The 60,948-nt window shown below is 41.1% G+C and overlaps 1 protein-coding gene and 1 long non-coding RNA gene across 3 annotated transcripts; both read left to right on the top strand.

Moving 5' to 3' along the window:
- Positions 1 to 28,436: 28,436 nt before the first annotated feature.
- Positions 28,437 to 59,315, top strand: LOC120550891 (myosin-16). 2 transcript variants are annotated; one of them, XM_039787835.1, is made up of 18 exons: positions 28,437 to 28,592; positions 37,379 to 37,435; positions 48,771 to 48,857; positions 49,443 to 49,688; positions 49,798 to 49,915; positions 50,676 to 50,803; positions 50,939 to 51,135; positions 51,221 to 51,353; positions 51,431 to 51,647; positions 51,738 to 51,874; positions 51,984 to 52,087; positions 54,339 to 54,531; positions 54,610 to 54,813; positions 54,906 to 55,031; positions 55,142 to 55,312; positions 56,561 to 56,761; positions 57,049 to 57,195; positions 57,980 to 59,315. In XM_039787835.1, the coding sequence occupies exons 1-18, from the start codon at positions 28,575 to 28,577 to the stop codon at positions 58,127 to 58,129; spliced, it is 2,634 nt and encodes an 877-aa protein (XP_039643769.1). In that variant the 5' UTR covers positions 28,437 to 28,574; the 3' UTR covers positions 58,130 to 59,315. The 2 variants fall into 2 exon arrangements, with proteins under 2 accessions (XP_039643769.1, XP_039643767.1); XM_039787833.1 differs by lacking the exon at positions 28,437 to 28,592 and adding an exon at positions 35,816 to 35,895.
- On the top strand, positions 45,171 to 46,947 carry LOC120550900. Its single transcript, XR_005637800.1, has 3 exons — positions 45,171 to 45,333; positions 46,472 to 46,559; positions 46,715 to 46,947. It is a non-coding gene; the product is annotated as an uncharacterized LOC120550900 (long non-coding RNA).
- Positions 59,316 to 60,948: the final 1,633 nt, after the last annotated feature.

Genomic DNA, 60,948 nt, shown 5'->3' on the forward strand with positions numbered 1-60,948 from the left:
AGACCATGTAATGCGTGACACCGTCGCCAAGCTGTGTAATAATATCTTTTAATATTGTGCATATATCACCAAGTACGATTTCAGTTTGTTTTCAAAATCTGCAGTGAACTCGACTGCTATCATGCGTACAGAGGGCATGGAGACACTGCGGTGGCTGCAACACACACTTGTTTGTCCATTCGGTTTTCCAGCAGCTTGAGTGTAACCCATTAGCCGCAGCAGCAACATGTTGCCACTCGCAATATCTTTTGTTTGTGACCCCGCTGGTATGGCAACCCAACAATATGGTTTCTAACCTCCACCTCAACCACAAGCATCTCAATTTCAGTGTCAGAAACAACCCTTCCTTGGCTTCATCTTCCACTGGGTTATTGCCATGATACACTGTAAAGAACCATTGATCAGCAGGCTCATTTTTATGCATCAACATTCATGAGGTGCTTTGCACTGGCCATCAATGGTTGAATGTGGGAGTGTAGAGGGCAAGATATGAGGATGGTCCATGTGTGCATATTTCTAGGTTGAATGTGATTTATAAAAGGAAACATTGCCTGCAGGTGTGTGTATGCACAATTTGTATGGATCCTACTTTTAATAAATGAGACCCCAGGGAGGCAGAAATCTGTATGGGCTGCACCAAGCAAGGCTGGAGGGTAGGGTTGGATACCGAACTCTGTACTTTTTACCGTGGACCGATTCACTCTAAATCAAACTGTGCCAAATTTCGGTACGTGACAGCGTGTAAGCGCAAGCTTATTTGTCCTCTCTGCATGTTGACAGAGAGCAGAGCTCCGACACACACACACACACACACACACACACACACAAATAAATACATGAATTAAAAAAATAAATATGCCTTTGAAATATATCATGAAATAAATAAATGAGGCAATAAATACATAAATAATAAAAAAAAATTAAATATTCACATATAAATCAATCAATTGGTTAAATATATTAAAAGGTTTTACTTTTACTTATTTCATGGTACTTTTATTTCATAAGTCCACGTTGATTTATTTCAAGAGACTTTTATTTCATAAATCCACATTTATTTATTTCCGTGGACTTTCATTTCCTAATGCCACATTTATTGATTTCCCTCTCTATTTATTTCCAGTTTTTATATGCAAATCAGGGAGCGTGGCTGTCTCTCACATTCAGAACAGAGTCGTGGGCAAAAAAAGGCTGGCGAAGTGAGAGTGCAGATATAGCCTAATGGAAGACATCGGTGGGCTCCGAAATAGCATGCTATCATTAGCAGATCAAATTGATCAACATGGTTTATCAGCAGATACTATTTTGGCACATATTGAAGAATTTCTGGAAATACTAGGGCAGATAAGTGCTCTTCAAGAAATATACATAGACGACAACGTTTTAAATTGTTTGACTGATTGAGCACCGTGTTTGTGTGGAAGATGTCCAAGTCCAAGAAGTCAACGTTACCGCTGGTAGCTACTACAAGCAACAGGTGCTGGACGGCCGCCTCTGGATATTCCAGATGACATGCTAACTTTGTGTCTATCAACCCGAGAAATCACGGATCTGTTTGGTGTGTCATCCAGCTAGCTTAGAAATCTAGACGCACCCTAGCGGCAGCAAAATTATTTTGCAGCCAGGGGGGTCTAGGCGGTCCAGGTACCGTTCGTTCATTTGTTTTTGCTGTCACATATGAAATCGAAAAAACGAGAAAACAACTCCTTTTTCCGTTTTTCCGTTTTTTTAGAAAAACGAAAAAACGAAATTATTACTTGATTTTTGGTTTTCCCGTTCTTGCACGGAAATCAGAAAAACCACTTGATATTCCGATTTTCCCCTGTGGGTGGTGCTAAATCTGATTGGCAGGATATGCATTCATTGTTTTTCAAATTAAGAGTTTACCCACACTTTACTTGTTAGCCTGTAAAATTAATAGTCTATATGTAAAATTAATAGTCTATATGCATGCTTTTTGTCACCCAATTATTTGGCTTAACTGACTGAAAAAATCTAGTGAAATAGCCTAAATGTAAACATGTTCACGCATTGACAGACAAAAGGCACAATCTATTTTTGTAGGAGAGGAGAAGACCCATCTCATCGTTTAATCCTGTTGTGTTCAAAGTCATGTTAACCAATTTTTTGTTCCCAGTCAAAAATAGATAGATTTATAGATAGATAGATAGATAGTTAGATAGATAGATACTTTATTGATCCCCATGGGATCCCCATTCAAGGTTCCAGTAGCTTAAAGACATCACACACAACATACACATACATCACAAACAGGATCATAAAAAAGCAACTCCACATGAATAGCATGGACAATGAAATAAAAAATACTAAATAAATAAAAAAATAATAATACTAAATAAATAAAAAAATCCAATGAAAAATCCACATGACTGTACTAAGTGATGTATAAGCATGAGACGCCTCTGAGACTGACCTTGTGATTCAGTATGAGAGTGTGTGTCATGGTGGTAGTGCAAATAGGTCCAATAGTGCGAGGATAAAGTCTAGAGACCAGCATTAAATATGGACAATATAAGAGATCAAAAGTCAATATTAGAGGTTTGAAGTATTAGGGTTACAGCCATTGTTCATGTATTAAGTTATGTTAGACCTCAGTCCAGGCTGGTGGGAGGAGGGAGGGAGGGATTGTGCATATATGGGCTAATATAGCCAGTAAACAGTAAACAGTGGACCTGTGGACAGTCAGTACATAACTGTTATTATAGGAGGTAGTGGAAGTGGTGCAGAGGGAGGAGAGGCAGACAGACTATGCAGAGAAGTCTCTCTCTCCTCTTCTCTTTAGTGAAGCATTGTAGAGTTGTATGGCCCTGGGGACAAATTACTTTCTCATTCTGTCATGACTGACAAAATGACCGTTCCATTAATACTCATCATACAAATTTAAATAATACATTTATTCTTTGTTTTAGATGTTTTTATTAACTTAAATTCTTGTTTTGTCTATTTGTTATTTATGGCCCACATGCCTCATTGATCTGAGCTTATACATCTTAACCCTCATGCCCTCTTCGGTCATTTTTGTACATTTTTCTCAAGTTTTTTTTTTCATTTTGTGATCATTTTTGCTGTGTTACTTCTTATGGCATGAAATTTTGTAGGAATCCTTCTTTTCAGCCAAATTTTCTAAATCCAGTGTTTTTTACTCTTACATGTCTTTTATACTTAAATGATTCATTTTGTACCCTCTGGACACCTTCGAGGCAAAAATGTCCACGCACACAAAAACTGTTATTAAATCATCATATATCAATATTGTTTTCTGCTTTTTTTTCATGAATCACTTAAACAACTTCTTACCTAATCAAAACCACCAAACATTCAATCATTTTCAGGATTTTAACCCTTTAAATGCCAGTTTATGTATTTGAAGTATGTAATTATTTATAAAAAAAAAAACACAAAGAATGATTTTTTTTCCCATATAATGAATAATATGTAGATGGGGCTTTGGTGGTGATTAGAGGCTTGGATATGTCAAAGATAAGCAACAAAACTGATTTGATTGCATTAGTATTTTTTATGTAATTCCAGATACTCCCTCTGGACACCTTCAAGGCAAAAATGGTCCCATTGACTTCCATTATAACCACATGTTTTGATCTCACTGCCTTTACAGTATAAAACCATGCATTCTGTAATGTCAGCATTTCATTTGGAAGAAAACTAGTCATATTTGACATTTTTACAGTATTTCACCAGATTCAACCATTTTGGCCTTGTAGGCCGATGCATGAAATTATAGTTATATTATGGAGTTCTGTGTGTGTGTGTGTGTGTGTTTGTGTGTGTGTTTGTGTGTGTGTGTGTGTGTGTGTGTGTATGTGTGTGTGTGTGTGTGAGTTTGCGTGAACCTGTAATGTCAAATATGACATTATATGATTTTATCTGTCACTTTGGAAAAAGAGAGAGACTCTGAGAAAAGGTTAGTGTAGTAGGCGTAAAAAAAAGCAGGGGAATATTTAAAAAATATTAACAATAATGAAATGATCTATGGAAAGGAGTGCCATGTCTTTTTGGTACATGATAAAGTATCTGCATTCAGGAAAAAGTTGGACTGTGTTGGGCTTGCGTGGAACTGGGCTCAGTCCCTGTGCGATTTGTACCACGCATGCGTTGAAACACTTGACGACCAACAGCGACCAAACATCACAACTTTATTTTTTTATTAAATCTTTCTTATACAATACTCATACAAACAATCAAGACTAATAACCATAGACTGTATATTATTAATGCGATGAAGTGTAAACGTACATAAGTGTCCTTTCGAAGACGGAATGACTTTTTGACCTTAGAAAGTGCTGCTTCGTTCCACTACAATCTAACGTTAGCATACTCTATTATAACTATTATGTAGCTAACGCATTAAAGTAATTTGTCCCCAGGGCCATACAACTCTACAATGCTTCACTAAAGAGAAGAGGAGAGAGAGACTTCTCTGCATAGTCTGTCTGCCTCTCCTCCCTCTGCACCACTTCCACTACCTCCTATAATAACAGTTATGTACTGACTGTCCACTGGCCCACTGTTTACTGTTTACACTGTTTACTGGCTATATTAGCCCATATATGCACAATCCCTCCCTCCTCCCACCAGCCTGGACTGAGGTCTAACATAACTTAATACATGAACAATGGCTGTAACCCTAATACTTCAAACCTCTAATATTGACTTTTGATCTCTTATATTGTCCATATTTAATGCTGGTCTCTAGACTTTATCCTCGCACTATTGGACCTATTTGCACTACCACCATGACAAACACTCTCATACTGAATCACAAGGTCAGTCTCAGAGGCGTCTCATGCTTATACATCACTTAGTACAGTCATGTGGATTTCTTTTATTTATTTAGTATTTTTTATTTCATTGTCCATGCTATTCATGTGGAGTTGCTTTTTTATGATCCTGTTAGTGATGTATGTGTATGTTGTGTGTGATGTCTTTAAGCTACTGGAACCTTGAATTTCCCCTTGGGGATCAATAAAGTATCTATCTATCTATCTATCTATCTATCTATCTATCCATCCTACAAAAATAGATTGTGCCTTTTGTCTGTCAATGCGTGAACATGTTTACATTTAGGCTATTTCAATAGATGTTTTCAGTCAGTTAAGCCAAATAACTGGGTGACAAAAAGCATGCATATAGACTATTAATTTTACATATAGACTATTAATTTTACAGGCTAACAAATAAAGTGTGGGTAAACTCTTAATTTGAAAAACAATGAATGCATATCCTGCCAATCAGATTTAGCACCACCCACAGGGGAAAATCGGAATATCAAGTGGTTTTTCTGATTTCCGTGCAAGAACGGGAAAACCAAAAATCAAGTCATAATTTCGTTTTTTCGTTTTTCTGAAAAAACGGAAAAACGGAAAAAGGAGTTTTCTCGTTTTTTCGATTTCATATGTGACAGCAAAAACAAATGAACGAACGGTACCTGGACCCTAGGCACTCTCCGTTGACTTGCGAGCTGGAAAAACCAAACTCTGGTCATGCCAATCACATCGTGTATAGAGTTGGTGGGCGGGCTTATGGCTGCTGCTGCTGGGAACAGCGGTCTGAAAGACTTTGAGTTAAGCTTTTCTTTGAGAAAAGAACAAACACACAGAAATCATTATTTTTTTTTTAATGATACATTTATTTGTTTTATATTTTTTGAACAAACAACATACAGAATAAACAAATACAATGGAACAGGAAGTAAAAACCCTCGCCTACCCCCCACCCTCTGCGGTCTTGAGGAAAACAAAACAAACCAAAATACAAGATAACAAAACAAAAATCACACCTTGCCTAGTCACTCTCCTCTAATTCTTGTGGTGTTGAGGTCACCAGAACTGATACCTGTGCTGCTGCGTTTTTCCATAGGTCTACAGTAGATGATTTGGCTTTGTTAATCCTTGCTGTAGAGAGCTCGAGCAAACAATTTTTGGTGCCCCGAAACTTCTGGGAACGTTTGTTTTTGGTTGCGCGAACGTTCCCTGAAGGTTAGATTTGGTTAGGTTTTTGGTTACATCGAACGTTCTCCTAACGTTCCCAGAACGTTGCAACCTTTAGAGAACGTTCCCCCACCGTTGCAACCTTTATGGAACGTTCCTCTAACGTTATTTTTTACAATCCCATAACCTTTAAAAAACTAACAACCATGGTACCAAAAAATAAAATAAAAAACATTTTTATATAAGAATCCGTTTTATTTGCCATATAGACACATACTGCACAAGAGAGACAACAGACATATAGGCACATTAACACAATATATTGTATAAATGTAGAATGCAAATCTGCCCTAAAAAAGGAAAAACATGTTTGGGCAAAAATGAGTTAATGTCACTTTTGGGGTATTTGAGACCTCCTTTATCATGTGAATAAATATCGTGAGTCAATTTCATTGTTTTAACAAGAAAATAAAGACAACCGTAACATCCAAAACCATACGAGAAACCACAGCAGAACGCCGTAACAGCTGTTACGGATCTCTGCACGCTGAAGTTGAATGTTGAGTGTTCGGACTTTGTTTAGCCAGGCATCAAGAGAGAGGTTACTGTACCGCCGTGATCTTACTGTACTCTAGCCTCACCATAGCCTACTTTGCCGCTTTTAATAGTCACCAAACCACGTAACATACACATGACATATCAAATAAAGTGATGATTCCTATTCTGTCAGTGACAGCCCAGAGCTAGCTACATTGCTAGCTCAAGCGCTAACGTTGATGCTGACACACCTCCTCACTTGGCGGAGCCTCACATCAAACCAATTATGAAATACACAGCTGGCATCCTACCTTTCCATGCAATCCGATATAATCCATGAAAGATATAATCCATAGCAATGCACGTCATCTGCTGTATCCACAACAATCCATACGTGTTTGAGCTATATTTCCTTCTTGCAGGTGTTCATGTCAAATCTCACACATCCATAAATCCATAAAAGCACTAAGCTAGTTATTGCTAACGTCCGTACAAAGTATGCTAACCTAAATGTTATCTCAGAATTAAAAAGTAGTAATCCAAGTCGAGCTTGTTGACTGTGCATCTTAAGCAGTTTGGTGGCCCTTAGTGTTAAACATTATATATTTGTTAAACAATAAATATACCTTTGTATTCAATTATAATTAAATTATCTTTATTGAGAAAATACTTCTTGTATTTTTTCATACTGAACTGCAAAGTTACTTATCTGTCATACTGTTAAACTGTGTTAGTGTTGCCACACTATCCTGATCATTGTAGCAGTAAAAATAAAACACGCAACAGGTTTTCTATATAATTTAAAACAAATACCATGATGACTAGACCTTGGTTAGGTGTTCTTATAATGGATGCAAGTATGGTGAACAGCAAGCAAATATTGATTATATGTCAGTTACTGCCTTTTGCCTTTGCATGACTCCTTGTTTTTGGCACATGGTACAAAGGAAGAGTACAGGAACTGCCAAACAAGGATCAAAGGTCAATTTTGAGCTCAAGATTTTTTGCATACAAACATTTCTTAATTATAGCAACTAGTTGTCAAATTTTGGGAGTTTTACCTATAATACTTTTGTCTGGACAAAACAGAAACTTTAAAGTCATTTTTCTCAGTTTCACACTAGCAAGTTAAGGTCTTTTGCCTTTGCAGGGCAGAAATGTAGTGTGCAAGATGCATATTGGAATGATAAAGTATGTAATGTGTAGGTGAATGGCCAAAGTGGGGATGACCCCACTTATCAGCAGTTCAGGAGAGTGATGGCAGAGGGAAAGAAGCTGCTCTTGTGTCTGGTTGTTTGTGTGCAGGGATCTGTAGCGCCCGCCAGAGGGGAGGAGGCAGGAGGATGGCAGCAGTGTAGAAGATGGCCAATAGCTCTTGTGGTAGGCCATGCTTCCGCAGTTGCCGTAGGAAGCACATCCTCTGCAGAGCCTTTTTAAGGATGTTGGACTCCCTCTTCAGGTCCTGGGAAATGATGGAGCCCAGAAACTTGAATGAGTCGACCTTTGACACTAGGCTGTTGGATACTGTGAGGGGGAGCACTGGGGGGTCCTCCACGTCTGCTGCAGTCAGCACGGGAAAGTTTTTCTGAGAGGCCGCTGAGTAGCAAGAAGAAGCAAAGTTACAAGTCAAATTAAAACCCCTTATCAGCCAAGCTACGCATAATACTGATGTGAACAATAAAATAACACCTGCCTGTTATAACCCTGCAGATTGTCAGGTCCTGGAAGGCCTTTGTCTTTCTGCCCTGCAGGCTATACGGTTTTACAATGTCATTGGTTGAAAGGTTGTCAGAAAAAGTTGCCGTGAAACAAATCTAGAAATACAAATTACACATGTAGAACAAAGTGGAGAGCTTGTACAATCTCATTTTGTAAGAGAAGTCAGTTCAGTTATAATGATATTTTAATTTATGCAATTATATAGTGTTATCTTAGGGCAGGGTAGGGCCACTTAATTACCATTTTGTTCCTCCTCTCCTGTTGAACTCCTGCAGCTCGATGACTGTTGAGCAGGGCGACAGCAACACGCCATCGACTGGAGCAGAGGGAGGTGACTGGGAGCTCCTTAAAAGCATGAGCAGCTCATCCATCTTTTCCTCAAATGTGCCCATCCACTGTGCCATGCGGGTAATGGAGGTCCTCATGGCTATGGAATAATTAATGGTTTTAGTTGTTATACATTATAACAGTCACGTGATATGCACCAGGTTGAATTTCAGTAGTTCCATGGTAGGAAATATGACTGATTTCTTAAATGCATGCATAAATGTTAACTTACGCGCTGTCCTGAAATGCTTTCTTGCTTGTGGAATGGATTCATCTGAAATAAAAGACCATACAATTTGTACTGATTGCAAAAAGAATATATGAAGTGTAAATAACGTAGTCTGTACTTAAGGTCTTACCATGATTATCTAAATAAACGATGGATGTATTTAGACAACCAAGGAGGTGTAATCATTATGTTATGCTAGGTTAGCCTGCAATTTTGTGAACAGAGCTTCTGTTAATACATCCATGGCTTTATCTCTCGTCCACGTTACAGGCTTTACAGCATACAGCCCTCAGATGTATCGTAAGATAAGTGTTTAAACCTAAACCCACATCGGCTATTAGGGACATGTAAGATATTACGTTAACGTTAGCTAGCTACCTAGCTAGTTAACTAACTCCGTTGTTTAGCTTGATAGCCCCGGCAGTTTCGGGAAACGCTAATGATGTTAAATCCATGTAACGGGCTTTACAGCAGCCATCCCTCAGATGTATCCTAAGATAATACCATGGATGTATTAATAGAACACATGGTGAATTACAGCCTCCAATTTGGACGTGCATTCAGTGAGTCCGACTGAGTTCAGCTCGACTCGCTGACGCTGTATAATGCTGGCAACCATGTCGGAGCTTTCTTTAAGTTGTTTACCAAAATCTCTCACCTTGTTGTCCAGGTTCCTTATGGTGGTTAAAACATCACCGATGGAAGGTTCAGTCTCTGTGGCCAACTTTGATGTATCCTCCATACTAGGGCTAGCAGCTTAGCTAGCTGTGGAAAGCTAACTTGTTTCCCGCGTTAGCATACGGGCTAGCAGTCTTGAGCTGAGGAAAGTCTTTACTGTTGACAGCCGACAATGTCCTTCTTGGTATCTTCGTCCTACCTTGCGTTATAACACCGTCGGTGAAGTGTAGTCAGCATAGGTTTTAGTCAATGGCAGTATTTCAGTTCGAATTTGGGACCAAGCGAACGGATCTTTTGTCTGTCCTGTTAGCCAGGTGTGTGTACCGGTGTTGTAAACGGAAGTCAGGACAGGACTTGAATCGGTCACCTGAGAGCAGAGGCACCGTCCTCCCCTACTGGCGTGGGGGTGTAACGGTAGGATTTGTACACTGGACTGAGACACTTGTTAGAAATGAAAGAAGTGCATTTTCTTAGTTGTGAAAATCGTTCTATTGATAGATTCTTGTTTTAAGTATTTTCACCTAATACAGTTAAAAAAACGAAATCAAGCACAAAAGTATTGTTTTTAACAAAATTGTTATCAGCCTAAAAATAATTTTATTCTCTTGCTATGTTGTTTATCTTACTTCGATTTTATAAGACCAATAATTTTTGCGTGAATCTAAATCAAGTGACTGCTAGGCTACTTCAAAAACTTAAATGGAGCTGGTAAAAATAAACATTTTCAAAACCGCACTCAGCCAAACGGGACGTTGTGTGGAGGTAACAGTGCAACCACAGGAGAACGTTCCCGTTGGTTGGTTCCCCTAACGTTTAGGAATTCAACATCCTATCACATGAGATATTATTAGGGCTGTCAATCGATTAAAAAAAAACAAAACTAATTAATCGCACAATTTGCTGTAGTTAATTGCGATTAATCGCATTTTTTAATTGAGACTGAAGCTTGTAGTAATGGATATTTAAATAATGCTAAATCACTTAACTTTACAAATATGAAGAGAAAACAAACAAGGAAAGGTTCTGCTAAGTTCAGAATGTTTAATATCTTTCAGAACAACAGCAGCAACAATTTGGCTTATTTAGTCCTGCTGAAGGCTGCTGAAACGGCTAGAAACTGTCCGACTTGAGAGCAGATTTTTGTCACCACCCCCAATATTAGCCACATACCTAATATACCATATTCTGAATAATAATAATAATATATATATATATATATATATATATATATATATATATATATATATATAGAGAGAGAGAGAGAGAGAATATAAATTACAATCTAGGCAGTACTTAATATCATAAATATTATAATATACATAGTGTTTAATCTGAATGACTAAGCAAAGCACATATATCTAAACACAGAAATGCACATCAATATCAATGTTACACATTAAACCAGTAACCCAAAACCACAAAGGTGTATGTTGGCCTAAAGGGAAAACATTGAGTGTAGTTTTAGATAGCGACGCTGTGCACAGCAATCCATTACCAATGTAAAGCGATTGACTACATTTCCCTTCCAGCACCGCAACCAGGAAGTAGCTTGTGTGACAGTGAGACGCACCAATTTCAAACATTTACTGGAATATAGTCACGGATACTATCGAGTCGACAGCGTTAAACATCAGACTGCAAATAAGGTTTTATCAGCGTGACCAACGTAACAGTTATCAAGCAAACAAATCGCGCACGTACATATCGGCAGCACAGCACGGCGCATGTAGCGAAACAGCAGCTTACCGGTGGCGCATCTCTCCTGACGAGACAACATGTCGGAACTAGTACTCGGTCCCGTTTATAGCCCGTGCTCATTCATTTCTGGATTCTAACACATCATCTTTTTTCTCTTTTGGGATCTTACTGGTCCATGTTTCAACTCTTGACTGGCCCGTAGGCCTACTTCAATCAGGTAAATCCCTCCTAGAGTAGCGCCGCCTGCTCTTATGGAGACGTATTACGTTTCTCAGCCGCCACATGAAGTAAACAAACACAGCTGCATTAATTTCGTTAATTTTTTTTAACGAGTTAAATATAAAAAAATTAACGCAAAAATTAACGCGTTAATTTTGACAGCCCTAGATATTATTGATGTTGTTTTATTCCAAAACTCCGCACTCACACACAGAAATCATTCTTAAAAAAGAAAGATGTGTTCGGAGTTTTGCCGACTGGATACGGCAAAAGTTTAATCCATCAACTAGCTTCTCTTCCTTCTTCGTTGCTCTACCTGGTTGTAGCGCTATCCTATTGCGTGCAGAGGGAATTTGAAAGACTGGCTTGTCAGGCTATCATCCAGCACAATTCAGAGGAGATTGGCTGAAGAAGGCCTTAGGTGAGTTAACTTACTTATTGAGCTAAAGAGTAAGCTATGGTGGGCAAAAACATTTATAATACAGGCCGCATTATACCCCCCCTTACGGGCTGTGGTAGGCTCCGTATATTTTATGGGTCGGGCTGTTATGGGGTGCTGGTGCTATCGCTAGCTAGGTTAATGAATTTGTCCACCTATATATAGGTGGACAAATTCATTAACCCAGCTGCTGTTTTAATCACTGTTGAGGCATTGTTAAGTGAGCTAGCGGGCAATCGACTGGACATATTCCACATACTTGCACAATCTTAATTTAATCCAGAAACAATTAGTTAGAATGTCTACAAATTCAAAGCTCAGGGATCCATCCTTTTTATTATTCTTTAAGCTTAAAATACTAACTATCTATAACAATTCTAACTATCTATAACAATTCTAACTATCTATAACAATTCTGCAAACATGTTTTTATCTTTAAATATCAGGGCCACACTATACCAGACAATTTCCAACAATTTGCTTATAATAGTGCAAATATTCATTCAATGTCTACGAGACAATCAAGCCGGCTGTACCTTCCTTCTTCTCTTACCACCAGAGGGCAGCACTTTATAAAATACAGAGGGGTTTAATAATGATTCCATTGTTAAACCCCTCTGTATTTTCACCTGTATATAAAAGAAAACTAAAAGGAACATTGTACTCAGTGGATTTCTAACCTCCTGACTGGCAGCTATTTAAATGATTTACCAGCTTTTTTTTAACTCTTCTTTGGTTTTTATTATTCAAATTGCCTTGCCATTGTCTTGATATTTTGTTCCTTTTATTATCGTCATTTTATTTTTACCAAATTGAGTTTAAGCCTGTAGTTATTTCTGTACTTCTTTTTCTTATTCAAATTTCGCAATATTTAGTTTATTTCATGTCCTATGTTTTCGTTTTTATTATATTTCCTGTAAATTAGGTTCTAGTGACCTGGTGAGGTTTCGCTATAAGCCCCCCATGGGTTTCTGACCCAGCACACACTTTTTCTCATATGTGAAAGAGATATGTTGCAATTTATGTTGTATTGTTATATTTTTTATATGAATGTGTGCAAACAAACAAGAATCTGAGACAGGGCTGACCACATTTAAACTGTCAAACTCAAAATATTGACTATTTCAAAATAATGACATATTATCTCAGAATAATGCATTAGTATCTCAAAATAATAAACGTTCTCAATATTAATCTAAACTTTAAAACCTTGCAGCTCAGAGAGGCCATCTTTAAATAATTGTCACATTTAAACTCTTTCCTCTGTGTCTCATAGACAATTTCTGCTCATAAATGTGCCAGAAACCAACATGAACCAGACTCTTGAGAAACCTTGAGTTAATATATCAGAAAAATGACTCTAGGTCTGCAGCGTTCTGAAAGCTGCCAGTTTCCACCAATGGGTGTATCATCTCCATAGCAACTACTCTTTGTACTTCCGTTCTTACTGAAGACTTTCAGGCTTTTTTATAATTTGAAAATAATAATAAATAAATATGACTGTGCATAACATTAGTGATAGTGAGATTTGTACCATTACCACCATTCTACCAATAGTACCAATCAATTCTGATAGATACATACCACCTGACAGAATGAGCTACCCTACTTTAAAGCGCCCATATTATGCTCATTTTCAGGTTCATAATAGTATTTTAAGGTTGTACCAGAATAGGTTTACATGGTTTAATTTTCAAAAAACACCATATTTTTGTTGTACTGCACAGCTCTCTCTCACTGCTGCAGCTCCTCTTTTCACCTTGTGTTCAGGTCTCTGTTTTAGCTACAGAGTGAGACATCTTTTCTTCTGTACTATCTTTGATTGCACTCGCACATGCGCAGTAGCTCAGATTGTAGATCATGTCAGCTAACTCCATAGCAGTGTCGGTCATCTTACTTAAAAAAGTAATTAGTTACAAATTACTTCTCCCAAAAAGTAATTGAGTTAGTAACTCAGTTACCACATTGTAAAAGTAATTAGTTACTCAGCAAAGTAACTGACGTTATTTTTTATGTTCTATAACGCTATTACGTTCTATAACATCTTTAACATCAAAGATGTATATATTAATATTGATTGAAGAATAAAAACACTATATACAGTATTTTAGAACATTTGGTATTTATTTGAACTCAATAGATTGCAGCCTGCCATATGATATGCATATAAAATAAAAACATACAAAAAATAAATATTGAAAATAAAATTCAAGTGCAAAATTAAGACACAAAAATGTAAACTTGGGTAAAAAGAAACAAAGGACAATCTGTTCTTTAAGTAGTGCAAATCTCTGTAACTGTATATTAGGCCTACTGCACAATAAACAGAACACTATCCAACTCTTAAATATTCAGTACCCTCCTCCTCGTATTGGTATTTTAGCAAGGATAGCTCTTAATGACTCAGACTCCACAGTGGACAGGGGTAGCATGTTTTCAACAACATACCTTGCAATCAATGTGTTCAGCTCGGCCTTGGTCACCTGTTGCTGACCCGAAAAATTGAGCGTTGCTTGTTTTAACAGAGTGGCTCCGTCTCCTTCGCTGGAGCTCACGCTAGCTGCATTTCGGCTTGGGGTTGGGTTAGCAGCAGCAACAAGTGTCGTGTTAGCATGTGTTAATGTGAGGTTCTTCATAATATTCGAGTTGCTTGAAGCAGACGTGGATAAAGGATTTTTTCCTGGATAGCGTGCATGTTACATAAACATTCTTGCCTTTAATTTCAATGAGCGAGAAGTAGTGCTGGTACTTCCAGTTCGATAACGCTACCTTTGAATTTCCCTGGCTCGTCGCCATTGTTGCTGTCTTGTGTTTAGTGGTAGTCAGAGTGTGCAGTGAGACAGCATGAGCAGGGCATCCACCCACCCAGCCAATCATCATCGCATTTGCAACGGTGTCATCATCCCCACCCCTGCTCTCTCCAGGCAGCTGATGTGTAGCCAAAGCCTGACACCTCGCGCTTCATTCAACTAAATTGTAGTAACGTGCCACTTTACATTCTCAGTAACGATAACGGCGTTGTAACAATGGGAAAAGGAATTAATTAGATTACCCCGTTACTGAAAAAATAACGCAGTTAGTAACGCCGTTATACTTAAACGCTGTTTCTCCCAACACTGCTCCATAGACAGTAAAAGAAAGGCTTTCTCCAACTTCGGTCAGTTACAAGGCAGGATTAGCTGGGAGATTTCTAAACGAGGCTGCACATGTAAGTAGTTCTTTTGTAGATTATGGTGAACTTGTGTGTGTTGTAGCAGTGCTTTGCCATTGAGAACAAGGTAGCATGCTAACGCTAGCATGCTAACGGTTGCGGTTAGCCAGCTTGTTTCGGCTAGTGATGTAGAAAGCCGTGCAGATTTTGACCAGCTCAACCAGAGACTGAAGGCAGGACACATTCAGAAACCTGTATCTCACTCAAAACAGCATGGATGGATTTTTTTCAAAGTTTGTATGCGCGTGGAAGCACCAGAGATACAAAATAACACCAAATCCCAGAAAAAGTGATTTTTTTCATAATATGGGCCCTTTAACTAGATTTATAGAGGAAGTAGTAGTTCATTCGTTTCTGTGTCTGTAGCTTTAAATCCAATTGAGCTGCTGCTCACCACGCCCACTCCAGAACTGGTTGTGGCTTTCCAGCTCGTTGATACCATGGTGACGGGGAGAGTTTCTCTCGTAGCCGGTGAAAATAACCAATATGGCTGGTAGCAGAAACGCAGTATTTCAACCCCCCGTTTGAACCTGAACAAGGAGAGGCTTTAAACGTTGTGCATGCAGCAGGACACTTAGTCGATGTGTGTGTTGGTACGGTGGCTAACATGTAGCTTGGTAGCTAACGTTAATGCTAATTTATTTTTTCTCCGCTATAACAACTAGGTTAATGTTTAAACAGATAAAGTTAATAGTTTTTTGCAAATATTCACTCATTTGGAATTTGATGCCTGCAACACATTCCAAAAAAGCTGGGACAGGGGCGTGTTTGCCACTGTGCTATATCAACTTTCCTTTTAACAACACTCAATAAGCGTTTGGGAACTGAGGACACTAATTGTTGAAGGTTTGTAGGTGGAGCTCAACAGTCCGGAGTCTCCGTTGTCTCTTTTTTGCACTTTTCCCCTTTGTGTCAGTCCATCTCAGATGAGCTCGGGACAAGAGAAGCCGGCAGTTGTTCACAAAGTGGTAAACCTCGCCCCATCCTTGCTTGTGAACGACTGAGCCTTTTGGGGATGCTCCTTTTATATAAAATAATGACCAATTAACCTGTTCACCTGTGGAATGTTCCAAACAGGTGTTTTTTTTAACATTCCTCAACTTTCCCAGTCTTTTGTTAATAATAATAATAATAATACATTTTATTTAAAGTGCCTTTCTCAGAACTCAAGGACACCGTACAGGGATACATAAGACATTGAAAAGCAGCAAAAAATAAAAAATAAAACAACAATAGAAACAGAAAGTTGGCTCAGCTCTCTTTTCGTCACAACGGTGCGATAAATTGAATTTAATACCGCACCCGCTGCGCCGATTCTCCGACCAATCTCCCGCTCCATTGTCCCCTCACTCGCGAACAAGACACCAAGGTACTTGAACTCCTTCACTTGGGGTAAGGACTCATTCCCTACCTGGAGAAGGCACTCCATCGGTTTCTTGCTGAGAACCATGGCCTCCGATTTAGAGGTGCTGATCCTCATCCCAACCGCTTCACACTCGGCAGCTTTTTTTGATAACTCTGCAAACCCTTGTTCTTCTCTCACTGAGCTTCATGAGGTAGTCAACTGAAATGGTTTTCACTTCACAGGTGTGCTTTGTCAGGGTTAATTAGTGGAATCTTTTCCCTTATCAATAAAAAAGCAAAGGGTGGCTACTTTGAAGAATCTAAAATATAAGACATGTTTTCAGTTATTTCACACTTTTTTGTTAAGTACATAATTCCATATGTGTTCATTCATAGTTTTGATGCCTTCAGTGAGAATCTACAATGTAAATAGTCATGAAAATAAAAAGGAAACACACTGAATGAGAAGGTGTGTCCAAACTTTTGGCCTGTACTGTATGTTGAAAGATTGTTGGTTGTTTAAAATCAATAAAAAATAAGGATACAACCCTCCCCCCAGGGCAGCGGAGACGAGAGACAGCGGGACGGGAGAAAGACGTCGCTGAGCTGGGCTGGCCCTGGGCAAGCCAGCCTTCTTTGAGAATTCTTCATCGATCTATCTCCCTCCCATAGTTGTAATTTACAGGCGGGATGGGGGGGGTTACCACCTCCCCAATAATCAAAACTAGCCAATGCAACCCCCCCCCAAAAACAAACTATTAGAATTTCCTTTACGTAAATGAAGACATTTGCACTATAAATTGAGGCAGAAATGTTCACCAGAATGCAGGAAATGAAGTGAAAATTTCAATTTAGCTCAAAATTGGAGATGTGACCCGTCATGTCACTCTTATGTAGATACCTTCAAGTAAAATATTACCATCCCACCAATTGGTTCCAAAACGTCCCAGTTAGAGAGTAAATGCTGTAAACGTATTATTTGTAAATCTTAACAATCATTCCCAGAAACAACCAAGCAGACCTATCTTGTTGCATCATCCAAAGTTTCTTCAAAACTTGACATTTTCAGTGTTCAACGTTAGCTTGCTAGCTCGGAGGTGGTTGTTGTTGTTGTGAAGGGGTAAAGCTCGTCAGTATTATCCTGGCAATATATTTCTGTTGATCTGGTCTATGCAGCGCCATCATAATTTGCAAATATTAGCATTCTAACCTGCTAAATTGACCATGTAAACATTTAACCTGTTAACGTCAGCAGTTAGTGTGGTCAATGTACTGTTAGGAAGTAGATGTCAGCATTTACCTCAAAGCACTGCTGTTCCACTAAAGCCTCACCGAGCTGTTAGCATTGCTTTGGACTTTTTTTTCCTCTTTTCTCCCTTTTCTCGTTCATATTCTTTCCTATTTAATGATAAAAGATTGTTTTCGAAAGCATGCGCACACAGTATACAGTTTACTGAGCCACATAACAGGATGTCTTTTTTTCTTCTCGTTAGTTTGTTGAAATTATCTGTAACTTGTAATCATGTCATGAAGTGATAAAACCATACCCTTCAGTCAGTGATCAAAAGGGAAAAATACCAACATAGACATTCTCAGGCACTCCAAAACATCCCAGCATGTTGCTATCTGCCCTCAGTAATATGAGAGCAAATGGAATCATTTACTGTACTTTAGCTTGGAGCAACAATCATCTAAAGACAAGAACCAACACACACACACACACACACACACACACACACACACACACACACACACACACACACACACACACACACACACACACACACACAGAGCACACTGCTCCCTGAACAACACAATCTCCAATATGAAGTTAAAACTTGTTTTCTTTGGCATCAATATTTGCCTGAGCCTCTTTCTCTGTGAACATTAAAACAGTAAGTGAGTCACCTTGTTGCTAAGGTTCTGTGTTTTTTTTCCAAACACTCCATATTGGGAGAGAATATGAAGTCTGTCACTCAGTTTGACTCAGCTCCAAACTCAGACGCTTTATTCGTGCTATGTTACATGATTGATCAACAACAAAATAATGTTGCTAAAGCATATACAACACATTAAGGAAATTACCCATACAATTAATGATTTTGATATACAGTACATGGAATGAAACAACAAGGTTACTGATGACAATTGAATACAGAATATTTAGAAAGAAAATAATTCAGAGTCTTGCTTTATCATAAATGTGATTATATTTTGTATACAATCACTTTAAAAAAGGAAATAAGCACATAATGCAATTCAGATTAGGACAGCATTATTTCTTTGGATTATTTCAGGTTTCAGCCCACTATTTATGTGCACAGAGACCTGAAAAGAATTTAGTCCTGAGGCTTTTTCTGTGACTCTTATTGTATCTTCCAGATAGAATCTAGCCAGTATAAAAAGGCTCCTGGGAGTGAGAGTGAGCGAGAGACGTAGGGAGACGGTGATGTCACAATTCAAGGGCTGCTTCTTCGCCCTGCCGATGCCTCTGGGAGCCTGATGTAAAGTATACACCAGAGGTTTGTTAGAGGACAGATAAAGACACCCTTTGTCTATGATTGAAGGGCTGAAAGGCGATCCGGGTGTCTTTGAGGGTAGGTATTTTTTTCCCATTTACTATTGCTTTGGCATTCTCCCTACCTCACAACGAGGCCATTATATGTGCCTCTCTGTGTGCCTGGATGTTTTGCGCTTTTCTGCAGGTGGACAGGCAGCCCAGCTGACTGCACAGCCTTTCTCTTCTGTCACTCATGTCTGCTTGTGGTGTAAAAGGTTACATGAATATGTCCACAAACCTGAGTGGAATCAAAGAGATAGCTTTGTCTATCTTCAATGAAGAAGCCGCCCCCCTCTCTAGTGTGCTGTAAAGCAGTAGGCTTGAAGTAGGTGTAATGGGGCTCGCAGATTTGTTAAATTGTAAATTTTTGTTAAAACAGCCCTGTGCTGCTACTCACAGCAATATATTCAACAGCTCCATTTGTCTTGCATAATCCAAGGCGTCAATATGTTTTAATTGTTTGTAATTTGGATGACCTGATTTGTTAAATCTACATTCATTACTTTTTTAATATTTGGGATTAGCACAAACTGTAAACACAACACAAAACTAACATTAACATGTATTGCAGTAAACAAAATCCGTTCTGTTCTTCTTTTGTACACAAGATGACAATTTATTCAGTGAACAGCACATTTTTGGTTGTTTATCCTCACACTTAAGCACTGACCTGACCGGCCATCTGAGAGCACTTTCAAAAAATACCTGGCAGGTGATTAGATGAACCATCTGTCTATCATTTCCGCCATAGATGTTTTGAACGAACAGTCTTGGCCGCCACACACAGCTAAACCACGCTGTAGCTGCCGACCCTGATACAAGCCTGACAGGATGGATTTTTATGTGATATCTCACATGATCTTGTGATACACAGTATGTTATATATGTAATGTAAAAGACTTAATTTCCTGAATTCTGGTTATTTTTATTGCACGACTTATGTTAGAAATGTCTTTATTTATTTAAAGGAAAACACTAAATTCAGGCGGCAGGTGTATGGAGTTATATTACTATCATAAGTCAAGAGCGCATTATTTCAATTTGAGAGCATTTCTCACTGATATTACGTTCAGATTTCTTGCTCTCACACTCAAATAGTCACTGCTTGTGCTTGGATTTGCTCTGCTTGCACTCAAACTTTCTGCTTGGACTTGTTGTTGGGACAGATTTCCTGCTCTCAGCTTTGAACCTTCTCCTCGCACTCAGGCTGATTCTGCTCACTTGCAAAGTTTCTGCTCTCGGATTTCTCATGCGCGCTTGGATTTTTTTGTGTTATAACCAAAGCCGGTCTACGGAAAGCCGTTCCACTCCCTATTCGGCCCCATTGTACCGGATTTTGGTTGCAGTTCCACCAGAGTTCCACTGGGGGTGATCGCGGTCCAGTGCAAAATGAATGGGACTCTATGGAGCTAGATGGCTAAATTTGTCTCTTTCGCCTGATTGTCGTTGAGAAACCTCAGATTTGATTGTAGTTTTTGCAAGTTCAACATGGGTTATAGGTCAAAAGTTGAATGAACGAGTACTTATGTCCTTTTGATTTCTTACAGGGTGAGTCGTTGTAGCCCATAACACGCTAGCATTCTGCTAATGAATGCTGATTGGTCAGTGAAGGAGTGATTACGATCGGAGATCCAGCTTGACGGCATCCGAAGCAGAGCCTGAATATCAGAGTGAATATTTCGGTGTGGTCTTTAAAACATTAGCAAACCTTTCTAGCACATGTATTAACAGGGAGAGCCTTACCTGTTAGCTGTGTTGTCGATGCCTCGAGAGAACAAAAGAAGCGACTCAGAGCTTGCCGTAAAGCAGTATCTCTGACCGTATATGTGTATGACGTCATTGACATTTTAAAAGGCTTTTTAGAACAAAAAAGTGACTTTAAAAAAATCTAACACACAGCAGTGTGTATTTTTTTAGCCTCCCCTTTCGAATGCAACATTCAAATTACTAGACAAAAAATTATATCCTGAGAAAAGTGGGTTTTGAGGGGTATAGCTCCATAGAGACCCATTCATTCTGCACTGGCCTGTGAGCGCCCCCTATATGGAACTCTGGTGGAACTGCAACCAGTTCAGAACCCGGAAGTAACGAGGGAGTGGAACTTCTTGGTATATTAGAAGTTCTTTGGTTATAACCCTGTGTCAGTACCCGATCCGTTCCACCGGCACAATCTGTTCTGCGCATGCGCAAGATGTTCACGCATGCGCTGTGGTACGAGGATTTACGACACTACCCAATCTGTTCCCACGCTAGCTAACGTTAGTTTAGCTAATAGCTAATTCGGCGGACCGCTAGGTGATTATAGCGGTCTGCCGTTAGCCTCCACCGGGAAGCTAACGTTAGTTTAGCTAACGGTTAATTTGGCTAACCGCTAGCTGATTGTAGCGGTCTGCCGTTAGCCTCCACAGTTAGGCTAACGTTAGTTTAGCTAACAGCTAATTCGGCTAACCGCTAGCTGAGACAGCATGTAAACTTTAAAAGACCCTCAAAATAAAACTTGAAAATAAACGTTAACATATATAACAGATGTTACGTCAGTTCTACTTGTGCTCATTTAAAATACAATCACTCAATACTTGTCTTTATTGTTATAACTGTAAAGTCTTAATTTAGCTGTAGCCTGCTTTTCCCATTATGTTTGACTTAACGTTATTTTAGACTGAATCTAGCTGTCCGTTCTGCCTGTACGATCCGTTCTGCGCATGCGTTATTTTAGACTGAAGGCTGTCGGCTAGCAGTTAGCCGAATTAGCTGTTAGCTATCCCGGTGGAGGCTAGCGTGGAACAGATTGGGCAGGTCGTAAAACGGTATTATCATCTGCGCATACGTCATGGCATACGTGTCATCTTGCACATGCGCAGAACGGATCATGCCGGTGGAACGGATCGGGTACTGACCATTGACATATATATAATGGACCAATAGATCCCGTTGCTCTGCTACGGAGCCATAATGTGAGGTACAAGGTAATGGAGCCTTTTATACATTGTCATGTTTCTTTAGAACTAAACAATGGACAAATAGAGTCTTTAAACGCTTCAGATGTAAAGTTATTCGCAGTCAAGTGACGTAAAAAAAAAATGGCGGTCAGTGGAATGCTAACAGGAGGTGATACCTTTGTAGCAACAAAATGGCGCCATCGGAGGTTCGAGTTCTGAAGCGAAGCTTACCCCCTTGGTACTGACCATTGACATGTATATAATGGACCAATAGACCCCGTTGCTCTGGACGGAGACCAGTGAAGGCTGTTAGAAGCACTTTTCCGGTGATCTCTTGCTTTACTGCGCAGCCTCCAACTGACAGAGACAACGTAAATGTGACGTGAGCAACGTGTCTGAAAGTTGTAAGTCTTCTGGTAGCTGTGCCAAGAGAAATCTCAATCATTCCCAATCTTACAGAGACGGAGAGCGTAGGTATATGTAAGGAGATAACATAAGCACAGGCTAATTATTGCTAACTAACATGCTAGTTAACATTAGTAATTAAACCTAAACAGCTAATGTAAGTCGAAACAGCCTGCGAGCTTCTCCTGTACTATACGGTAATTCCTCTACTGTGCGACAGTAAGTCACTTGGTTATGACACAATCGTTAGCCTATTTTTACAAAAACGTCTGCTACGGAGCCATAACGTGAGGTACAAGGTAATTGAGCCTTTTATACATTGTCGTGTTTCTTTAGAACTAAACAACGGACAAATAGAGTCTTTAAATGCTTCAGATGTAAAGTTATTCGCTGTCAAAGTGGCGCCAAAATGTATGCTAGTCAGTGGAATGCTAACGGGAGGTGATCTCTTTGTAGCGTCAAAATGGCGCCATAGGAGGTTCGAGTTCTGAAGCGAAGCTTACCCCCTTGGTACTGACACCCTGTCGAAAGTCAACAACCAATAGAATGCCAGCTGTAGTGTTGACCAATGAAATGATCCCAACCCCGTTGAGGGTGCGTTCACTTTAATTTAGAACGTCTGTTGAGGGCGGCTGCACTGTAACCCATAGATATAGAACAATAGATATGACATGTAATTCTGACTTGCCATTCCAGGATGGAAGCACTTGGCGGCCATCTTACCAGGGTTAAGTTTTTAGAATTGCTTCCATTGGAATCAATGGGGAGAGAGGCTCATGTTGTCTTTATTATCCTTATATTTTTCTACCAATACATCAATAGTGGTTTTAATTCAAAGTAATGACTGTAAGACAACTGTGCCTTTCTAGAAAGAAACAAAAAATAGAGATTTGGGTGGAATTTTGATTGATATAGCTCCAAGAGAACAAGTAATGTGTTCAATTATGAAGATAATCTCATAATTTTGCATTTATATTGCAGGTAATCATTTTATTTTTTCAATTTTGCATGAACTTAATATGTAAAAACGTTCTTTGGTATTCTGAATGGCTAATATACATTAAACAATATTTTAAGAGCTAGCTATCAATCACCACTAACTGACATCTCAGCCAGTCTGTTAACAGTTGCTAGGCAACGTATCTAGCTAGCTAGCTAGTTCACCAACTTTTATGTATTTATAGTTAAAAAAAGAAGAGAAAAAATACTCTATCTACTCCTACTGACGTGTGGAAATTGATGGCAGCCTCCTGGGTCTCCTTGGTCCTCCTGGTAAAGCAGTTAGGTGCTGCACAGCTGATAACCATACTTGCTGCCTATAGGTGACCACTGTAAACAGTACCCTAGTAAGATGGCGGACAGTTATGCCATAAATTATGACGTCATGTCATATCTATTGTTCTATATCTATGCTGTAACCTGACTATGCCTGACTGTAACCAATTTTATATATCCCTGCGCCGTTTATAGCTTTATTATAAGTATATGTCAACAATGTGCACAGAATGGTCGACGCACTTTCACCTGCACCCATCAGGAAATGGGAGAAAGCTTTGAAGTGGGACGTATGAAGTTATGTCCACAACTACGAGGGTGAGTAACATAACTTAAGCACCTAGCTAGCTAGCATATGGCCTAGCTTGATGTCCAGAACAAATAGATGTTCTTTATTGTAGAAAATGTCGCTCAGGAAGTTATAGACTACAGTTTCCCTCAACTGCAGCCGGGACATTCTAACGCTTAACGTGAAAAAGCTTAACGTGGTTTAATGTACCTAAACAATGATCAATGATTACCAAATTTCTCTCTCATATTTTATCCTCATAACCACTGAAAACTGTCAAAAAAATCTAACCCAAAGTCCAATTATTATGGACGTTATGTGACTGATAACTGATTGATATCTGATTGATCATTGTTTAGGTACATTAAGTTACCACGTTAAGCTTTTTCACGTTAAGCGTTAGAATGTCCTGGCTGCTGTTGAGGGAAACTGTAGTCTATAACTTCCTGAGCGACTGATCGTCCGTTTTTGCCCCCTTTACATAATAAATATGGCTATGAAATAGAACATGAAATACATAAATGAGGCAATACATATATAGGCATTAGTCATTATAGTTTAACATCATACATCAACATTATATAAATATGATCGAATATTAATTGTAGGCGATTTAAATATTCATGTATGTTGTCCTTCAAAGCCGCTGGCAAAAGATTTTTTAAATCTTATTGATGCTTTTAACTTTACACAGTTTTTTTCTGGGCCAACACAGGTCCATGGTCATACATTAGACCTTGTTTTGTCATACGGTGTACCTATTTGCAATGTGGACGTATTGGAAGCAGTCTTCTCTGATCACGCGCCTGTGTTATTTGACGTTTCTCTTCCATATCGAACCACTAAGCATTATGTTCCACCTCGTATGTGCAGGATGATAAAACCTACCACTGCTGCTAAATTCTCTGATGCTTTTAATATAGCTAGAGAGAATATAGAGTCCTCTACTTTTAAAAATACTGCTGAGTTAACCTCTTCTTTTTTATCCACTTGTTGCAATATTCTTGACACCATTGCTCCATTTAAATCTATGTTGTCAAAACCAAAACCTGATCCTTGGATAAATGTTTCTACTCGGGCTGCTAGACAAGAGTGTAGAAAGGCTGAGCGCAAGTGGAAGAAAGATCGTTTGCAAGTTTCTTATGAGATGCTTAGGGAAAGTTTGCACAGCTATCAGAGAACTGTCAAAGCGGAGAAGACTAAGTACCTCTCAGATATTATTTCAAATAATTGCCACAAACCTCATGTTCTTTTTAAAACAATTAACTCTGTTCTTAATACTCCTCAAACTGGCTATAATGTAGAATCGTCTGAGGCCTGTGAAAAATTTCTCCATTATTTTGTTGATAAGGTGGCCTCAATTAGAGCAATCATCTTGCGTCCTGTATTTGACCCCTCCATATCTATACAGTGTGCAGCTGCCTTTACCCGATTTGAACCTGTATCTATTACTACTCTTACAAGGATTGTTGCACAGTTAAAACCCACACTCTGTCCTTCTGATATTGTCTCACCTCGTCTTTTTAAAGAGGTGTGGGACTCTATTGGACCTAGCATCCAAGAAATCATTAACAGCAGCTTTGTTTCAGGTTTTGTACCAGCTTATTTTAAACAGGCAGTGGTGCAGCCACTTATTAAAAAACCTAATCTGGAAACATCAGTACTATCAAACTATCGCCCTATTTCTAAACTTCCCTTTTGTCCCGATATTTGAGAAGACTGTTCTTATTCAGTTACAGTCCTTTTTAGATACACATAGTGTTCTTGAAGTGTTCCAATCGGGGTTTAAGGCATGCCATAGCACTGAATCCGCACTTTTGAGAGTTTTTAATGATCTTTTAATTTCGACTGACCATGGAGATTGTACAATTCTTATGCTCTTGGACCTCACAGCAGCATTTGACACAGTTGATCACAGCATCCTTATTTCTCGCCTCGAACATGGGATTAATTAATTATTAATAATAATAATAATTAATTCAATTCAATTCAATTCAATTTTATTTATAGTATCAAATCATAACATAAGTTATCTCGAGACACTTTACAGATAGAGTAGGTCTAGACCACACTCTATAATTTACAAAGCCCCAACAATTCCAACAATTCCAGTAATTCCCTCAAGAGCAAGCAGTGCGACAGTGGCGAGGAAAAACTCCCTCTTGGGAAGAAACCTCGGACAGACCCAGGCTCTTGGTAGGCGGTGTCAGTGACGAGCCGGTTGGGGGTGTGATGAACAGTGGCGATAGTAGTCACATTAATAATGGAACAGTGACTGGATGTAGCGGGAAGCTGCAGGGTTCAGCAGGACGCAGCATGACATTGCAGGGCATCGCTGAGCTCAGCAGGGAGTGCAGCAGGACCACGGCGACAGCTGCAACCAGGATCTTGGTGCCAACGTTCTCCAAGGAAATACGCTGGGGGAAAAAAAGCATAAGGACTCCGGGGAGTAAACTCCCCAGAAGCTAGGATTTGTAACAAGCATTTCTGGGACGGGCTGCACACAAATAGTAATAGTAATAGTAACAGTAATAGAAAGGGAGAGGAGAGAGCAGCTCAGTGTGTCAAAGGAAGGAAGTCCCCCGGCAGTCTAGAACTATAACAGCGTAACTATAACAGGTAACTAAGAGAGACAGGTCATAAGGAGAGGTATTAAGGGCACTGCGTTAGAATGGTTTCGGTCATACTTGTCAGACAGAGATTTTAGAGTCAGTTTTGGTGGTTTCACTTCACATTCTGTGCCTCTCACATGTGGAGTTCCCCAGGGTTCGATTCTTGGGCCTATTCTTTTTTCCCCTTGGATCTATATTAAAAAGACACAGCATCAGCTTCCATCTTTATGCAGATGATTTGCAAATCTACCTGCCCATCAAAAGGAATGATGCTACTTTTTCAACCAGGTTAGTTGACTGTTTTAATGAGATAAAAGCCTGGATGGCCTTAAATTTTTTAAACTTTAACGAGAATAAAACTGAAGTCATGATTCTTAGACCCAGTGGCACATCTGATATTTCAACAATAGATCTGTCCACTTTACAACCTTATGTTAAGTCGGTTGTAACTAACCTAGGAGTTAAAATGGATTATGATTTTAAAATGGAGAAGCAGATAAATTCTGTGGTGAAAGCCAGTTTCTTTCAACTTAGGCTTCTTACAAAAATTAAGCCACTCTTATCGCTCGCGAGCTCGAAGAAGGGTCATACATGCGTTTATCACAACACGCCTTGACTATTGCAATGCTCTGTATGTAGGTGCCAGCCAGGCCTCCCTTTCTCGTCTTCAGTTAGTTCAAAATGCTGCTGCTCGCCTCCTCACTGGAACTCGTAAGCGCGAACATATCACCCCTATTTTAGCCTCTCTTCACTGGCTGCCTGTTAGCTTTAGAATCGATTTTAAGATTCTGTTGTTCGTTTTTAAAGCTCTTCATGGACTAGCTCCTGTTTATATTACGGAGCTGTTAAAGCCACATGCTCCGTCTAGGTCCTTGAGGTCCGCAAAACCAGTCTCTTCTTGTTGTTCCTAAAACACGGCTCAAGAGCAGAGGGGATCGAGCTTTCTCAGTTGCAGCACCTAAACTGTGGAATGCATTGCCTCTTCAAGTTAGACTGGCCCCCAGCCTTTTAGTTTTTAAAGCGCAACTTAAAACACATCTTTATTCCTTAGCTTTTAATCCAGCATGATAGGTGTTGAAATTTGTCTGTTGCACTTTAACTATTTACTGTTTAAATGTCTATGTGCAGCACTTTGGTCAACTTGCTTGTTTTTAAATGTGCTTTAGAAATAAAGTTTGATTGATTGATAGTTCAATAGCCTAAATACATATTTTTTTACTTATATTTATTATATATATATATATATATATACTTACTTTTATTTATTCCGTCTATTTATAGCCTATGCACGTTATATTCAAAGGAAGTTTAGTTATCTCACAGGCTCAGACTAAAAGCAGCAGCAAGTCTGCCTGACATCAGTGCATAGCATATCACTGCAAATAAAATAAAATATGAATAAATCACGAGCGCGGTTGATTCCCAGGTCAGCTAGAGCGAGTAACGCAGCTCTGCAGACGGACCAGAGTCAGTCAGCACCGGGGAGCGAACCGCGGGGACCAAGCTCACAGGGCTGCTAGCTAGCTGCAGCAGCTAATATTAGACCCAGCACCGGAGGTCTGATCCCCATGATTTAAAACGAAAATCAAATAACCATTTGTTTTTTAATACCTGTTTATGAAATGAAAATCGAATGAACGAAAAAGTACACGGACCCAGTCTGTTAAGTACAATTTCACCACTAATAAAACAGATCTAGAAATTATGCTTTATTTGCAACTTAAATGTTATTTTTCTAATTAATACAAAGAAAACTGAGCAGAAAGAACAAGTATTTTGTTTGTTTGTTTCTCTTCTTCCAGGTGTGACTGAAGTACCCCTGTTGAGCTGCATCACAGCTGCACTATGTGCATGGACCTGTGCCAGTCAGAACATTACTCACCTGTGTGCAGAGGACAGGTAGCAGTAGCACAAACCAAGAAGGTTGGCATGTCTGATAATAATGTAATTGTAAAAAAAATATATATATAATAGTAAAATCATGTTACATACACTTATCATTTATGGAAAAAAGGGGGAGTTCTCCGCGCTTCTGCAGACCACAACAATCCGGTGCAACCAAGGCGGGACACAACAGAACAAACAGCAAAAAATTGCCGGTGCAACACGGATGTCTTCCACCTGATGATTTTATTTCTCAAGGTGCATAACAATGACTAACGTTTTGATGCATAGTTACATCTTCATCAGAGTCCTTGGAGAAAATGGGCAATGGACCCCTTAATAAGGATCATCAACAGGTGTGATTGTGCTCAAAAGGGGCAGTGACAATCTAAAGTTACACCCATCTCAACCAAGGTGTTACACTCCATAATCAGTCGTTAAAGGGCAAATGCCCATAACCAAACCAAAGATGAATATATACAAAAAAAAATATACAAATGTATAAAATTTTTACATTTGTATAAATTTTTTACATTTGTATATTTTTGTTTGTATATATTCATCTTTGGTTTGGTTTTTTCATGTTCCATAACATTTATAAAAACAACAACAGTACAATTAAATTTACCAGAGCTGACACTTGGTAAATAGCTTTAATTTACCTTGTCAAAACAATGAGTAATTCATAACAAATTGCACAATATTTGACACAAAACCTTAAAAGTGTATGGTTCATACTACGGTGAAGCAGTACAATTTGCCTATAGGATTTACTGTAGCAGGAACATTGATATTGGCAAACAGATGACCCAGGTTCAGGTGAGTTTGTGAGCAGGGTTATGAATAAAGATAAGATAAGCCTAGTGTTCACAAGAGGGATGATTCAGGTATGGCAACACAAATTAAGAATAATTAAATAGGAGGTATATACAACTAGTAGAAGATAAATTAACTATACAAGAGCAATTAAGGTAAAGTTATGAGGTGGCAAGCTAAAGTATAGTCAATAGCATGGAGTCAAGTCAACAGTGTACACCAGAATAATATATACTGTGATAATGATACTTACTGTTGTCTGTACTAATATAACAACACAAAAAAATAATATAGTGTTTGATGCAGTATGGAGAACAACCAAGTCCCATATGAACCCAAGAGACTTTAAGTGCATCTGTTGATGATGTTCACTACAAACAAAACTTGCAGATGGTTGTAGTCTGTAGCCAGCCATACAGCAGGTAGATCTGGAGTAGCAGGGTGAATTCTAGCTATCATGGGTTGGTGATATGACACACACAGATCAACAGGGGTCAAGCCCCTCAGCCCCACCTGGATGAAAAGAAAGTAAAACAAAATACTTTTTTCAGTTCAGTTTGCTTTGTATTAATTAAACAAATAACTGCTATTTAAAGAGCAAATAAGAAACCATATCATTTCTAGATCTGTTTTTATTATAGTGATAAAATTGAACTTAACATTACAACGTTTTATACAGACTGCTATGAATCCATTTTCAAACTAATGTTATATGAAGGAATGAAGACTAAATTCTGATGAACAACACACAACAGTGATGCAAAAACTGACAAACAATCCAGTTTCTTGTGTTGTTTCAGTTATATTACAGTTTAGGTTTTACTACTGGCTCTAACATGAAATTAGCCAAATCCCAGGAACATGGTTAACCAAACGAGGAAAAATACAAAGTGGGGTCATCACATATACACATACTGTCCGTCATATGTCGTTCAATCTAGCTAGCTATACAATAAAGAACATCTATTTGTTTCTGGACATCACGCTAGGCTATATGCTAGCTAGCTAGCTAGCTAGGTGCTTAAATTATGTTACTCACCCTCGTAGTTGTGGGTGAAAGTGCGTCGACCATTCTGTGCACATTGTTGACATATACTTATAATAAAGCTTTAAATGGCACGGGGATATATAAACTTGGTTAAAGTCAGGCATAGTCAGGTTACAGTGCAGCTGCCCTCAACAGACGTTCTAAAGTAAAGTGAACGCACCCTCAACGGGGTTGGGATTGTCACTACCCAAAGTGAGAATAGTGCAGATTTGAGTTGCGCATGCTCAGATTTAAACGGTTTACGGCATAACGTGTCATACCCGATGTTAACCGAGTCAGACCGGCTTTGGTCGAGTGCAAATGTGAGTTGCGCATGGTCAGATTTAAACTGTTTACGGCATAACGTGTCTTACTGAAATTTGTGAAATCTGTAAAATAATAAACTTTTCTCTTTACATACAATAACAGAAGATGGGAATCATTTCTAAAAACGTTTTAGCAATCTATGATTGTTTGGTTGCTAACGTTAGCTCAAAACGCCATTCAAGTGACATAAAGTGTAACAGCCTGTGTCTGATTGCTAATTTGTAGCTAGCAATCATTTCAAAAACGTTTTAGCTCTCTATTATTGTTAGATTGCTAACGTTGGCTCAAAACGCCATTCAAGTGACAGCCGATGTTGTGTTTGATTGCTAACTTGTAGCTAGCAGTCATTTCAAAAACGTTTTAGCTATTTATGATTGTTTGACTGCTAACGTTAGCTAAAAACGCCATTAGCATCTAGCTAGTAGGCTAGCTACTTGATTGCTAACGTTAGCTCAAAACGCCGTTAGCATCTTGTAGGCTACTTGTCGCAAAGTGACGCATGCGCAACTCACATCTGCACTCGTCGCAAAGTGACGCATGCGCAACTCAAATCTGCACTCTACTCACTTTGGGTAGTGACAGGGATCAGGCTCGTTCGAGATGAGCCAGATCTGCGCAGAATCGATCACCGGCGATCGGCGCCCAATGCATGCCGGTTAGATTTGTGTCCGTGTCAGTGAGAAGGGTCCAACTGCAGCTTGCAGCAGTCGCTCACGCCACGCCCCCTGCTCACGCCACGCCCGCTCACGCCACGCTCGCTCACGCCACGCCCCCGCTGGCACGCAACTTCCGACTTTCAGGGTTAGTTTACAAGATGCAGTTGCACCATGGCTGTATAAAGCCCATGTTGCAGGTTAACCACCACTGTTGATTAATAGGTACATAGCACTCAATATGTATGTATATATATATATATATATATATATATATATATATATATATATATATATATATATATATATATATCAGCCTAGTACTGTAGCTAACTATGGTGACTGACTGGGATGAGGAAGATGTGTTTTTACTGTCAGTGAATAGCACCAAGTGAAAGTCAATGTTTTCTTTATATCTAGTGACAGTGATCATGTCTTTAGTTCAGATAAGTACCGGTAAACTTATCTAGATCTAGAAAATACAAAGCATCATGCTAGCTATATGCTAGCAATGGGCTAACTTGCCAGTCCCCCGACCCGCCAACACCCCGACAGTTGTAAACATATTGATTAGATATCTCACGTTTTGATGGTAGCCTACTAGCTCCAGTAACAACATATTTGCCTAGTGTTTATTTATTACGGACGGGGATGTTGTTCAGCTTTTCCCAAGTTTAGACAGCTAGCTAATGCTACGCCGACGTTTCGCTAACGTTAGCGCGTAAGAGCGTTATCCTAGACGGCTAGGTAAATATTACGCTGCCTTCGGAGTTTCCTATATCTCGCCACGTTGTCAACATAAGACCTGTGGCTTTAGTGCTCCCTTTTGAACCATAATGTTATTGAATGAAACGTTAAACGAGATGGGTGAGTTTTGTTGTTTACACAAAGCTAACTGGCTATAATTAGTATATGCGTATGCTAGCGGACATTAGCTAATGTTGCATAGCCCGCGCAGCCGACGGTAGTTTCGTCAAGGCGAACAACAGCTAACACATCCATATGTCTCCATTTCAAACATCACTGCGTAGATTGACTTTTTTAGCAGCAGAGGATTGCTTGGTGGACTTACATACGCGTGGTTAGCCTCCCGAAACTACTGCCGATTGCCGAAGTTGCTGGCTGGCTACATAACGTTACGCTAATCCCGCTAGCATACGTACAGGCTAACTATAGCCAGTTAGTTTTGTGTGTAATGTTACAAAAACACCTATTTCATAGGAGCAAAGCTTAATATTTCATTCAATAAAAGTATGATACAAAAGGAGCCCTAACGCACGTCTTATGTTGACAACGCGGGGGGCGCTCGAAGGCAGTTGTAATACCGGTATTTAACTTACGCGCTGCTGCGTCGCGTTAGCAAAGCGTCGGTAGCGTTAGCTAACTAGCTAAACTTGTGTAAAAGCCGAACAGCATCCCCGTCAAGCTGTGTTCCACTTTCCCTCCAATATTATTATACACATAACAAAGACACATTGACTCGGTCGAGACCAAAAGCCATGTTTTTCCAGAACAGTGGCAGAAACCGTGACCGGGACAGCGCCAAAAAAGAAGGGGCTTTTTTTTGTAAAGTGAAAAAAAAGAAAGGGACTTTTATTTTGAAGACAAAGAAAAGAAGGGGGCTTTTATTTTGAAGGCAAAGAAAACAAGGGGCAATGGGCGGGCCTGGCGGGCCTGGCCGTGGCGTGAGCAAAGGGGGCGTGGCGTGAGCAAAAGGGGCGTGGCGTGAGCAAAAGGGGCGTGGCGTGAGCAGGGGGCAAAATTACGAATCCCACTATGGCCACGCCAAGACCCGCCCTACGAAGCAGCTTGATTGGTTAGGGTTAGGCATTTCACCTCGAGTGGTTAAGGTTAGGGTTAGGGGATTGGTCAGGGGATAGGACCTGTACGTGTAAGCATGGACGCCTGGCCAATAGTAGTGTGTGAATGCAATTGAAGGGCGGGTCTTGGCGTGGCCATAGTGGGATTCGTAATATCGCGAGCAGGGGGCGTGGCGTGAGCGACTGCTGCAAGCTGCAGTTGGACCCTATTGGTGTCAGTACCAGTACCTGATCCGTTCCTCCTGCACAATCCGTTCTGCGCATGTGCAAGATGACACGTATGCCATGACGTAGGCGCAGATGATAATGCTGCTGGGTCTTTTAAAGTTTACATGCTGTCTCAGCTAGCGGTTAGCCGAATTAGCTGTTAGCTAAACTAACGTTAGCTTAACTGTGGAAGCTAACGGCAGACCGCTGCAATCAGCTAGGGGTTAGCCAAATTAACCTTTAGCTAAACTAACGTTAGCTTCCCGGTGGAGGCTAACGGCAGACCGCTATAATCACCTAGCGGTCCGCCGAATTAACCGTTAGCTACCGCTATAATCACCTAGTGGTGAGCCATTAGGTGCATATCCGCTGCGCGTCGGACGGTTCACGCCTCGCCATCGTCCATTAAGTAAGGGTTAATGCCCGACGAGGTGTCCATTGTCAGGTATTAATGGACGACGGCGAGGCGTGAACCGTCGGTCCTCCGCCGAAGTCCATTAATACCTGACAATGGACATCTCGAAGGGCATTAACCCGCTTATACCATGGTCACTTGCCAAATAACATATTTTTAAAACATTAGTTCATATTTTAATTAGTTTTACAATCGAAATCTAAAGTTTATCCAAACAATAACTCCGTTTCCCTGGTTACGCCTGACGGTTTGACTAATACCTGGAACAATCATTCCCATCCATCAGGTTCTTATGCAATGCAAACGTTGTTCTCTCCACCAGGAATTAGGAAGAACCTTAGATACGACTTGCCTCCCTTAGCAACCGGAGATATTTATATAGTCCGCTCAGCTGATAGAAGCCTTCAGTTTAGCTAGGAGCCAGAAAGCTAACCCTACGCTAGCAAGATCCAAAGTCAATAACATTGTGTACAGTTGGCAATCAGTAAAAATAATTTGACAGTATGTTGAACAACAAGACAAGCTAGCTATCCAGCCATGTCATTGTCCCCAAAACAATATAACGACTTTTACGAAGAATTTGATCCGCGATGTGTAACGTTACTGTCGGCTGCAGCGGCGCAGCCTGAAGCAGCGACCTGAACAGTGAACGGGATGTGAGATAACGTTATTCGCTGTGAAACAAAGTCAGTCCAGAGGGCCAGTAGAACTTACTTATTGCAGCCTGTGTGTTTTAGCGCCATCCTGTGGTGTTCAGAGGACGAGTTGGAAATAATAAATCCACATTTCCTTATTGATTTAATGTAGCGCATTAATTTAGAACAGTAAACAGTCAGTTTCACCGAACTCCTTTAGTAGGTGTCCTATATCACTTTTTAATGGACACCCTGCAGCCAATCAGAATCGAGTATTCACCCAGACCATGGTATAATACCTGACAATGGACACCTCGTCGGGCATTAACCCTTACATAACTAACTATGAAAAACATCAGTTGCAACTTTACAATAGCCATCCAGATGTTTATAGATGGTTTACAAAGTATTTATTAACTATTTAACAAGGTATTATAGTCATCTGTTACAACTTTATAATAATATAAAGTAATAATAATATATAATTGCATTGTTTGTTAACAGTAAAATGACCGTTTGCTGACAGTTAAATGACAATTAACTAAATATTAATTAACTATCAATTTACCATCTATTAATTATGGTTATTATAAAGTGTTACTGTGACCTGGGAGGAAACTTTGGCGACAGCATTGGGATCCGTCAAAAATCAGGGAGTGTATTGTATTGATATATTTCCTGCCGTTTGCCTGAAAGAGTTTTGAAAACTTTAATTCCTATAATATAGTCTCCATCAAAAAGGACCCAGACCATATTGCAAGGTCACATGTTTCTCATTCAAATGTCTTTATCCCTCTTGTACAATGAGCACCTGTCATGTCATGTTTAATGCCCCTGATGACCTGTATCATCCAGGATTGGACCAGGTCAACAGGATCTGTCAGCACCCAGCCAATCAAACAGCCATGGCTTTAACTTTTGGAGGCTGAGCACTGCCATCTCAATGATGTGATCATGTGTGGACAGACTGACGTCAGCAGGGGGTCTATAACGCTGTGTCTGTGCAGAGGCGGGACCTGGAACTCGTCCAACTGACCTGAGGGGATCTCACAGGATAGAACTGCCCACACTGCTGAAAACCCCCTCAGACTAAAGCAAGGAGACATGAGGCCACATCTGATTGCAATTTAAGAACAATTATTATGGTTTCAGGGTGCAGTGGGGAAAAAGAAAGCTAAAATTATATAAACAATTATGGAGATTGAACCATGCAACCAGTCTCAGCAATGATGGGCTAATTTAGTCATTTCCCTACATGACTCCAAGAGTGCTTCTCAGTAGAGACACTAGGTGGGATCATTTAGAATACATTTCATTTAGAAAACTGCACAAAATCAATGTCTTTCTACCATAGAGAAGTAGTTTATCCATGCAGCCTGGCTCAGGCATCTTAACACTCTTAGTACACTATGTTTTCCTCAATTGTATTAGTGCCACAGTATTTTTTTAGAGGCTGGTTTAAGGCTTAGCAAAGTAGGAATTTAACAAGAAACAGATCTGTGAGTGGGAGCTGAGAGAGCCAGAAAAAGGGGGTGTGGACAGTGAAGTGCTGAAGGGTGTGTGTGTGTGTATGTGTGTGTGTGTGACAGTCAGTCAGTCAATCAGTTGGCTGCTGCTGCCTCACCATGGCTGTTCTCTCTGCAGAGGTCCTACGCTGGCATGTGAGTTTTTATTTCCCTTTTTAGTCTTTCTGTTTGTTTTTCTCTTTAAAATGACTGTGGATAAAGTATGAAGTTATGTGTTATTTTTAGTATTAGGCTATGGCATGCCTGAACACACTTTTGGGACATTTTGGAGAAAATGTAGACAAAGTGCATCAATAATGAATCAATTATGTATTCATTTAAACATGTTTGGGAGCTTTGTTAGCCGTGAAGCCAAGATCACCACATCAGTGAGTTATGGCTGTGTGGCTTTGGGCTACATGCCATGTCAGACACACTTCCTGACACTGAGACATTGATAGACGCTGGAGATAGAGCAGAACATGACACAACTTGGAAGGATGCACCCATGTTGGGACACTAGCAGTACATTTTTATTAGCAGTACGAACCGCAGCTTTGACACCACATTAGTGGAACAGAAATGTACTGATATATTCATCTCAGATCATTCTTGTAGTTGTGGCTGTTAGAATGATATTAGGAGCATTAAACAGATGACTACTGCAGTATTCACATCAATGACTTTAAAGTAGAAGTACTGCTAAATATACTCACATCAATGGCAATACAAGTCAAAGTCCTGCATGTTAGTTACAGAGTACTAATATGTTCCATTATTCTTACCATTACTAATGTTTAAGCAGCATTTTATGTTATTATGTATTGTATTCTGATTATATTTAACTACTTTATATTCTGTTGGGTAGTTTATAACACTGCATCATATTTCAGAAACTGATCATATATTTCATATATCACTTTTTAATCTGTAAAAGTAACTACATCACCACTGATTGTAAGCAGCACTGGTGTGTTTTTGAGTAATGGTGGTTTGGTTTACAGAAATATGATGATGTCATATTATATTTATTCATGCTTTATATAATGCTATGACGAGGGTTGCATGGATGTATTTTTCAACAACTCTGACTTTGAAAGATCTTTAATTGTGTATAAACAGTGATTAACACATTAGTAGCTGATTGGAACAGCTGCATACAGTAGGCCCTCGCTGAGCTTCAGAATCTTTTACAGGAGTGGCCATGTTAGCAGCACCACATAGAACATTCAAAATATGTAATGCCTGATGCTGCTTGGGAAAAACATCTCTGAATTTCAGCCTGCTCTGTGAAACCAAGAGAAAGCACAAACATAACACAAATTCCTGGAATGTCATGAAAATGGCATGATGCATTTTGGTCTCTCTGAGTGGACACAGCAGAGCCAGCCTTGGCTCACAATGCAGATCATCATGGTGGCTATGCACATTCTTGCTTTAAATTGCTACTTGAGGAAAAAGCCAGAGGCGTGCTGAATCCCCAGAGAAAGCAGGCTGTCTAAAAGTGCTGCCCTGAAAAAGCAAACAGTCTGAGAGGTGCCACCCCATTGCTTCTCCGTCATAATCTTACAGCCATTGAGAAACCATATTCAACCATTTCTCTGAAATCCACTTTAACATCAGCTTTTTCTGTCTGTAGGCTCGCATTGAGGAGCTGGAGGAGGAGCTGGAAGCAGAGCGAGCCATCAGAGCCAAGGTATGGTGCTAGAAAAGCTATAAAAGCTAAATGAAACAAAGAGCACAAGCTGTCTGTCAGAGAAGTGACAAGCTGCTCTACTGTAAGTCAGGAGAGAGAGGAAAAAAGAAAAAAAGATTGCTGATCTGATGGCAGCCGATGTGCTGCTGCTGCAACTCAGGTCACCCCAAACTATCTGCACCTGTGATAATAAACCAGGGGGGACGACACCCCAACATCCTTTTAAAGCGTTTTAAATGCCACTTTTAAGATTTGCTGTATTCTCGTTTTCGGTCAAATGGGCTTTTGAATGGTAGGGGCACTACTATGTCAAAATCACTATTTTTAAAACACTAAGAAGGCTCGACACAAAATGAGACTTTGCTCGAAGTATCACCAGGGGCTCTACACATCGAGGATTGTTCTCAATGCTCGAAAAGACCCTAGGTTGCATTTTGGCGAGAGTTACGCTTTAACTCTGCCATTTTTTCACTCATTCTCTATGCCACACACACACACACATACACACACAGCCACACACACACATTCACACATTCACACACACACACACACACACACACACACACACACACCCTTGCTCAAATCAAATCTGAAGAACAGGACTTTTTTCCATCGCAGTAAAGTTTCCCAGACAAATGTTTGTCAAAATGTCGCTTTCTGTTCCATAACAGTATGCCTGGTTCATATGAAGCTAATCTACCAAGGTGGGCGCTTTAAGTGCTTGTTGTTTTCAAACCAGACGCTCTTAAAGCGCTGTGTATGTAAGCTACAGAACCCCTTTTGCCCCTCTTAAGACCTGCCTACAGTGTCCCTGTTACAGTATAGGTGAAGGCAGAAATGCAAAGGTACATATTTCAGCCTGAGTGTTGAATAGAGTGACAGCGGCCCCTGAGGGTGTTTTGCACACTTCTCCCCACTCTGGGTGGCATTCCTAATGGTGCTAGCTGGGTCTCCCCCCACCCCAGGAGTCTCCGGAGCCACAGAGCAATGGAAAAGGCAGGCAGAGACATGCAGGTCTTTATCTTATCCCTGCTTCTTCAATACAACATACCTCTGCTGCAGACAGGTACGCTGTTGTTAGACTCGACTGCTTGGCTCGCACAGGAGAGATAGCATCAGCCGCGCACACACACACACACACACACACACACACACACACACACACACACACACACACACACACACACACACACACAATTACACACACACACACACACACAGTATGTATTCTTTAATTTAATTATTTCATTGTCACACGCATGTTTGCTCTGCAGTGAGAATCCCCACCCTATCAGGAGCAGTGTGCATACATCTAGTATTCTATGAGCCATGTGACAAGGATCGTAGCAGTGACATCCCACAGAGAATGATCACTCAGCTCTGCTGAGCTTCTTTAGCTTCTTTGCTCATTATTTTGGATTTTCCAGCTGAAACTGAACTCTTTGGATAGTCTCTTTAGCATGGTTTTCAACAGCAGCTATTCTAAGCCAACAGGCTCTTTTAAAGCATCTGGCCAACAGACAGTAGACAAAGTTAGCAACTAGCTGGGAAGGCTTGGATAAAGTGAAGTTGAGCATCTAGTTAGCGAAGAGACAGACCTTTCCCTCAGAAGCTACTGGAGAGCTAAGAGAGAGACAGTGTTGGACTGCCATTCATCAGGCGGACACTAACACGACTCTGATTGCTTGCTAATGTTGCTTTCTGTCTACTGATGAAACAGCCAACTGTTTGCTAACCGTTCACCATCGGGAGGATTCACCCCAGAGTGAAATGTTGTCATTAAGCCTCCTTTAAACCAGATTAATAAAAAAAAACCACTAACCTTACTACAAAGGTATGGTGATGCAGATAGTTTTTTTTTTCTGTTTTTTCTGTTCGATAAAGATGAATGCCATTTTATTTGAAAAGTTTGTTGGGAAGCAATGTCCTGGTTACTCTGAGAATCAGCAGAGTTGTCTGACTACATATCGCCAGAGAGATTCTCCTAGCATAGCATGGTTTGTTTGAAGATTGCCAATTGGGGGTTGCTGCTATCAGGCAGGCCTGAGACTCCAGGTTTTACAGACCTGGGACCTGTTTCAGGAAAGAGGTTTAACAAACTCTGAGTCTAACCCTGAACTCTGAGTTGATTTACCCAGAGATGGGAAACCGAGTTTTTGGTTCCAGAACAGCTGATTTGAGTTGGTTCAATCAACTCAGAGTAGGTTCACTCAGAGTTAAGCGTGTGCACAACCACTATAAAAAGGCAGCATGAATGGAGCCATGATACTAAAATTCACCACATACAGCAAGTCTGAACATATATTTCGTTAAAAAAGCAACACGGCTGCTGCTGCAAAAGAGAGCGAATTGGTGTGGGAGAAAATTGCTGCTAGAGTCAATGCGTAAATTCCAATATAGTATATTAATTTCATATTTAATTACAGGCATAATATTACTGGTGAAAACTGGAATGGTATTACAACTATAATTTCATTTAGGTGCAATTCTGCAGGCGAAAAAGTAAGCTAATCCCATTCTGAGGTTGCAGCACCATGTCTAACAGAATTTACATTTATAATAATTTTTTTTAATGACGCTCACTGGTTTGTGTCAAGGGAACTCTACAAAAACGTTAAAAAAAAAAAATTCAGAGCGAGTTACATTCTTCTGATGGCCCTTTATATGCTCCGCATCACCAATGTTGTAAAAAAAAAACTTAATGTGACACAAAGAATATGCTGGGATGTAAGAGCATGGGTGACGTTAGTGATATGAGGAATGATAAGGTTATGTAGGCTACATAACTGATAGACTGGGAAGAAAAACAATACCGCTCAAACAGGTAGGTCTGGAAATAAAAATGCATCTATAGTTGGGCCTCAATATCATCTCCCGACGTAGCCTATGTTTAACTGTTTCTGAAAATGTTCTTCATCAACGGGATCGTTGACAAAACCCTGTTTTTTATTCATGCAGATAAACTGCACTTAAAATGCGCCTGATACCGACTGAATGAATGAATGAGGAAATGAAAGAGTGCCGTGTCAGAGGGAGGAGACTGAGAGAAACTCAAGGTTTATTGAAGAAAACCTGCTCTCGACCAGGTTAGGTTCACAGGCTCAGTTACCATAGTAACTGACTCTGAGGTTAAGTTACCTCTCTTTCTGAAACGGGCTGGAGTTACCCCTCTTACCACCCTTTTTGAAACAAGAGTTTCCCTCATCTCAGGCTTAACAAACTTTTTTCACTAAACCTGCTTTCTGAAACGGACCTCAGTCCTAACATCTATGCTGTCTTTAAACAGCTGGAACTGCTGGTGTGGCTGCGATATATAATGTCTCCATGTCAGAGCGTGAGAAGGGAGTTTATCATTCAAACATTTCTGAAGTTTTATGTATTTTATATGTTCTGCATTTCTATGAAACAAATGCAGTTGTAATTCTTTTGAAGGCATCACGTTTTATTATCCTGCATAATATTATACTGTGTGATACTAGGTCAGCCAGTGTGGATTCTGCGTGTGACCCAGATATCTATGACGCTGCTGATTTTTCAGTTTTTATTTATTTATTATATTTATGAAATATTGAAACTTTGCCGCCAGGGCTGCGCTTTGTCACCAATCCTGTTTGTAATATTTATGGACAGGATATCAGGGCGTAGTCGGGGTGGGGAGGGGTTGCAGTTCGGTGGGCTGGGGATCTCATCGCTGCTCTTTGCAGAAGATGTGGTCCTGATGGCATCATCGGCCTGTGACCTTCAGCACTCACTAGAACGGTTCGCGGCCGAGTGTGAAGCGGCTGGGATGAGGATCAGCACCGATGGAATGCCTCCTCCAGGTGGGGAATGAGTCCTTACCCCAAGGAGTTCAACCCCACTAACACAGAACGTTTAGGGAACGTTGGGGAACGTTAGTTTTTGGTTCTCTAAAGGTTAGTTCGAACCAAACCAAAAACTAACATTTAGGGAACGTTCCCTCAGGGTTATAACGTTCCCTAAACGTTAGGGGAACCAACCAAATGAAACGTTCTCCTGTGGTTGCACTGTTACCTCCACACAACGTTCCCGTTTGGTAGTTTTTGGTTGTTTTTGGTTGTTCTGAGTGCGGTTTTGAAATGTTTATTTAAACCAGCTCCATTTAAGTTTTTGAAGTAGCATATAAAAGGTTTGCAGTCACTTGATTTAGATTCACTCAAAAATGATTGGTCTTATAAAATCTAAGTAAGATAAACAACATAGCAAGATAATATATTTATTTTTAGGCTGATATCAATTTTGCTAAAACTATACTTTTGTGCTTGATTTCGTTTTTTTAACTGTACTAGGTGAAAATACTTAAAACAAGAATCTATCGATTTTCACAACTAAGACAATTCACTTCTTCCATTTCACATCTAACAAGTGGCTCAATCAGTTCAGTGTTTAAATCCAACCGTTACACCCCCCCGCCAGTAGGGGAAGACCGTGCCTCTGCTCTCAGGTGACCGATTCAAGTCCTGTCCTCCTGACTTCCGTTTGCGTTTGATACGATACACCAACGGACAAAGAAAGAAGATTTTATTTGCTTCGCCAAACGATCTCACGAAAAAGTAAGTGAAATACGTTACAGTTTCATGATGTTATGGTTGTAATGCAACGGTTTGGGTTTAACCGTTAGCCCTTTCCCTCGTAATGCTTTGTTATATTCCGGTTTTGATCAGGTTGACCAAAAAAGGTTCAACAACTCACTTCAGCATTTGTTTTTCCCCTCGTCGCCATCTTGCCAGTCAAGCAGCGAGTTTGAGTCTTTTTGGTAAACTCTTTGTGCACAAACAATGTTCTCAATGCTGGAGTTCATGTGTAAATCCCCTGGTTAGACTTCGTGCAAAGTTTCATGTTGTGTCGAGCCTTCTTAGTGTTTTACATATAGTGATTTTGATGCGATAAAAGTAGCCTCTAGTTCTCCCATTCAAAAGGCCATTTGACCTGAAAACGACAGTACGATCAATCTTAAAAGTGGCGTTTCCGTCCTAATTATGCTTTTAAACGAAATTTGACTCGGGTACATTCACAAAAAGATCCTAGGTTGCATCGTTAAATGGACTGCATATATATTGTGCTTTGTTTGCTGCTGTGCACGACGTGTATGCTTTGCCGCATTGTATGTTTTGTGTCATCGTGTTAACCTGCTTGCGTTGTTGTTACAAATAACACCTACCAGTTCTTTCAATTAGTTTTAGTGTACAGTACATACATGATAGCCAGTACAATCAGTCATTTTAGGCAAGTCACTCGGCGGCCACCTTGCAACGTACTGTGGGCAGTTATCGGCAAGCTATTTTCCTATTGAAGTGAATGGGGAAGCATACTGGAATAGAGGGAATATGTGTAGGCTACACAGCTGCCATACTGGCTTTACAAACTAACCCCATGCATTTCTATGGATGCTGTCTCCCCATTAGAAAGTCTCTGGGCTACAATGCAAGAAAGCATTCCAGGACGGAGCGTGTGTCTGGAAGCCCTGTCCGTAAGTTAACATTTATACATGCATTTAAGAAATTTAAGAAACGAAAAGAAAGGAACTACTGACACTCTACCTGGTGCTTATCATGTGACTTTTCTGATGTGTTTGTCTCTTCCTGCCTTTTTTCAGGTCAGTAGACATCACTGCCTCCACCACCTGCATGTAAGTTGTTGTAGTTTTTGCCATTGACCTCTCGCCGGCCCCTCCCCCAAAACGTCCATTGTCCAATCACACATCATAGCAACTGTTACTATGTGAGCAGGTCCGACAAACATTGACTCCAAGCAAGATGGTGAAGCGGTGCGCCCACGGCGTTTGTAAATCGGACACTAATACGATACCTTTTACAACCATTAGATACATCCATGGATACCCCTAGAGATTGTCTGGAGGAGTTGTTTAAATATCACGCCCCAATATATTCTCGGTTTTGAGGCCTCGCCCCTACAATTTACGACATGGCGAGACGTAATCCGGCTGAGAAGCGGCACTTTTCAGAGGTGGAGATTGAAACCCTGATATCTCAGGTTAATTTGTACTAACGTGTGTACTATTTGGCAGCCTGAAAACTGTTATTAAAGCGCCCATATTATGCTCATTTTCAGGTTCATAACTGTATTTTAAGGTTGTACCAGAATAGGTTTACATGGTTTAATTTTCAAAAAACACCATATTTTTGTTGTACTGCACAGCTCTCTCTCACTGCTGCAGATCCTCTTTTCACCTGGTTTCTGTTTTAGCTACAGAGTGAGACTTCTTTTCATCTTCTTCTTCTGTACTATCTTTGATTGCACTCGCACATGCTCAGTAGTTCAGATGTAGATCATGTCAGCTAGCTAACTCTAGAGACAGTAAAAGAGAGCCTGTTTCTCCAACTTTGGTCAGTTACAAGGCAGGATTAGCTGGGAGACTTCTAAATGAGGGCACACATGTAAGTAGTTCTTTTGTAGATTATGGTGAACTTGTGTGTGTTGTAGCAATGCTTTGCTATTGAGAACGACGTAGCATGCTAGCGTTAGCATTAGTGTTAGCATGCTAATGCTAACGGTTAGCATGCTAACGAGCTAACGGTTGTGGTTAGCCAGCTCATTTCGATGACTGTGACGTCACAGTCCGAGCCGATTTTGAACAGCTCACTAGGAGACTGAAGGCAGGACACGTTCAGAAACCGTATCTCACTCAAAACAGCATGGATGGATTTTTTTCAAAGTTTGTATGTGTGTGGAAGCACCAGAGACACAAAAGAACACCCCAAATCCCAGAAAAAGTGATTTTTTTCATAATATGGGCACTTTAAAGACTGTATAAAGAATGCGGACTGGAAAGAGATCACTGATGCGGTCAACAGTGTTGCCGTAGTAAATCGGACTCCAGCTGAAGTTTATTTAATTTATAGCCTACATCCTTGACACATGTATTCTATAGTCCTAATAGTAATATACAGGCTTATATTGCAATCTCTTAGGCCTACATGTAGGTGTACTTATATTTAAATAAACACACAGTAGCAGAGTTTATGTAGTGTCTTTTATTTTACTCATGTTTTTTTTCATGAGTCAGAACGAGGCAACAGCTGAGGGAGAGTGCGTGTCCTCCGCCCCCCATGCTGGACCACCACCCCGACCCTGTCTTCTGACATCAGAGGGGCTGGAAAAACAAGCCGAAATAACTCGGTCAATGGCAGAAATAAATCGTTCACGTTCAAGAGAAAACGTTTCATAAATGAGGGCCAACGCGAGCGGTGCCTACAATGGATAAAACAGTGTGGACGGCCCCACTCCCAGTTAAATGTGTCGAACATTACGAAGCATAAATACGTCTGCTCAAAGCTAAGGGTAACAGCTAACTAGTTACCGTGTTGTCTAGATCTACTAACTAGAGGCAAGAACACAAATTGGACCAAAGTTATGATTACCATGGATATCATTGCCAGAATGTTAACCTCCTCTCTAAGCTAACGACCCCTTTAGCTTTAGCCAACATTAGTTAACATGTTAGCTAACGCTAGCTACATTAGCTGCTGTTGTGTTGGGTCTTTATTCTTCGTCAGTTTACAACAAAGTCGAACATTTGAATACATCCCTCCACTGCATACTGTAACCCCTTTTGCCTCGATCTGGAGGATATCGCGGAGGTATTGCTCCAAAAAAGGTCACTGACACGCACGGGTATACCTCTTCCCGTCATGGCAATCTGTCGCACTGGTCGTGTTTGACCATTTGTTTGTCGGACGTAGCAACAGTAACTAAGGGGGGCTTGGCGAAAGGCTAATTGTCTAATGTAACAGAGTAGTTATGCAATGGCATTTGCAAGAAACCTACCATAAATGAACTGACCAATATTCATATCTACTTTCTTTTTAGATGAGTCAACACCACAACTTTTCCTGACAAGCCCGGGGGTTCGACCGGAGGTACTGCCATCCGTCGCATGCTATGGCGAGTGGCAACTAATGATGTTCTAAAACTGTTTATACCATGGTCTGGGTGAATACTCGATTCTGATTGGCTGCAGGGTGTCCATTAAAAAGTGATGTAGGACACCTAGTAAAGGAGTTCGGTGAAACTGACTGTTTACTGTTCTAAATGAATGCGCTACATTAAATCAATAAGGAAATGTGGATTTATTATTTCCAACTCGTCCTCTGAACACCACAGGATGGCGCTAAAACACACAGGCTGCAAGAAGTAAGTTCTACTGGCCCTCTGGACTGACTTTGTTTCACAGAGAATAACGTTATCTCACATATCTCAGCTCGCTGCTTCAGGCTCGCCGCTGCAGCCGACAGCAACGTTGCGGATCAAATTCTTCGTAAAAGTCATATTGTTTTGGGGACAATGACATGGCTGATAGCTAGCTTGTCTTGTTCAACATACTGTCAAATTATTTTTACTGATTGCCAACTGTACACAATGTTATTGACTTTGGATCTTGCTAGCGTAGCGTTAGCTTTCTGGCTCCTAGCTAAACTGAAGGCTTCTATCAGCTGAGCGGACTATATAAATATCTCCGGTTGCTAAGGGAGGCAAGTCGTATCTAAGGTTCTTCCTAATTCCTGGTGGAGAGAACAACGTTTGCATTGCATAAGAACCTGATGGATGGGAATGATTGTTCCAGGTATTAGTCAAACCGTCAGGCGTAACCAGGGAAACGGAGTTATTGTTTGGATAAACTTTAGATTTCGATTGTAAAACTAATTAAAATATGAACTAATGTTTTAAAAATATGTTATTTGGCAAGTGACCATGGTATAAGCGGGTTAATGCCCTTCGAGGTGTCCATTGTCAGGTATTAATGGACTTCGGCGGAGGACCGACGGTTCACGCCTCGCCGTCGTCCATTAATACCTGACAATGGACACCTCGTCGGGCATTAGCCCTTACATATCCTGCGGGGCAGAAAGGGAAAGAAGGCCTTCCAGGAGCTGACGATCTGCAGGGTTATAACAGGCAGGTGTTATTTTATTGTTCACATCAGTATTATGCTTAGCTTGGCTACTAAGAGGTTTTAATTTGACTTGTAACGTTGCTTCATTTTGACTTCTACTCTAGCGGTCTCCCAGAAAAACTTCCCCGCGCTGACTGCAGCAGACGCGGAGGACTTGATTGGGCAAGGGCTGAAGTTTGCCCCACACAGACGGTAAATTGAAATTCTTCTGTGATGTTAATAATAATCAAAAACTATCAATATTTGTGATCATAATAAAGACAGGGTTGTTAGTCAGGCAATTTGTCTTGCTTTTGTTAATGTGTTTATTCTTAGTATGACCTATCAAACTTTAGTTTCTTTTTTAGGTCAGCTGAGAAGGACTGAGCCTTCAAAACCATGGAGCTCTATTTTTTATTGTTTTGCAGAAGCAAGAGCTGTTGGCCATCTTCTACACTGCTGCCATCCTCCTGCCTCCCCCCCTCTGGCGGGCGCTACAGATCCCTGCACACAAACAACCAGACACAAGAGCAGCTTCTTTCCCTCTGCCATCACTCTCCTGAACTGCTGATAAGTGGGCTCATCCCCACTTTGGCCATTCACCTACACATTACATACTTTATCATTCCAATATGCATCTTGCACAATACATTTGCACTATTACTTTGCACTCTACATCCTTATCTATTTTTTTTATTCTTCTTTGTATATTGCAAATTAAAGTTTTAAATCCCATCAAGTTTGCCTGTTCATTCATTCCTGTTAATATATAATAATTCATTCCTGCTCTTGCAGACGGTTTAAAATAATAATAAAATTAGTATCATTGTTGTTAAAGGTTAGGGGAATGTAAAAAAGAACGTTGGGGCAACGTTCCCTGAAGGTTGCAACGTTAGGGGAACGTTCTCTAAAGGTTGCAACGTTAGGGGAACGTTCTCTAAAGGTTGCAACGTTCTAATAACGTTCGGAGAACATTCGATGTAACCAAAAACGAACGTTCCCAGAACGTTCAACCAACTTTCCATAATAACCAAAACACAACCAAACCTAACCTTCAGGGAACGTTCGCGCAACCAAAAACGAACGTTCCCAGAACGTTCTGGGAACCAAAAATTGTTAGCTGAGAAGTACCTTGGGGTTTTGTTCGCTAGTGAAGGGACAATGGAGCGGGAGATTGGTCGGAGAATGGGCGCAGCGGGTGCGGTATTACATTCAATCTATCGCACCGTTGTGACGAAAAGAGAGCTGAGCCAGAAGGCAAAGCTCTCGATCTACCGGTCAGTTTTCGTTCCTACCCTCACCTATGGTCATGAAGGCGTCATGACCGAAAGAACGAGATCCAAGGTACAAGCGGCCGAAATGGGTTTCCTCAGGAGGGTGGTTGGCGTCTCCCTTAGAGATAGGGTGAGGAGCTCGGAGTAGAGCTGCTGCTCCTTTGCGTCGAAAGGAGCCAGTGGAGGTGGTTTGGGCATCTGGTAAGGATGCCCCCTGGGCGCCTCCCTAGGGAGGTGTTCCAGGCACGTCCAGCTGGGAGGAGGCCTCAGGGAAGACCCAGGACTAGGTGGAGGGATTATATCTCCAACCTGGCCTGGGAATGCCTCGGGATCCCCCAGTCGGAGCTGGTTGATGTGGCTCAGGAAAGGGAAGTTTGGGGTCCCCTGCTGGAGCTGCTCCCCCCGCGACCCGATACCGGATAAGTGGACGAAGATGGATGGACATTGTTACATTGTTACAGTCACTTAAAGTGAGACTAATAATATGCATACAAAAATATGGCACATATTTAAAGCTATTGTTTTCATATTAACAATGGATTTGCCCATGTGTACTGTGAAAGAGCGCTGTGGCATCTTCCAGCCATAGTTTTTCATTCTCAATGCTCTCATCTGCTCAGCTAGCTGGTGAACACAGTGGAGCATTCAGCAGCTGAACTGAGGAGACATACGTTTCTCAGGAGCTGGTAGAGACAGAAAACAGCTATGCAAACACAACACAAATATGCATTCATAATAGTGTCTGCTTCATGTAGAGTAGGAAACTGTTTGCTAGCATAGTTAATAACAACCTTATAAGGTGATAACGTGGTGTTAACAGCTTGTGAAGCTGCCTCCACTAGTAAAACAAGTCAATGAAGACAGCCTGTCAGGAGGAGTTCACAGATGAGACTTGGACGTATTGCTCTGATTGGATCCCTCTGACCTCTGAACGTTCACTTCCCCGTATAGGCTGTCAATCATCCTGATCCTCTGCTGGCTGAATATCCTGTCCTGCTGCAGGGCAGAACAGTGGAAGTCTTCTGCCTGAGCTTTAATACAGTGGAGCTGTTCATCAACCAGGACAGAAAGGACTTATTACAATGCTATAATAAAATGGTGTAATATAGAATCCTAATGAAATGTGTGTGACTGCTCTGTTTGTTGGCAGGTGGAAAAGCAGAGAGCAGATCTAAGCAGAGAGCTGGAGGATCTCACTGACCGGCTGGAGGAAGCAGGAGGCGTGACCGCCTCACAGGTAAACTACATGACACACTTTAGACCATTACTGGTTTTAAAACTGCACAAATTAGGATTATACACTGCTTGCTTTCCCCAAAAAAGTTATATAGCAAGATTTATAGCATTCTCAGCTGAGCATAAAGAATTAAGAGGGGAGAAACAGCTAACAAAGTGTACAATACCCACCAACCAGCACCTTTGAACCTCTTTGCGGTCTTTATGCTAAGCTAAGCTAATTTGTCTCCTAGCTCGAGCTTCATATGTAACACACAGAGTTTATATCTCAGCAAGAAATCAAATGAGCATATATATATATATATATATGTGCGCATTATATTAATTATTGAATCTGTGAAGCTGGTGAAGACTTGCTGTCTGGACTGGGCCCATGGACCATTCCTATAATAATATCTAGTCAAATGTGTCCAGCTTGCGTGTGTGAGGGAATTGGGGCGTTACCATCATTTTGTTTTTCAACAAGCTAGCAATATTAATTTCTGTTGAATTTACAAATCCAAAGAAAGGAAATACATACATTACAATTTGTGGAGGATACAAGTCGAAATACAGATATTGACATGCAGCCTGTGTGTGATAACAGATGGAGGTGAACAAGAAGCGAGAAGCTGAGCTGCTGCGCCTGAGGCGAGACTTGGAGGAGACCTCTGTCCAGTCAGACGCGCTGGCTGCGTCACTGAGGAAAAGGCACAGCGATGCCATGGCAGAGCTGAGCGAGCAGTGTGAGGCTCTGCAGCGGAGCCGAGCCAAACTGGAGAAGGACAAGCAGAACCTGAGGATGGAGGTAGACGAGCTGGCTGCTTCTCTGGACAGTCTGCAGAAAGCCAAGGTCTGGACGTTAGCCCTCAGGACGTTAGCCCTCAGGACATTAGCTCACATGTTTTGAGGTTGACAATTTTGAACATGTTTAACTTGTGAGTGTAACCTGTGTGCTGCAGACGTCCTCAGAAAGCCAGATGAAGAAGCTGGAGGAGCAGCTGTCAGAAGCCAACAGGAAAGCCGAGGACCTGCAGAGGGCCCAGGCCGAGCTCAGTGTGGCCAGGAACAGACTCTCAGGTGCTACACACCTCTGACATGTCATGACATGTCTCCTCAGTTGCCCTTAAAGGAACACTCATGAACTTTTCCCGCTTCGGTCCCCCTACTTGTCCAGTTCATTTGAACTACAGATCCGATACCCGATCTGGAAAACTTGCATAAGGTAATGTAATGGACAATTCCGCTTCCAATCTGTAAGGGGACCAAAGCGGGAAAAGTTCTTTAGTATTGCTTTAAGATCATCACACATTCACGTACAGTTTCAGGACACCTCTAAAGAACATGTCAAAGATTTATTTTTTGACTTGCAGTGACAGATGTAAAAGAGAAGGGTCACAATCAATGCTCCGTTCTCTACACTACGCATAATGCAACTCAATAGTGTCTTTACATTGCCCAATTCTTTAAAACTCTAAGTAGATTATTCAAGTGGTGTCCCAGTATTTTCAGAAACTTGAAGCAGCTCTTCTAGATCAGGCAAGGCAACTGCATTCAATGGCTAATATAAAATGAGAGGTGTGCCCCTATAACAGAAGAACATGACTTTACCTTGTTTACAATTGCATGCAAATGTGTTGATTTATTACCCACAGAGCTCAGACACAGATATTAGTGCTGCTTTCTATTGATGCTCCATTTCATCCTTGCTACCTAATTTATGTATGGCTAAAGAAGCTGGCATATGTAAGCTACTGTATGATAATCAGTGTCCCTGTGTGTCACTGTGTGTCCCTGTGTGTTCCTGCGTGTCCCTGTGTGTCCCTGTGTGTCCTGTCAGCTGATAATGCAGACGTGAGTCGACAGATGGAAGAGGCAGAGAGCAGAGCCAGCCAGCTGAGCCACTCCAAGACTCTGCTCACATTGCAGCTGGAAGAAGTGAAGAAACAACTGGACGAGGAGGTCAAGGTGTGTTGTGTGTGTGTGTGTGTGTGTGTGTGTGTGTAGAACTCTGTGTAGAATGGAAGTCTGAAAAATAAAACACCCACTATGCAAATGCATTAACAAAAACGTTCCCACCTGTTTGTGTGACGTGGCGGCCAGTGTAAGCAGGTGGTCAACAGCAGTCTGAGCTCGGTGCAGCAGGAGTGCGAGGCGCTAAGGGAGCAGCTGGAGGAGGAGCAGGAGTGCAAGCAGGAGCTGCAGCGGCTCGTCTCCAAACTCAACAGTGAGGTGACACACTGGAGGAGCAAACACGAGGCGGACACCATCCAGCACGCCGACGAGCTGGAGGACACCAGGTCCGTTGTGTTGATACCAGCGGTCATCCGTCACATTTTGCGCTCTGAATGTACCTTAAAGGTCCAAATAACGTGTGTGTCACAGGAAGAAGCTGGCCACCAGGCTTCAGGAGGCCGAGGAGGCTGTGGAAGCCACCCAGGCCAAATGTTCCTCGCTGGAGAAAAGCAAACAAAGGCTGCAGGGAGAGGTGGAGGAACTCTGTATGGACCTGGACAAGGTAGGAGAGGACACGGGAGTGCTGCAGTGCAATAAATTTGTTTCTGGGTGTCTTTGAGCATGTGTTCCCTGTCCCAGGCCAGAAGCTGTGCTCAGGCTCTGGATAAAAAGCAGCGCGTCCTGGAGAAGTACCTCATAGACTGGAAGCACAAGTGTGAGGAGCTGGTGGCGGAGGTGGAAGGCTGCCAGAAGGAGGGCAGGCAACACGCCAGCGAGCTTTCCAAAGTCAGGTCGGCCCATGAAGAGTCTGTGGAGCAGCTTGAGGCCCTGCGCAGGGACAACAAGGCCTATCAGGGTTGGAGAGTACACTCCATGCCTCTTGCAGGTTTGAAGGAATAGTTGAATAGTAACCATGGTTTCATGAATGAATGTCTTTGTCTGACAGAGGAGGTAGCGGACCTCACAGAGCAGCTCTCAGATGGAGGCAAAAGTGTCCATGAGCTTCAGAAGGCAAAGAAGAAGATTGAGATGGAGAAAGAAGAGCTACAGGGCTCACTAGAAGAGTCGGAAGCAGCTTTGGAGGTACAGAGCTGCAGTTAGCTGTAAGCTGTTAGCAGGCTATCTGCAGCTGCTGTGTGTCAGTGTCTGCTACATGCTTACTCTTCTTTCTTTCTCTGCTTCTCCCCCCCAGGCCGAGGAGACCAAGGTGCTGAGGCTGCAGCTGGACATGTCTCAGGCTAGAGGGGAGCTGGAGCGCAGACTTCAGGAGAAGGAGGAAGAGATGGAAGCTACTAGGTAGCTCAGCTTCCTCTTAATCCTTCATTTTTATCATCTTCCTCCCCATGCCTTTATAGTGCTATGCAGACATACCTGTAATTCTAACACACCTCATTGCATACAGTGAGGGGAAAAAAGTATTTGATCCCCAACGTACAAAATCATTTTGTACGTTTGCCCACTGACAAAGAAATTATCAGTCTATAATTTGAATGGTAGGTTCATTTGAACAGTGAGAGACAGAATAACAACACAAAAATCCAGAAAAACGCATGTCAAAAACATTATAAACTGATTTGCATTTTAATGAGAGAAATACGTATTTGACCCCTCTCAATCAGAAAGATTTCTGGCTCCCAGGTGTCTTTTCTACAGGTAACAAGCTGAGATTAGGACCACACTCGTAAAGGGAGTGCTCCTGATCTCAGCTTGTTACCTGTATAAAAGACACCTGTCCACAGAAGCAAGCAATCAATCAGATTCCAAACTCTCCACCATGGCCAAGACCAAAGGGCTGTCCAGAACTACATGGGAGGATCATTTCAATGATCTCAAGGCAGCTGGGACCATAGTCACCAAGAAAACAATTGGTAACACACTACGCCGCGAAGGGCTGAAATCCTGCAGCGCCTGCAAGGTCCCCCTGCTCAAGAAAGCACATGTACATGCCTGTCTGAAGTTTGCCAATGAACATATAAATGATTCAGAGTAGAACTGGGGGAAAGTGTTGTGGTCAGATGAGACCAAAATCAAGCTCTTTGGTATCAACTCAACTCGCCGTGTTTGGAGGAGGAGGAATGCTGCCTGTGACCCCAAGAACACCATCCCCACCGTCAAACATGGAGGTGGAACTATTATGCTTTGGGGGTGTTTTTCTGCTAAGGGGACAGGACAACTTCACCGCATCAAAGGGACGATGGACGGGGCCATGTACCATCAAATCTTGGGTGAGAACCTCCTTCCCTAAGCCAGGGCATTGAAAATGGGTCGTGGATTGGTATTCCAGCATGACAATGACCCAAAACACACAGCCAAGGCAACAAAGGAGTGGCTCAAAAAGAAGCACATTAATGTCCTGGAGTGTCCTAGCCAGTCTCCAGACCTTAATCCCATAGAAAATCTGTGGAGGGAGCTGAAGGCTCGATTTGCCAAAAGTCAGCCTCGAAACCTTAATGACTTAGAGAACATCTGCAAAGAGGAGTGGGACAAAATCCCTCCTGAGATGTGTGCAAACCTGATGGACAACTACAAGAAACAACTGACCTCTTTGATTGCCAACAAGGGTTTTGCCACAAAGTACTAAGTCATGTTTTGCAGAGGGGTCAAATATTTATTTCCTTTTATTAAAATGCAAATCAATTTATAACGTGTTTGATGTGCGTTTGTCTGGATTTTTTCTCACTGTTCAAATGAACCTACCATTAAAATTATAGTCTGTGGGCAAATGTACAAAATCAGCAGGGGATCAAATAATTTTTTCACTAACTGTAGCTGCTTCGATCACATAGAAGACTGGAAGTCCTATAACTTTCTATCTAACAAGACCGAGGTCCTGATCATCTGCCCTAAACCTCAAATATTTGGAAATGGCTTTATGAAGTAAAAGTCCAGTCCTGTTATTATCAATTTAGGAATATCTCCAGTAAAAAAAATCCAAGATCAATGCTCTCATTGTAGAAACACAGAGATGATTATGAATGCCTTATATCCTAACAACGTTGAGTCTATTTACTGTTCCTGAGTCCAAGTTTAAAACCTCTTAGCATGAGGTCAGCTAAAACTGTCTCTGCTTTGAAATCTTGTCTTAAAGGAATAATATGACATTTTGGGAAATAGGTATATTTGCTTTTTGTCAAATTTACCATTTTATCTTTAAACACCTCTAAAGCTCAATATTAAATAAGTTGTTTCTTGTTTGTTTCATCTGTACATAAAATGATGGAAAGAAATCCTAATTGTGACTTTAATATTGGTTGCATGGTTTACTGCTGCGTATGCCTCATTATCTTACTTTCCTACTTCTGGAAACCATTTTGTGTCTTGCCTGGAAAGTACTCTATCATTATTACCTATGGCACTAATGCTCTGTAGTTCTCTAACTCTAACTGTATTCATCCTGTCCTTTGTCTCCCCTTATTCCTTCAACAATGTGATGGTAGATTGTCTTTGGAGGTGAGGCCTGTCCCATTTAACCCATCTGACTGGCTCTGCAGTGATACATGCATAGTTCACCCTCTTCTTTACAACCATCCCTCCCCTCCTCTGTCAGAAAAAGCCACCAGAGGGCGCTGGACACCCTGCAGGCCAGTCTGGATGTCGAGGTCAAAGGCAAAATAGAGGGGCTAAAGCTGAAGAAGAAACTGGAGACGGCCATCAGCGAACTGGAGCTGCAGGTGGACCTGCTCACCAAAAACAATGCTGAGCTAAGCAAGAGCAGCAAGAAGATGCAGCAGCAGATTAAGGTGTGATCACCGGATACAGTGTCTTTTTTACTCTGCTGTCCTCCGAGGCTTACTAACAGAATAACTGCCCTGTCCCAGGAGCTGCAGGCCCAGCTGGAGGAGGAGGTCCGGAGCCACGAGGAATGCAGGGAGGACCAGGGGGCTGTGGAACGACGCTGCATGCTGTTGGTCAGCGAGGTCGAGGAGACCCTTGCAGCCCTGGAGAGCGCCGAGCGGGCCCGACGGGTCTGTGAGACGAAGCTGCAGGAGGCTAGCGAGAAGCACAGCCACCTCAACAACCAGGTGATAACTGCCGGGGTCCTGCAGAGGCTGCAGCTGAAGTTCTAACTGCCGTAGACTAATGACTTACTCAATCTTTTCTCTTGTGTGTTCAGTTTCAGTTGGCTGTGAGTGGGAGAAGGAAGCTGGAGGGGGATCTCCAGACTCTGCAGCAGGAGCACGAGGAGCTGCATGCAGAGCTGAGAGCATCCACAGACAAGTCCAAGAAAGCCAGCTGCGAGGTACAACACAGACAAGACCATTGGTGTTGAGATATTACGGCAGCAGAGACTGGCCACATGTTCAGTTATTTGGAGTTGAATTGAAATGTGTGTGGGTGTATTTGTTTCAGTTGGAGCGAGTGGGGGAGGAGCTGCGTCTAGAGCAGGAGCACACGCTCCACCTGGAGAGAGTGAAGAAAGGCCTGGAGGCTCAGGTCAGAGACATGAGCAGCAGGCTGGACCAGGCCGAGCAGATGGCTCTGAAAGGAGGCAAGAAGATCATCCAGAAGTTAGAGGGAAAGGTATGCAGTCACGTGTTAGGACTTTGTACAAGACATTTTGACATCTGCTGACTGTGAAAGCTGTGATGAATATTCATGACTCCTACAGGATGATGTGTTGGACTCTGGACTCTCTGACCTTTCCTGTAGCACCACTGTTAGGCCAACATTTCTACTTGTACACAAACAATATAAAAATGTGGGAAAAGGAACGCTTGTAAAGCAACAAGTATTTCTTGTTGTAATTTATTTTGTGTAAACAACTAGTATATTGAGCATCAACATCCATTGGGAAGAAAAAAGTATGTTCCAGGGCCAGATTAACCTGCTCGGGGCCCCAGGGCACAAATTGGGGACCCCTAGTGACCCCCTCTTTTCTTTGTGTCTTTAAGGCCCATTCAGACCAAAAAAAAGCCCTTGCGGTGTGGGAGTGTCAATGAAATGGTCCATGTGTCTGACGTTATTTTGTGTTCTTTAACCCCCAATGTAGCACAAGTAGACTATATTTCACAGTTCCTGTTTTCCGCCAAGTCATTTATAGATCTGGCCGTTTCCAAGCGCACTTGAAGGCAGCTTCATTTCCCGGAGAAAGAGAAAGAAAAGAGACGGAGGGACGTAGGAAACAGTCAGCTGTTCCACAAACTCCCGGGCAGTTCAGAGCTTGTGTTTGATGTTTAGAAACTTTCTTGTGGCAGCGATAGAGGCAGTGAAGTTTCCTGTTTCCTGTACGGGACTCTCACACCGCCTTAAAACCCAACCATTGTTCTCAACTTTTTGCTGCAGGCCTGCTGCATTTGTTTTCCGTGTTCCCCGTGGCAACAACCTCCACTGCAGCCTAAACACACTACCCCCATTCAGAATGATTTTTTTTTGCAGACTGAGTTCTGGCCATCTCTACTGTATGTTATGTTAAAATTACCTAGTTATTGCTGGGATCCGGAAATGCAGAAACATCACCAAAATAGATCAGATGAGGCAAGAAACACGAGCTGTGAGACAATGAGACAGTTTAGGAGAGACAGCAAAGGCAAATAGTACAAGTAAAACTGTCCTTCACACTTTACAGACTTTGTAATCAAGCGTACTTTCTTTAGTTGAGGACACAGTTTTCCTGTGCAATGAGGAATTATTAGCAACATTACAGCTGTTCTCACTTTTGGGTTAACTACAACTTTGGCAAATACAGTTTACCCTTTGAGTACCAACTAGGTCAGCTGGAAAACTTGCTGAACACTTGGAGTGAAGTCACAGTTGCATGTCTGTGTGCAGGTGAAGGAGATGGAGCTGGAGTTGGACTCGGAGCAGAAGCGGCACGCTGAGACGGTGAAGACTCTGCGGAAGAACGAGCGTCGGCTGAAGGAGCTGCTGTTTGAGTCTGAGGAGGAGCAGAAGAACCAGCAGAGGATGCAGGAGCTGGTGGAGAGGCTGCAGAACAAGATGAGGGCCTACAAGAGACAAGTGGAAGAGGCAGTACGTCACGCAGAGCCCTTTTTTATTTTATCTTTTTACTGCAAGACAGAAGACACAACATTAACAGAACAGCAAAAACACAAAAGAAACATCACACAGTCAGTTGTTGTGTTGGGTGTGTGTGTCTACGTGATCAATCTGAGATATAGTAGGATGGATGGGTGGGCGTGATGGGCTTGACGGGAATCACAGGAGAGCAGGAAAACAAAAATAAATAGGGCTCTGTGTACCCTGACATGTGACCTGCAGTACATGTCACTGTGCTGATATTCTGTCTGTCATTGCAGGAGGAACAAGCTACCATGAACCTGGCGAAGTACAGGAAGACGGTCCATGAACTGGATGACGCTGAGGAGCGAGCGGACATTGCTGAGTCAGCACTCACCAAGATCAGGACCAAGAGGAGAGGCAGCTTGGGACAGGGCTACTCCTCTGTAAGTACTTCCGGTTTCCTTCTGCAGCAGCCAGGTGATAGGCTGACGACTCAGGCGTCCTCTGCGTTAAGGGTTTTTAGGATTATGTTCTGACAAATGTGGTGTGTACTAGATTTTGTTGTTATTCAGAGTTCGAATTTAATGCTAATTTAATGCTAATATAATATTGTATGACGGTTATGACCCCCCACCCTCCTTTACAAAGACACAAACTAATGCTAATAATTAGCTAAGGATTAATAAGTGGTTTCATTAAATCTTTTTTAGTGATGTATAAAAGAGATGATTATTGATTATTTCTGCCCTGATAAATTATGTTTATAGATGATTTACAAAGTACTTCTTAACCATTAAAACATGTATTCTAATCATCAGCTATATAATAACCATCCTAAAATCATTTAGTAATCATTAATATATATATTTTTTATGTATGCAACATTAAATTATTAAATAGTAATCATTAATTATAATTTCATTGTTTGTTCATAGTAAAATGACTTAACTCAAGTTAAACCAAGTTTACCATTTATTAGTGATGGTTATTATAAAGTGTTACCTTAATGCCTAAAACCTCAATGTTGTGTCTATTATCAAAGACCAGTAACGGCCTGCGTTACCTTTCATACATTTTGTTACAATGTTTGCATGTGATTACTCCTACTTTAGGAAAATTGTTTGATTGACTTTTTCCTTAAAAATCTTTTGTGGTAGTGCTAAAAACAATGTGTAATTGTGGTGGGCTTTGTCTAAATGTGACTGTGAGCCATGTGTGCTCCCCCAGGGTTACAGTACCCCGTACCCTGGCCTGGTCCGCTCCCCCAGCTCCGTGGGGTCAGAGGGCAGAGGGGAGAAGATCCTCAACGATGACGAGTCTGTCAGCTCCCTCATCCCAGCATATCTCAACTCGCTCAAGAAGCTCATGGTGGATTAGAAACCCAGCGGGTAGAATGGTAGAATGTCAGAGCTCCAAATTTCTCCAGCCGCTACGGCACTCACAATCTGACTGGAAAAGTGCTACAGTATGATGTCTCAACACATACAGGTCATTAGCAAACCATTCAATGTGTGTCACCTGTGTGTGTATACTCTACATTTCCTTTTGAACTTTTCTATAATGTACTCGTTCCTTCCTCTCTTTGTAAGATCATAGCTTCCACTTTTGTATACACTTCATAATGTTATATGTTTGTTAAAAACTGATTGAATATGGAAACTGTACTGTAATTTTGTTCTAAAATACCAAAAGGTGTTTATTACAAAAAGTAATCCATATAATCTGAAGTATAAACTATTCACCATTTATAAATGGTGTACTGTGGTAAACTGTCCACTTAATGTTCTCACAAAAATGAAACAATATATTCAATACTGCCTCGGCTTCCCTAGATGATGGGAAATCTAAAACTGCAGTGAAAGCTTAATTTATCTGTAAACTAGTTAAAAGTTTCCCAACTGCTAGGGTCTGGGGGGACGGCACGAAGCAGAGACTGTAATAATAGACAACGTAGCAGCAACCGTTGGGTTGTGGACTGCTGACTTCTGAAGCCTCGATCTTGGCCGTCGCCATCTTAGTATTTTGAAATCAATCTGACCATATTTGGTCAAGTGGGTGGAGCTGGAGATGCTGGCTAAGCGCTAAGCTAAACACTAAGCTAAACGCTAAGCTAAATATAAAGAGGAAAACTTTTTTCAACTTCTGAAGTGAGTGGAGTCCAGTGGAGTTGGCTAATGAACACTAAAAAAGACATTTCTAGGCAACCAAAATGTTGGTAAAAGTTTAAGATGAAAAACATGCATATCAGCCAAAAACAAGTTGAGGTTTATTTTAATGTCCCCAGTGTTAGCATGGTTAGCATTGCTAAGCCTCTGTCCTGATTGACAGGTCCTAAAGCGTCCCCTGCTTTATCGTGTATTTTAAAATAAATGGGAGCATCATTAATTAAATGAACATCACACTGTGTTGAAGAAGACTTACAAGTAGCGATTGAGACCATAAACTCATTATGAAAATGTTTACTGAGGTAATAAATCAAGAGAGAAGTAGACTCATTTTCTCACAGACTTCTATAGAAACAGGAGCCAGTGGAGTCTCCCCCTGCTGGAAGTTAGAGAGAATGCAGCTTTAACCCTTGTGTTGTCCTTCGGGTCCCAGTGACCCGAAGGACAACACAAGGATTATGTACTTCCGTTTACTTTGTTGAGAATTGCTCTCTAAACAAGGGTTTGTACAGCATTTTGGTCAGCTTAAACTGTGTTTAAATGTGTTCTAGAAATAAACTTTACTTACTTACTTTACAAGAAACAGGGTTTAGAGAGCAATTCTCAACAAAGTAAACGGAAGTACATAATCCTTGTGTTGTCCTTCGGGTCACTGGGACCCGAAGGACAACACAAGGGTTAAGGAGCTTCAGCTTTGGCTTCACTTCTTAGACCTTTAAGCTTTGTCCAGTATTTTTTACTGTCTATTTTACAAAGACAGCACCATATTCTGTAAATTTAAATGGCTAACTAGTAATTTTTATAACACGTTCTACTAGCTAGTACAGCAGAAGAGTGAGGCTAGACAAATACAAGACTAGGCTAACCTTAGCCCAGAAGTCTCGGCTGCAAGCTTTTGTTGATTCCTTATAGTGCTAATCTGAAGAACACAATGTTAAACATTTCAAGCTATAATGTACAGGTCTATGTGCTAAATACTGTATTAAGCCAATACTTCCTACCTGCCAGAGAGATATATAAAAACCTTTCCACCAGTTCTAACTGTTGAAGCTTGCAGCATACACCAATCACATGTGTCTACAGTACTGTGTAGTGTGCTGTGGTGTATCAACAAAGGACAAACATAAATGATTAGTTCTTCATTAAAGCTGCATAAGATGGTAAGATTGTGAAGATCCAGGACTTTGCCAACAAATTTGAACATCGACAACTTCTTAGTCCCTCCCCCCTTTCTGCTGCAGCCCAAACCGTCTCCTAAGCCCCGCCCACACAAGGGAGTGTGACAGAACTGCCGGCATGTCAGACAACATTTTCAATAACTAAACACTAACACAATGTTAACTTTACTCACCAACAGTAAAACGATGCTAACTAGCAGGCTAGCGTTAGCCATTTCAGCATAATATCAGACCGACCACTGTGCAAACGTTACAATTATCCTCACCAATGTAGCTTTGTGGACTTTTGACAACTAATAACCAAGTGAAAGATAAATCATTCATGGTAATTATGTTACCTGTCGAGAAGAAATGTGGCTACATCTCCATCGTTCTTCAGATCTTTAAAATCCCGCAGCTCACGCCACCTCTGAAAAGCCACTCCAATATTCACCCGAGTTTGGGGAAACCTTTCTGCAGCTTGTGCGCAGGGAGGGGAGAACGCTCTTATATGCGTGTACGTGCCTGAGCAGTGATTGACAGGCAGATAGACACCCCCTGTGGCCCTGATTGGAGAAAATCAACCGGGAGCGGTGGAATTTTGCCAATCACACTACAGGCTGTAGGTCATGCCAGAGGAGCTGGATTTTTTTTATATTACATAATTCATGTAGTTCTACTGGAACATAGGGTCAGTTTCAGCAAATATGACAGAAAGTTACTTTTATAAGACTTACCTACTGCATCTTTAACTAATAGCAAATCATTATAAAGTATTACCAAAGAAGATATGCAACACAATGCTATTAATACATGAGTTATTTTAGGTAATAAGAAAAAAACTGTAAAAAATCTGATGAAGTCCAGTATATCT

This window comes from Perca fluviatilis, chromosome 21, assembly GCF_010015445.1.
Source record: "Perca fluviatilis chromosome 21, GENO_Pfluv_1.0, whole genome shotgun sequence".
Lineage (NCBI taxonomy): Eukaryota > Metazoa > Chordata > Actinopteri > Perciformes > Percidae > Perca > Perca fluviatilis.

Excerpts from the sequence above, each read along its gene's own strand:
- LOC120550891 (XM_039787833.1), top strand. The coding sequence starts at position 35,860 with ATGGCTGTTCTCTCTGCAGAGGTCCTACGCTGGCAT. Across the intron at positions 37,436-48,770 it reads AGCGAGCCATCAGAGCCAAG|GTGGAAAAGCAGAGAGCAGA; the intron begins GTATGGTGCTAG and ends GTTTGTTGGCAG. Across the intron at positions 50,804-50,938 it reads AACTGGACGAGGAGGTCAAG|TGTAAGCAGGTGGTCAACAG; the intron begins GTGTGTTGTGTG and ends CGTGGCGGCCAG.